The 71,941-nt window shown below is 50.9% G+C and overlaps 1 protein-coding gene and 1 pseudogene across 1 annotated transcript in view; both read left to right on the forward strand.

Moving 5' to 3' along the window:
* Nucleotides 1-10,863: 10,863 nt before the first annotated feature.
* On the forward strand, nucleotides 10,864-36,862 carry LOC125637894 (olfactory receptor 8U3-like; annotated as a pseudogene).
* A 33,983-nt stretch (nucleotides 36,863-70,845) lies between these two features.
* The window catches only part of APLNR (apelin receptor), a 4,337-nt gene continuing 3,241 nt past the window's right edge, over nucleotides 70,846-71,941 (forward strand). Inside the window, exon 1 of the mRNA XM_048855310.2 lies at nucleotides 70,846-71,941. This exon is cut by the window's right edge and continues 3,241 nt beyond it. Within this exon, the coding sequence (XP_048711267.1) occupies nucleotides 71,195-71,941 (747 nt within the window). The 5' untranslated portion in view covers nucleotides 70,846-71,194.

Raw genomic sequence — 71,941 nt, forward strand, 5'->3', positions numbered from 1 at the left:
TACCCCTCCAGACAGCTGCAACAGTTGGAGAGGGGATGGAAGCCAGACCCAAGAACAATAAAACTTGCCAAGTGGGCTCACTAAAGAAAAGCAGACATATTGATGGCCTTGGGGATTAGAAGCAAGCACGTTCTTTTAGGAACACCCTCTTTGCAGCACTGGGACAACACCCAGAGGGAAGCAGCAGGACTAATGGACACAGACCAACAGACACAGACACAGATTTTATATCTGGGATAGATTTTCATGAGAGGAAAGCTGCTGTAAATGTGAGGTGTCTTGCAGAAGACCCCGGGTCTCATCTTGTCAACATCGGAGCATCGATGCAGATCAGCAGAATCCAGGCTCCATCCCTCCCCCATCTAATTCACCTGGCCAGTGAAGTTAAGGGGAGCAAATAGTTGGTAAAAACAAGAAGATGGTGTGTGCTTGTGTCAGGGTTCCTTCCCCACTCTGAACTCTAGGGTACAGATGTGGGGACCCGCATGAAAGACCCCCTAAGCTTATCCTAAGCTTAGGTTAAAAAACTTCCCCAAGGTACAAACTTTGCGTTGGCCTTGAACAGTATGCTGCCACCACCAAGCGTTTTAAACAAAGAACAGGGGAATAGACTACTTGGAGACGTCTTCCCCCAAAACATCCCCCCAGGCCCTACACCCCCTTTACTGGGGAAGGCTTGATAATAATCCTCACCAATTTGTACAGGTGTGCATAGCTCTAAACCCTTGGATCTTAAGAACAATGAAAACATCAATCAGGTTCTTAAAAGAAGATTTTTAATTAAAGAAAAGGTAAAAGAATCATCTCTGTAAAATCAGGATGGAAAATACTTTACAGGGTATTCAGATTCAAAACACAGAGGATCCCCCTCTGGGCAAAACCTTAAAGTTACAGAAAACAGGAATAAACCTCCCTCTTAACACAGGGAAAATTCACATAAAACAAAAGATAAACTAATCCGCCTTGCTTGGCTTACCTATAGTGGTTGCAATATTGGAGCCTTGGATTAGGATGGGTTGGAGAAGATGGATTTCTGTCTGGCCTTTCTCAATCCCAAGAGAGAACAAACACGTAAAAAAAGAGCACAAACAAAAGCCTTTCCCCCCAAGATTTGAAAGTATCTTGTTTCCTTATTGGTACTTTGGGTCAGTTAACAGACAGGTTAGCTGAGCTTCTTAACCCTTTACAGGTAACAGGATGTTGCCTCTGGCCAGGAGGGATTTTATAGCACTGTATACAGAAAGGTGGTTACCCTTCCCTTTATATTTATGGCAGCTTGTGTGTGTGTGTGTATGTGAGTGCATGAGTGTAATATGTATCATACACATGTGATACAGTGTTGATTGATACATGTATTACCAATAAATGTGGTGCGTTGCCTTATTCCCACTGAAAAGCTCCTGTGCAGTACTTTAAGGACAACATCTACTCCCTAGTACACACATCCCTGTGAGCTACTGTGGCAGAGCTCCGACCTTGTCCCTATGGGTCCCGCTCTTCCAGGGGATTTATGCTAGCTTCAGAGGCTCACTGTGACCCTCACATAGCCCTTCTCTCTCTAGGGCCAGGGATACAGTCTCCTGAGCCCTTTTCATCATAAGCCAGCAAGGAGGTTGGTGAGAGAATTCCCACAGTCTCTGTTGCTCCTACAACCTCATACTAAAACATTTTAGCCTCCTGTCCTGACAAGGGCCTGTTTTCCCCTACCAGGAGGTGTTTCTGTAGTGGCGGGTTGGGGGGAACCCAGGCCCGCCTTCTACTCTGGGTTCCGGCCCAGGAACCCTTGTGGTAGCAGCTGTTGGTAGCCAACCTTTCACTGTCAGAGTTGCTACACCATACGCTGCGAGAGGCGCTGCGGTGACCTCTGGGGTGGTGGAAGGAGAGCTCCCCTCCATCTACGAGGAGATCGAGGCCCTGGGTCTGACCCCGGTCACCCAGGGGGAGGACGACCCTCTGCCAGTGGGCCTCGATCTGAGCGACATCACCCCGGCCCTGCCTTCTCCATGCTCCCTCCCCCTAGCCGCTGCTTCTGCTCCCGCCTCCGAGGGTTCCCTGGGCTCCTCCATCTGCCCAGCCGCAGGTGGCACCCTGCTGTTGGCCGCCAAGCCCACCGAGGCAACTGCCGGTGCCGTGCGGCTGGGACCCGAGCCCCATGGGCTCTCCCTCATGGGCGTGGGGCGACCGACCTCCTTCCCGGGCGGGGACCCCACTGAAGATGCCGTGGCTACTATGCTGGCTGTGGTGCCGGAGCCCAGCGTCACAGAAGGTCCCCTGCCCCCAGCTCCCTGAGCCCGATCAAGAGGGGCTATTTCCCAATGGCCTGACTACTGGGGCCCAGGATCCTGCTTTGCCCCTCTCCCTGGCTCTGCACCCGACCCCTGCCTTGCCCCTACTCTGGATCCCTGCCCTGCCCCTGATGTCAACCTCATCCCTGCCCCCTCCATCTCCCGTGATATCATTGCCGCCCCTGGGGCCATCATCTCCTCGCTCCTAGAGGATAGCTCCCAGGGAGCGGCCTCTGTATTTCCCAGTCCCGACTCATCAGGGGCTACTCCTGCTATCATCCTGCTATCTTCCCTCCACCGCCCCGAATCGAGCCAGGGTTTGAAGGGGGCTGCGTGGTGCCAGCCTATTGGGCGCCACGTCGGGGGTCCGTGCCTTGCCTGCCCTTTTCGGTGGGCCACGGGGCTGTGTCAGTGGTCCCTCTGGAGGAAAGACAGGGGCTAGTGACCCCAGCCCCCCATACGCTGTGAGAGGAGCTGCGGAAGTTCCTTGAGGACATCCGGGGCTCCCGTAACAGGGTGCAGCTCGCTCTCCAGCAATGGGGGGACTTCCATCAAATTCTCTGGGCCGTGAGGGCCCTCATGGGGGAGGGTAAAAGGACTGGGAAGCAGGCCGCCGTGGCTTACCAGCGGGTCCGCCTCTTCCGTGACTCCCTTCTCAACTACGGGGTAGGTCATGGATTGTTGCACGGCCCGTTGGGAACCACGAGCATCCCTGCCGGCGAGGATCCCCCCCAGCCCTCCTCATGGCACCTCTTACCATCACAACGTTGAACACCCGGGGCTGTAGGATGGGTCTCCGCAGGTGCCAGGTGCTCTCCTTCCTTCAGGAGGGCGGGTACTCTGTGGTTTTCCTGCAGGACACCCATACGGATCCAGCCACCGAAGATAGCTGGTGGCTGGAATGGGGGGACAGGGTCTACTTTAGCTATCTCACAGTTCGTACGGCTGGAGTGGCGACCCTGTTCTCCCCCGACCTATGGCCCGAGGTGCTGGGGGTCGCCAAGGCTGTGCCGGGCCGCCTGCTGCACCTCTGGGTCTGTATGGAGGGGCTCGTGGTCAATCTTGTTAATGTCTACGCCCCGACATCGGGCCCGGAGCGGCTTCGTTTCTTTCAGCAGGCGTCCGCCTTCCTTGGCACCTTGGATCCTCACGAGTGCCTGGTCCTGGGCGGGGATTTGAATATGACCCTTGAGGAGCGGGACCGCTCGGGGACCAAGCAGTGCCTGGACACCGCAGATGTCGTCTGGGAGTTAGTCGACCATCACTCCCTGGTGGACATCTGGTGCGACCACCACCCTGACGACATCTCGATGTTCACCTTTGTCCGGGTGGAGGCCCATCGGTCGCACCACTCCCGGTTGGACCGAATCTATTTATCACGTTTTCACCTTTCACAGGCCCACTCCTCCAGCATCCGGCCGGCCCCGTTCTCTGATCATCATTTAGCCACAGTGACAGTCTCTCTCTGCGCAGAGAGGCCGGGGCCGGCCTATTGGCATTTTAACAACAGCTTGTTGGAGGATGTGGGCTTCGTGGCGTCCTTCCGGGAGTTCTGGCTGGCCTGGCGTGGGCAACGGTGTGCCTTTCCCTTGGCGCGGCAGTGGTGGGACCTGGGGAAGGGGCACACCCGGCTCTTCTGCCGTGACCACACCCAGGGCGCCAGCTGACGGAGGGATGTGGTGATAGGGCAGTTGGAACGGGAGGTCTTAGAGCTGGAGAGGCGTCTGGCCGCCAGCCCTGAGGATCCATCCCTCTGCGGGGCTTGCCAGGAGAAGCGGGAGGAGCCCCGGGCCCTTGAGGACCATCGGGCTCGGGGTGCCTTTGTTCGATCCCGCATCCGCCTTCTTCAGGAGATGGATCGCAGCTCCCGCTTCTTCTACGCCCTGGAGAAAAAGAGAGGGGCCAAGAAGCACGTCACCTGCCTCCTCGCAGAGGATGACACCTCCGTCACGGATCCGGAGGAGATGTGCGGGAGGGCCAGGGCCTTCTACGCAGGCCTGTTCTCCCCGGATCCGACCGATCCTAGCGCTTGCAGAGTGCTCTGGGACGAGCTCCCGACAGTCAGCGCGGGTGACCGAGACCGGCTAGAGCTGCCTCTCTCTCTGGCCGAGTTCTCGGAAGCCCTCTGCCGCATGCCCACCAATAAATCTCCAGACATGGACGGGCTGACCGTGGAGTTCTACCGCGTGTACTGGGACATCCTCGGCCAGACCTAGTCACCATCTGGGCCGAGTCTTTGCAGAGCAGGGTCCTCCCTCTTTCGTGCAGGTGAGCTGTGCTCACCTTATTGCCAAAGAAGGGGGACCTCTGCAATTTACGAAATTGGCGTCCCATCTCGCTCCTCCGCACAGACTATAAGGTCGTAGCGAAAGCCATCTCGCTGCGGCTTGGGTCCGTGCTGGCGGACGTGACCCACCCAGACCAGACCTACACCGTTCCGGGCCGCAGTATTTTTGATAACCTATATCTGGTCCGGGACCTCTTGGAACTCGGGTGTAGAGATGGTCTGTCATTCACCCGCCTGTCCCTGGATCAGGAGAAGGCGTTTGACAGGGTGGATCATGGGTATCTCCTGAACACTCTGCGAGCATTTGGCTTCGGACCCCAGTTTGTTGGTTTTCTCCAGGTGCCTCCACAGAGTGTCTGGACAGGCTCAACTGGACCCTGACCAAACCGGTCAGCTTCGGGCGAGGAGTATGGCGGGGTGCCCCCTCTTGGGCCAGCTGTATGCTCTGGCGATCGAGCCCTTCCTCTGTCTCCTCCGCAGGAGGTTGACAGGGTTGGCGCTGCGGGAGCGGAGCTGCGGCTGGTCCTGTTCGCGTACGCCGACAATGTGCTCCTCGTGGTCCAGGACCCGGGCGACTTGGTGCGAGTGGAGGCTTGCCAGGCCGTTTAGTCGGCAGCCTCCTCCGCCCGGGTCAACTGGGTCAAGAGCTCTGGCTTGGTGGTAGGGGACTGGCGGCAGGCAAGCTCCCTCCCACCCGCGCTTCAGGCCATCCGGTGGAGCACAGGTCCACTGCTCTATCTCAGTATTTACCTTTCTGCCATGCATCCGTCTGTGCCAGAGAACTGGCACGGTTTAGAGGACAGGGTGATAGAGTGGCTCCGGAGATGGACAGGACTACTCTGGTGTCTCTCCCTTCGAGAGAGGGCACTGGTGCTTAAACAACTAGTCCTGTCCATGCTCTGGTACTGGCTCAACACCCTGGTCCCGGCCCCGGATTTCCTGGCCAACCTCTGGACGTTGATTCTGGAGTTCTTCTCGTCAGGACTGCACTGGGTCTCTGCAGGGGTCCTCCATCTACCCCTGGAGGAGGGAGGGCAGGGTCTGAAGTGTCTCTGCACTCAGGTCCATGTCTTCTGCCTCCAGGCCCTGCAGAGGCTCCTTTATGGTGCAGGTAGTCTGGTGTGGAGCACACTGGCGCACGCCTTCCTGCGCCGCTTCCGAGGGCTCCGATGTGACCGGCAGCTCCTTTATCTCCATCCGAGAGGTCTTCCGTGAGACCGCTCTGGGCTGCCGGTCTTCTACCAGGACCTCCTACAGACCTGGAAACTGTTCACAGCGACCAGGTCCGTGGCGGCCTCCATGGGGGAATATCTCCTGGCAGAGCCCCCGCTACACAACCCCCAGCTCCATGTGCAGGTGGTGGAGTCCCCCTCGGTGCACCAGAGGTTGGTCCTGGCAGAAGTTACCAGAGTCGGAGACCTCCTGGACTACGACCGGGGAAACTGGCTGGATCCCCTGACGCTCGCTCAGCGCATGGGGCTCTCCAGACCTCGTACTCCCCTGCGCGTACTTCAGGAGGTGAGGGCCGCTTTGCTGCCCGCTGCTCGGGTCTACCTCAACCGGGTCCTAAGGGAGGGCATGCCCCACCCACCCTCCACCCCAGGCCCTCTGGACCTTTTCATTGGGCCCCTGCCCCGTGGACCCAACTGACGCCCCCGCCCCTTCACTGTGAGCCAGCTACACGAGCTGCAGCCAGTCCGATTTCAGACCATGCCAAGGAAACATCTATACATGCTCATGCTCCACACCCTTCACGTCCTCACCCTCACGTCCAATCCTGACACAAAGTGGCGGGACCTCCTGCCACATCTAGAGGGTGAGGAGCCCCAGTGGGCCGGCCTATGTTCCACCTTGGTCCCGAGGCCCGCCGGGGATATCAGTTGGCGGCTCCTTCACGGGGCCATGAGCAAGGGCGTGTACTTGGTGCTGTTCACCCCAATCCCGGACACCTGCGCCTTTTGCGGCATGAGGGAAACCCTGGCGCATGTCTACCTGGAGTGTGCCAGGCTGCAGCCCCTATTCCGGCTCCTCACGAATATTTTAAGATTTTGGTTGCACTTTTCCCCTCACCTCCTTATCTATGCACTCCCTGTCCGTGGCCCCACTAAGCCATGGGACCTCCTGCTCAACCTCCTCCTGGCCCTGGCTAAAGTGGCCATCTATAAAACCAGGGTGAGGAGGTTGGCCGATGGAGTCTCCTGTGATTGTGGGGCCTATTTCCGATCCTCCGTCCATTCACGCCTCCGGGCAGAGTTCCTCTGGGCGGCATCCACTGACTCCCTTGACGCCTTTGAGGAGCAGTGAGCGCTGTCCGGGGTCCTCTGCTTGGTGTCCCCGTCTGGTTCCCTTCGTTTGACCCTTTGACCGCACTCCTGTCCCTGTTGTTCATTAGTTGTCCCCCGTTATTATTTGATTTTCCAGGTCCTGTGGACACCCCCTTAGGCTGGGGGAGGATCCTTTAGCAGTGGGTGGACTTTGCCCACCCACTTCCTGGATCCCAATATGGCCAGTAGATCTGCTTTTGACTGCTCTGCTGAACCCAACTGGAACCCAATTGGCCTGGAGGGAGGAGGGAGATTGCTGCTGCTGGGCCTTGGGCTCTTGCTGCCACTGCTGTCGTCGCCCCAGCTACTCCTCTGGCTGGGCCGGACACCAACCACCCCCCTTCTCTGCTACCTGGTTGCTGGCCGGCTGCTGGACTCCCCCAACCCTTGGGTGCTGCTACTGCTCCAACTACAGCCCCTTGCGGGGAGGTGGGGTGGCCTGCTGGCCTGCTCCCCAGAAGGGGGGAGTGAGGACCCCTACCCCAGCTTTTGCTACTGCTGCTGTGAACACCACCACCACCACCTGTGAGGGGTCCTTTCTGCCTGCCTGGCCACCAGGCTGCTGCCTAGAGCTGCTGCTGCCTTTCCTGCCTGGGAGCTGCTGGACCCCGAAGGAGGAGGGGACAAGGCCATCTGCTGCTGGGGGAGCGCACAGGGACTCTGCAGACCACTGTAGAGGAGGCCTGGAGGCTGAGTAACTTTTGAACTGTGCTCTTGTGGTGGGGGTTTTGACTGTGTTTGTGGGACACGGGGTGTGGTGTGGAGCCTGCCCCCCAATCCATCTGTGTGTCCCCCTCTAACCCCTCCCACCACCGTCGTCGCTGCCCCCTCCACCACCCCCAGTGGACACTTACCGTCTGCCTCAAGCTCCTGCCTCTGGGACTCCGTTGCTTGCTTGGCCTGCCGCCCCCTTTCACCACCTTTTGGGCCTGAAGCAGCAGCCAGCCCGCACTGTCTCTCTTTGCAAGTGCACGTGGGCGCATGTCTCCCTCCCCCCCGTCCCCGGACTGGCCCCCTTCGGCAAGCCCCCAGCTTTGTCCCTTGTTACCTGCCCCATTTGCCCGTTGCAGCCTTTTTGCCTTCCCTTTAACCCAGCACCTCGGTAGCTTCAGTTGGTTTGCCTGCCCCGCCCTTTTCCCTCTGCAACATTTGTTTGTTTGCCCCGGCCCAGCCTCTGAAGCTAGCTCCTTAGTTTCCTGTCCCACCTCCAGCCTCATTCTCCCCCCTTCCCATGTGGTACCCTTGACCGGATTGGCCCCTTACTCAGTGTATCCATGCCCCCTCCCATGCGCTTGCGCCCTTCCCCTGTTTGAGTTTGCCCCATCTCACTGCACTCCCCTAACGTTGTTATGACCCCCCTCCCCTAGTGCAGCTAGAGGAGCCGGATTCCTATCCTGAGTCAGTGACTGTCCCCCCACAAGCCCTTGATAGCCCTCCTGTCCAGCCCACCCCTTTTGGAGCCCTCCTCCCCTGCCTGCAGCCTAGCGGGGAGGAGTGGTTGACCTGCCTCCCCTTTCCCCTCCTCTCTCTGGTGTTTTCCCCTCCCTCCCCGCTCATTATGGTGAGGGACACGACGGGTGGGGCCCCTCCAGCAGCCCCAGATACCCGTCCGCTGCCTGCCCCTCCGTCAGCCCCCCAAGTCTCTACCTCAACTGCCGCTGCCAAACCACCTGCCACTGCCCCCGCCGAGGCGCCAGCAGCGGCGGGCACTGGGGTGACCTCTGCTGCTGCCACGTCCCTCGCCCCCTCAGATTCTGGGGGAGCCCCCCCAGCCGGCAGGAAGGGCCAGGGTATGAAGAAGGGGAAGGGCCCCCCACAAAAGACCAGACCCTCCATGGCAGGGACTGCCCCCACTGCCGCAGCCCTGCCACCAGCAGTGGCGTCCCTCCCCGCTGTTCCCTCCACCAGCTCTGCAGGTGTCCCTCCCCTGGCCCCCAGGGCATTCACCCAGGTGGCGGCAGCCCCCACCACCTGCCGCTACGTTGTCTCTCCCGCCCACAGCCTCCGCTACCAGCTATAGCGGCCGGGGCCCCTTTTCCACCATGACCAGGAAGCACTGCGTCCGTTGCCTCCTGGTGCCCACCTCACCCCACATGGAGACCTACGTGTGGGCATTGGCGAGGGTGATGGGGCCCACAGCCATTGTGGCGGCCTCCAAAATGTACGGGAAGGTGGTCTTCTTCCTGGCATTGGAGGCCACCGCCCAGGAGGTGGTGGAGAAGGGCCTGGCGGTGAGGGGCGTGTTCGTCCCCCTGGAGCCGCTGGACGATCTGGGTGTCCGCCTGGTCCTGACCTCTGTTCCTCCCTTCCTTCCCAATGCCGCTCTATTACCCACCCTTTCGACCCTGGGGAAGCCTATTTCTGTCCTGAGCCCTCTTTCCCTGGGCTGCAAGGACCCCGCCCTCCGTCACGTCCTCTCGTTCCGCTGGCAAGTGCAGCTTCAACTGCCGCCGGCAGCGTGTGATGGAGATGCGCTTGAGGGGTCATTTTTGATCCCCTACCAGGGGGCCCATTACCGGGTGCATTATTCCACGGGGGAGACCCGGTGCTACCTCTGCTGGGCAATGGGGCACGTCCGGAGGGACTGCCCCTTGGCCCGGCAAGGAGAGGCATCCGGTGCCGCCGGTGCCCTGTCTTCCCGGAGCCTGAAGCCGCCCCTCCTCCTACTCAGTCCACCACTCTTCCCACTCAGCCCAAGGGGCGCTCCCCCCTAGCACGCCCAGATGAGTGGGAGAGCCCCGCCTTTGCAGCTTTCCACCGATGCGGAAGCCCCCCGGAAGACCGATGCCGAGCCCTCTGCCTTGCCTGCAGGCGTGTGCCATCCCCCAGTACCGGCTGGGGAAAATGTGGCAGCACGGGAGTGCAGTACCGTCCCTCCATTGGAGTCCCTTCCCTCCAAGGCCCCCGATGGAGCCCCTCCTGCCCCATTACCATCCGGAGCCCCTGTGATCACCGGGGCGAGCGTCGCTTCGGGCACTGCCGGGGAGACCTCCGGGGTGGTGGAAGGAGAGCTCCCCTCCATCTACGAGGAGATCGAGGCCCTGGGTCTGACCCCGGTCACTCAGGGGGAGGACGACCCTCTGCCAGCGGGCCTCGATCTGAGCGACCTCACCCCAGCCCCGCCTTCTCCATGCTCCCTCCCCGTAATCGCTGCTTCTGCTCCCACTGCTAAGGGTTCCCTGGGCTCCTCCATCTGCACAGCTGCGGGTGGCACCCTGCTGTCGGCCACTGAGGTGACCGCCGGTGCCATGCAGCTGGCACCCGAGACCCACGGGCTGTCCCTCATGGGCGTGGGGCGACCGACCTCCTTCCCGGGCAGGGACCCCACTGAAGATGCCATGGCTACTATACTGGCTGTGATGCCGGAGCCCAGAGTCACGGAGGGCCCCCTTCCGCGACCCCAGCTCCCTGAGCTCTATTGAGAGGGGCCATTTCCCAGTGGCCTGGCTACTGGGGCCCAGGATCCTGCTTTGCCCCTCTCCCTGGCTCTGCACCCGACCCCTGCCCTGCTTATTCTGGATCCCTGCCCTGCCCCCGATGTCAACCCCATCCCTGTCGCCTCCACCTCCTGTGATATCATTGCCGCCCCTGGGGCCGTCATCTCCTCGCTCCTAGAGGATAGCCCCCAGGGATCGGCCTCTGTATTTCCCAGTCCCGACTCACCAGGGGCTGCTATCTTCCCTCCACTGCCCCCAATCGAGCCATGGTTTGAGGGGGGCTGCGTGGCACCAGCCCATCGAGCACCACATCAGGGATCCGCCCCTTGCCTGCCCGTTTCGGTGGGCCACGGGGCTGTGTCAGTGGTCCCTCTGGAGGAAAGGCGGGGACTAGTGACCCCAGCCCCCCATACGCTGTGAGAGGAGCTGCGGGAGTTCCTTGAGGATGTCCGGGGCTCCCGTAACAAGGTGCAGCTCGCTCTCCAGCGATGGGGGACTTCCATTAAATCCTCCGGGCCACGAGGGCCCTCATGGGGGAGGGTAAAAGGACTGGGAAGCAGGCCGCCGTGGCCTACCAGCGGGTCTGCCTCTTCTGTGACTCCTTGCTCACCTACGGGGTAGGTCACGGATTGTTGCACGGCCCGTTGGGAACCACGAGCATCCCTGCCGGTGAGGATCCCCCCCAGCCCTCCTCATGGCACCTCTCACCATTGCAACGTTGAACACCCAGGGCTGTAGGATGGGTCTCCGCAGGTGCCAGGTGCTCTCCTTCCTTCAGGAGGGGAGGTACTTTGTGGTTTTCCTGCAGGAGACCCATACGGACCCGGCCGCCGAAGATAGCTGGCGGCTGGAATGGGGGGACAGGGTCTACTTTAGCCATCTCATAGTTCATATGGCTGGAGAGGCGACCCTGTTCTCCCCCGACCTATGGCCCGAGGTCTTGGGGGTCGCCGAGGCTGTGCCGGGCCCCCTGCTGCACCTCCGGGTCTGTATGGAGGGGCTCGTGGTCAATCTTCTCAACATCTATGCCCCGCCATTGGGCCCGGAGCTGCTGTATTTCTTTCAGCAGGAGTCCGCCTTCCTCGGCACCTTAGATCCTCACGAGTGCCTGGTCCTGCGCGGGGAGTTTAATGCTACACTCGAGGAAAGGGACCGCTCGGGGATCAAGCAGTGCCCGGCCGCCGCGGACGTTCTTCGGGAGATAGTCGACCATCACTCCCTGGTGGACGTCTGGTGCGACCACCACCCGGACGATGTCTCGACGTTCACATTTGTCCGGGTGGAGGCCCATCGGTCGCGCCACTCCCAGTTGGACCGCATCTACTTATCACGTTTCCACCATTCATGGTCACCTGGTTGAAATAGAGTGCTTTTCTTCAGGGGACACTCAGAGGAGCCCGTTCCTGCTGTGCTGTTTGCCTGTGGCTAAACAGAAATGTTCCCCGCTGTTAGCCACGGGAAGGGGGGAGGGTTGGGGGGGTAGCCACGCAATGGGGGGAGGCAAAATGCGACCTTGTAACGAAAGCACATGTGTTATGTATGTAATGTTAACAGCAAGGTTTACCCTGAAAGAGTGTAGCCATTGTTTTATAAAATGTGTCTTTTTAAATACCGCTGTCCCTTTTTTTTTCTCCACCAGCTGCATGTGTTTCAAGGATCACAGAATCTTCTCCTTCCCAGAGGCTAGTGAAGATTAGAAAGAAAAAAAAACATACTCGAGATGAAATGTTCTCCGAGCTCATGCTGTCCTCCCACACTGACAGAGCACAGACGAATGCGTGGAGGTAAATAATATCAGAGTGCAGGAAAGCACAAAATGCCCGGGAGGAGAGGTGGTGGGCTGAAGACAGGGCTGAAGCTCAAATGTGGCGGCAGCGTGATGAGAGGAGGCAGGATTCAATGCTGAGGCTGCTGGAGGACCAAACCAGTATGCTCCAGTGTATGGTTGAGCTGCAGCAAAGGCAGCTGGAGCACAGACTGCCACTACAGCCCCTGTGTAACCAACCGCCCTCCTCCCCAAGTTCCATAGCCTCCACACCCAGACGCCCAAGAACGCGGTGGGGGGCCACCAGACAACCAGCCACTCCGCCACAGAGGATTGCCCAAAAAAAAGAAGGCTGGCATTCAATAAATTTTAAAGTTGTAAACTTTTAAAGTGCTGTGTGGCATTCTCCTTCCCTCCTCCACCACCCCTCCTGGGCTACCTTGGTAGTCATCCCCCTATTTGTGTGATGAATGAATAAAGAATGCATGAATGTGAAGCAACAAGGACTTTATTGCCTCTGCAAGCGGTGATCGAAGGGAGGAGGGGTGGGTGGTTAGCTTACAGGGAAGTAGAGTGAACTAAGGGGCGGGGGGTTTCATCAAGGAGAAACAAACAGAACTTTCACACCGTAGCCTGGCCAGTCATGAAACTGGTTTTCAAAGCTTCTCTCATGCTTACCGTGCCCTCCTGTGCTCTTCTAACCGCCCTGGTGTCTGGCTGCGCGTAACCAGCAGCCAGGCGATTTACCTCAACCTCCCACCCCGCCATAAACGTCTCCCCCTTACTCTCACAGATATTGTGGAGCACACAGCAAGCAGTAATAACAGTGGGAATATTGGTTTCGCTGAGGTCAAAGCGAGTCAGTAAACTGCGCCAGCGTGCCTTTAAACATCCAAATGCACATTCTACCACCATTCTGCACTTGCTCAGCCTGTAGTTGAACAGCTCCTGACTACTGTCCAGGCTGCCTGTGTACGGCTTCATGAGCCATGGCATTAAGGGGTAGGATGGGTCCCCAAGGAGAACTATAGGCATTTCAACATCCCCAACAGTTATTTTCTGGTCTGGGAATAAAGTCCCTTCCTGCAGCTTTTGAAACAGACCATAGTTCCTGAAGATGCGAGCATCATATACCTTTCCTGGCCATCCCACGTTGATGTTGGTGAAACATCCCTTGTGATCCACCAGAGCTTGCAGCACTATTGAAAAGTACCCCTTGCGGTTTATGTACTTGGCGGCTTGGTGCTCCGGTGCCAAGATAGGGATATGGGTTCCGTCTATGGCTCCACCACAGTTAGGGAATCCCATTGCAGCAAAGCCATCCACTATGACCTGCACATTTCCCAGGTTCACTACCCTTGATATCAGCAGATCTTTGATTGCGTGGGCTACTTGCATCACAGCAGCCCCCACAGTAGATTTGCCCACTCCAAATTGATTCCCAACTGACCGGTAGCTGTCTGGCGTTGCACGCTTCCACAGGGCTATCGCCACTCACTTCTCAACTGTGAGGGCTGCTCTCATCTTGGTATTCATGCGCTTCAGGGCAGGGGAAAGCAAGTCACAAAGTTCCATGAAAGTGCCCTTACGCATGCGAAAGTTTCGCAGCCACTGGGAATCGTCCCAGACCTGCAACACTATGCGGTCCCATCAGTCTGTGCTTGTTTCCCGAGCCCAGAATCGGCGTTCCACAGCATGAACCTGCCCCATTAGCACCATGATGCATGCATTGGCAGGGCCCATGCTTTCAGAGAAATCTGTGTCCATGTCCTGATCATTCACGTGACCGTGCTGACGTCGCCTCCTCGCCTGGTATTGCTCTGCCAGGTTCTGGAGCTGCGTATACTGCTGGATAATGCATGTGGTGTTTAATGTGCTCCTAATTGCCAAAGTGAACTGAGCAGCCTCCATGCTTGCCTTGGTATGGCGTCCGCACAGAAAAAAGACGCGGAACGATTGTCTGCCGTTGCTCTGACGGAGGAAGGGGCGACTGACGACACGGCTTACAGGGTTGGCTTCAGGGAGCTAAAATCAACAAAGGGGGTGGCTTTACATCAAGGAGTATTTCAGGCAGGACTTCACGGAGGATTCCAATAAGAAATGGTGCACCTAAGTTATTGTTCTTATTGGAACAAGGAGGTTAGTCTGGCCTCTGATTGATACATGGCTAGATTTACCTCGCTGCACCTTCTCTGTGAGTGACTGCAGTGTGACCTAGAGGAATGAGTCCCCTAGACAGGGGAGGAGGCAAATGAGTACAAAACAAATCTGGTCTATTTCTTGTTTTGATCCACTCCATCTATCTTTTACATCTTTGGCTGGCAGCAGACGGTGCAGAAGGACTGCATGCCATCCACATCTCATGGCTGCTCGGCAGAAGATGATGCAATAGGACTGCTAGCAATCCGTATCGCCTGCCTGCTCACCATAAGATGGTTCAATAGGACTGACTGCAGGACTAAAGAGAATGACCTGGTCAAGTCACTCCAAATTTGGCCCCTGCGCCCATGTCTGCCCAGGCACTCGTGGCTGACATGGCCAGGAGCACCTCGGACATGACGATGACGGCTACCAGTCATACTGTACCGTCTGCTGCCAGAAGGCAATGGGTTGCTGCTACTGTGTAGCAATGCAGTACCGCGTCTGCCAGCACCCAGGAGACATACGGTGACGGTTACCTGAGCGGGCTCCATGCTTGTTGTGGTATGGCATCTGCACAGGTAACTCAGGAAAAAAGGCACGAAATGATTGTCTGCCCTTGCTTTCATGGAGGGAGGGAGGGAGGGAGGGAGGGAAGGGGGGCCTGACGATATGTACCCAGAACCACCCGCGACAATGTTTTAGCCCCATCAGGCATTGGGATCTCAATCCAGAATTCCAATGGGCAGCGGAGACTGTGGGAACTGTGGGATAGCTACCCACAGTGCAACACTCCGGAAGTCAACTCTAGCCTCGGTACTGTGGAAGCACTCCATCGAGTTAATGCACTTAGAGCATTTTCTGTGGGGACACACACACTCGAATATATAAAACCAATTTCTAAAAAACCGACTTCTATAAATTCGACCTTATTCCATAGTGTAGACATACCCTCAGACTTATACAATTTCAGTGTCAACTCTTAATTTGATTAATACTTCACACACATAGAACAGTAAAAATAAATAATAAAGCAACACAGACAGCAAAAAAACCACAAACAAGTGACAACACTGAAAATACAAAGGGAAGTAAAACGTCAAGTGGGTATTATTATGGGTATTTTAAATGAGTGTTTAGGACCCAGGCTGTGCAAGTGCAACAGAGCCCTGTAGAAAGAGGCAAAATTATCTTGGTTTCACATTGTGTGTGTTATCAACTCAAAAAACTCAGAGTTGGCTCATTAAGTTTTTACAAGCCCCTTAAGTAAACAGAGCACATTAACACATGGCTTTGGAGTTTGCAGACAGAGCCCTGCTTCAGAGAGCTTGCAAATAAGCTGTACAAAACACCTAGCGATAAAAACCTAGAACTGCTTGCTACTTATGAATCAATGGGAGTACTCTGAAGAGTCAGAACTATACCAGATGGAAACAATTAAAGCCAGGTTTCATAAATGGCCCAACTTGATGATCACTTTAGATAAGCTATTACCAGCAGGACAGTGGGGTGGGAGGAGGTATTGTTTCATGGTATCTGTGTGTATATAATGTCTTCTGCAGTTTCCACGGTATGCATCCGATGAAGTGAGCTGTAGCTCACGAAAGCTCATGCTCAAATAAATTGGTTAGTCTCTAAGGTGCCACAAGTACTCCTTTTCTTTTTAATTAAAGCCAGATCTTTCTAATACCTCTCCCCAAACAAGACAAGTGAATCCAGACAAGTGATTTCCATTAGCTTTTAGAATTTGTTTGGGGAGAGGCATCTCTCCCCTGCTGCCACAGCCCAACTGGGGTGGAGAGGCATCTCTGGACAAATCAAAGAGGATGGGAGGAACAGCCTGAGGAGTGCAAGGGGTTGGTAAGCAGCTCAGAAGCTGCTGCATGCCTTCTCTGTCAGAGCCCTAATGCCTCTTTCTCAGAGAAGACCTCGGCTGCCTGTAATTGCTCCTGTCCCTACTGCTTTCCTCATTTTGAGGGAGGTCCTGATTGCTGTCAGGCTCTGTCACTTTAAGGGTAACAGCCGGAGAAGAAGTACAGGAAATCCAATGAACTCTGCTTTGTGTGGGGGAAAAAAAAAAGACATGGAGACAGGGCCATCCTTAGGATTTATGGGGCCCTAAACAGTATTATTAAACTGGTGCCCCTATGCTCGATGGCAGCCTGAGCTCGCAGCCTGGGGGGCGGAGGGGAAAGGGATGAGGCAGCAAAGAATACCGAGCCGCCCGGCCCACCTCACGGTGGCAGAAAGTCAGTTCCCCGCAGAGAGCCCCGTACCCTCTCCCTCTCACAGAATGCGCAGCACCGGCCCATTTGGCTCTGTAAATACGGCCCCTGCCTAAGGACTCTGCAGCGCTTGCTGGGTGTGCGGGAGCCAATCCGCCCTTACTTGCTGTCATGGGCGGTGGGTGAAGCTGCTGCTTGGGGAGGCTAACTCCCCAGCCCACCTCTTCTTCCTGTGGCCCCGCCCATACTCCACCCCTGCTCTGCCCCAGACCCCACCCCCACTCTGGCCAGGCCCTGCCCCTCCCCAGTCTCCCTCCTCTCTTCCCTCCCCTTCCCTGTTCACCCCCTTCCAGCCAAATCCCTGAACCCAAATGAAGCAAATGACATTAGAAAGAAATTGCAGAAGAGTGTTTTTTGCAAAAGAAAATGGAGCATGTTTTCCACTGCATGCCAGAAGGTGAAGACTGAACATGCAGAAGGTATCTAATTAAAAGCACTAAATTTAGGGAAAAAAATGTCAGTCACAGGTATTTTGATAAACCCTGAAGTTTGTCAGAGATTTATTTGCAAAAACTTTGTAGTAAGGGCAAGTCAGCTGCCCTGCTGAATACAACATTAAATATTAAGGAATATATGATGCAGCTCTTCTCTGTTTTACATTTTCTTAATCAATATTTCTAAGATGATTTTATATATTAAATGTACTCTTAAGCCTTCATAAAGTAACCATTCCAGATTACTACATATTTAACTCACTAAAACAAAGACATTCTTTTAAATTAATCAGTCACAGAGGTTTAGTGTGTTCATAACAATGTTCATTGATTTTAGAAAAAGGGAACACTAATTTACTTGATGTGATCTCCATAACAATAGACATGTTTATGAAATTTCACCAACTTCATAAAATATGTTTCCAAAGATTTTAGGCATAACAAAGGATTTTATATCTTACGAAGGTACTGATTTTGCTGGAGGGTTCTCTTAAAACTAGTTCATCAAATAGTCAGAAGTAAAGAAAGGGAAACTCGTTTGTCCGGCTATCTGGAAGGAAAGGGGTGTTGTCACTTTAAGGGCTAGCCTCTCTTCAACAGGGGGGGTGAAGGGAAAAAGGAATGGACAGAAAGGACAGGAAGACCTTGGAAGCAAGTTTTTTTGTACTATAGTAATTAAAATGTGTATTTTAGATACGAGTGGTCTTTTGAAAGATTTATTTAAAAAACTGTATGTCTGAAGATCCAAGCATTTAAGGCTAAGGATAAATACTCAAATTGTGGATCTGAAAATCTATGCAAGGATTTTTTAGAGATGTGATTTTATAATCTTCAGCAATCTTCTAATGAAATATTTTTAAAGCTAATTTTAAATGAAGGTCTGTAGATTAACATGTTCTGAGTAAATATTACAGTAATGCACAACTGTTTTAGTCAGTAAATTCAGAAACTGACAGTATATACCTAGGGGTTGGCAAATGGCTGTTAAATGGCTTCATTACCACTTGAATGGCTCTTTAACAGTTTCAGTGTTGTGCTAGTAGGTCTGGCAGACTGGAAGGCTCTCTCACTTTTTAGTTACTAGATCCCCTCTGGAGTAAGAGTCACCAGGCTGCAGCAGCTAGCTGTGGGAGCCTGCAGGAAGGGTCAGAACAGGGATAGGAAGATGCGGGATGGTGGACAGTAAGACCCGGGGTGCCCCAAATTTTCGCAAAAAGAAAAGGAGTACTTGCGGCACCTTAGAGACTAACCAATTAACAACTAAGGTGCCACAAGTACTCCTTTTCTTTTTTGCGAATACAGACTAACACGGCTGTTACTCTGAAACCAAATTTTCAGGTGCCCTACGCAGTCCTGTATGCTGCATATGCCTAAGGGTGGCCCTGCATAGAGACCGTGAGGAAGGAAGCAGGAAAGCAAATACATGGCTGTGAATGTCAGTTGCAGAAGAAGCCAGCTTTCTAAGGGTTTATGTGATTGAAGCAGAAAGTTACGCAGTAAGGCGTATTCAGGAAGGTTGATTCAACAAAGCACTTCTCTCCCCGAGTCCCTGGCTGCCGCAGCCCAACTGGGGCTGCAGGAGAGGCATCTGTCCCCGGTCACTGCAGAGCTGGGGCTGGGAGAGAGGGGAGTCTCTCCCTGGTCGCCGCAGCCCTGTGTGCCCAAACTCCCCCCCCACCTCACCCCACTGCCCCCCACCTACCCCCTATCTCTATTCTCCCGCCCAGCTCACCTTCCTACATGTGCCTTCTCTCCAGGGTCCAGGCACCTAATTAGTGGAACCGCACCTGGCGGCTCCACTAATTAGTTGCACAGCCCTTGATGCCCTCTTGCATGGCCACCCAGGTGTGCACCTTAGAGGGAACGCAGCAAGGAAGCCTTGTTTGTGCTGGCTGTGAACCAGCTCCCCAATTCCACCAGTTTGTGGCAACACAAGCACTGCCTTCCAGGCTTCCACAGGCCTCGCTGATTCTGCGCAGCTGGGCAATAGGCAGACACCATCCTCCGAGTGTCCCTCTGCTCAGCCCCTGTTCCAATGAACACGCCCAGAATGCTTAGATTCACTATTTCCCAAGGAATAGGATACACCAGCTTGTCAGATTCAACTCAGGATCCCCACTCAGCACTTAGATATAGTGATATAGTAAAAACAAGAGTAAGTATTATCAAAGAACAGAGATTCAAGTAATAGCAAATAAGAATTTTGTTAACAAAATCATGACCTGCTTTCTAAGACTAAATTTAGCTTACAAGACATTCCCCAGTCTCCCATAGCTTAGTTCACATCCTTTTCCCAGCATTTTCAACCAAGCGGGCTGAGATCCCACTTTCATAAGATCAAGCCTGCTGGCAGCTTGTCTTTACTGACAGAAGGAAGACAGGGTGTCTCTCTGCCTCTCCAAATGTACCAGAACAGACCTGTGGTGTTTACCTGAAAATAGGCTTCCCACCCTGCTGTTAATTTCTTTCTAAAGTTTCCTTCAGTTCTTCATTAGCATTTAACTCAGCATGCTACTACACTTCTAATGTATGACTCAAAATGGTCCACCAGTGAGTAAGTGTCTCCCATCCCCCATCTGGAGATGTTTGATTCAAGGTATGTTACCTTTGGGCGACCTGTCTTTAACTACAAACCTAGAGAACATAATTTTGAGTAGATATACGTTACTCCTTACATATTTTCCATACATACGTCTCACAATGGTTATGACGACCAATGTGACAAGCTTTCAGCAGAGACCTTACATGATCCCTTTTGGTGAACCAGTGGGATCCCTGTGCCCCATATACCCTCCACCTGTTGGCATCAAGAGGTCCTTGGGTCACATAAATCCACATGGGTGGAGGTGTCACATCCATGTGGACTTGCTGTCCAAGCCCTGGAGCACCCTAGAAAGATACAATTTGTTGTTTCCTCTCTTTTGTTGGCTCGCCCGAGTTCTCTGGAGACATTTTGTATGTGTGTCTCTTCTGTGCCAAGGAATAGTTCCAAACACTGCTGATGGGGCTGACATCATCTCACCCTTTAGGGTGGCTACTAATGCCGCATTAGTTAGGAACTTGGCTGTGGTTTCTGGGCACCACCAGAAGAGCAAAAACTCCTTTACACATTTATTGAACATACCCACACACGGCAGAGGAAGGGGAGACAATTGAAAGAATTAAAAATACAAATATTTAGGAACCATCATTTACCATCTCCCTTGGAGAGAGGCCCTGGGCTGCTAGCCCATGCAGCAGAGATATCTCGTCATGCCCCAGCCCCTGTAGCATGGTCTTGGGAGATGAAGTGAAGGCTGTACATTCAGCTCATCTTCTGCATTTCCCTACAGATGCCCCATCACCTGGATGTGGTTCTTTATGGAATAATGGAAGAAGTTCAACCCATAGGGATATTCTGAATGAGGGACCTTCGCCAGAGCAGAGCCTCTGGGCAGAGGTCTCTGTTCCCGCTGATACTTGTGTGACGCCACAATTATTTTCTCTCTGTCCGAGCCAATTTGCATTTGTTCTTGTTCAGTTGCAGGGTCCTGTCATGACACCTGTCTAGAACTCTTTTGAGCCTTTCATCCTGTTCGCATCTGGAATTTCCTTACAGCAGGATGTCATCTACATAACATTCAGCACCTTGGATCATGCTTCAGTACCCTTCAGGAGCTTCACAGATATCAGAAGGAAATCTGGCGAACCTGTATCTTCCAAATGGTGTGCTGAACATACAGAGTCTAGAACTTTGGTCATCCAGCTATATTTGCCTAAATCCATTAGTAGCCTCTAAGACAGTGAAAGTTCCAGCTTTTGCCAACTTGCTGGTGATTTCTTCTACTCTTGGCAATTGAAAATGTTCTGTTCATATCCCTTTATTCATATCGCTTGGATCCAAGCATATTCTTATGTCGTTTCGACCTGGTTTGTCTACAGTTACTATAGAATTGACATATTATCCAGTGGCCCTCACCCTTCAGGGCAAGACGAGTTTGAAGACTCCAGGACATAGGGATGAAAATGATCCTTTCCCAATCTACCTCTATCCACCCACCTAAGCAGCCAAAAAAAATCATCCCATCTCCTCCACTACCTCTCACCCAATGTAATGCGTTCATGTCAAGGATTTAGCACCCAACGCATTCACACTCCAGCCCTGCTAGCCCATATCCCAGAGGAAGCCTGGCTGTGATTGAGACCTTGCAATGGGGTGGCACCCACCTTTTGCAAGCACCCCATTGTTTGGGTGTGTGTCTGTGTCTTTCAGTCTGTGGTGACTCCTTCTGCAAGTTTCTCTGGCTGTTTCTAGTGACTCAGCCCTCTGGCTGAGTCACTGTCTGTACAGAACTCAAACAGACCCTTTCTGCGGCATTAGATCAACAAAGTCTTTAAGTGCTCCTGGCCCTAGTAGGGGACTGTGTCCCAGGGCTTCCTCCCTAGAAACTCTTCACCCACTCTGGTCTGTTCTGGACCCAGCTATCCACCTGGGCCTCTTAACAATTCAGATCCCCTTCTGGGGGTTTATTGCTGTCCAATTGCAGGCCACTTACCCAGTGGTTTATGGAGGGGTCCCAGCCCAGGGACCCTAAGAATAGCAGCCTTGTGCTGCCGTGTCCCTTTAACTAAACTGCTTTCAGTTCCTGGGCCACTTCACCGTGGCCCCAGCCTTTACCAGTGCTTCACCCTTACCTCAGGGCTCTTCTGTGTTCAGTCCCAGCAGCCAACCAGGAGCTCTTCCTCACTCCCCCATCCCTGCCAGCACTGAGCTGTCCATGGTGCTGCAGTCCTTCAGTCTGCTAGGAGCACCAGTTTCACTCCTCAGGCTCTAAGCAGCAACTGACTCTAGTTTGCATTGCAGCTCCTCCTTTATAGCCTGCAACCCCCTGATTGGCTGCATCCCCGACAGCCTGTCTATGTAGCTTGGAGGACTCCTCTACTACTCTTTTCCTGGGATGGATGTGGCAGGACACTGAGGCGTCCAGCAGGGGGCCACTGGGCCTATTCCACCCCTTCACAGACCTCCACAACTAATACTTGTCCTACACAAACACCCTCACACCATTATAATGGGGAGATCCTGTTGGCCTCCACCCTTTGGTCATTAATATCTCCCTAAAATAAAGTAAACCGTAGATTAGATTAGATCAGAGATTAGATGGTAGAGCAGCAGGAGGCAAGGAGGTGACAAGCAGGTGGCAAGGAGACTAGAGGTGAGTTTAGAGATTAGATAAAGGAATGAGATATTGGAGTAGAATTCAGATTAGATAGATGGATTAGATTAGTTATACAAAAAGAGGGACAGATGGATGGTTTAGACCTAAGGATGGAAAAAAGGGAAGATGGATTAGAGATTGGGATGGAGGGATGGGTGTAGTCAGAAAATAGCTTGATGAGAGAGAGAGAGAGAGAGAGAGAGAGAGAGAGAGAGATTGATTGTATGGGGATAGTGTGACATACGGTACAATCCAGACTAGTGGGGGGCTGTGTCATCCCTACCGTGCAACTTTGGGTGTCTTACAATACCTTGCTAAAGTAACTCCCACTTGGGGTGCTCACAAACAGCCTTCCAGCATGCAAGCCAGCCACACCCTGAGTGTTCATGTGTAACTGCAGCCTGCCAGCTATACCCTGGCTCTGACCAGCCTGGGTTATATGGCAGGGTAACCCCAACACACCCCAGAAATGTATGTCCTGTACTGCCCAGCCCTCACCTGGCCAGTACAAATATGTAAAGTCTGTTATTCCTCTAAGGGAATAATATGCCATTTTATTATCTTAAATAGAGTTACCCAGACACTTAAACACACCGGATCAGATAAAACAATAAAACAAGCCTATTAACTATAAAGAGACAGATTTTAAGCAAGTACAAGTAATGAGGCATAACATTCAGAAATGGTCACAGAAAAATAAACTGCTTACTAGTATCTACTTGAGAAACTTTCTTAGTTGCAAAGCAAACTTTCTCACCACATGCTCCAGCAGATTACTCACCAAACTCTCAGGTCAGGACCCCTCCCCCAGAGTCCTTTCAGGTGCAGAGAATGAGGCAGGCAGGGGCAGAGAGAGAGGTGTCATGGGGTTTTGCCCCTCCTTTTTATAGATCCAGTCCCCTTCTTAAAAAACATTTCCAGCTGAGAGCCAGCTGCCAAAGATTCATAGAAGGTTAGGGTTGGAAGGGACCTCAGGAGATCATCTAGTCCAACCCCCTGCTGGAAGCAGGACCAATCCCCAATTTTTGCCCCAGATCCCTAAATGGCCCCCTCAAGGATTGAACTCACAACCCTGGGTTTAGCAGGCCAATGCTCAAACCACTGAGCTATCCCCCCCGAAGAGACTATGGGGATAGTTTCCTGCTGGTTCTTTTCACCTGTTTGAACTTCCTTTGTTTTCCCTTACGTCTTGATGACCCCGTTTACTGCTTAAATGCAAATTAAGGCAAGCCCACATCCCTTTGTTTAGGACAGACCTATTTGTTGACTTCTGCTTGGGCAGAGCTGTGAGGTTTGGAACATATGTTGATGACACCAGACAGGGAAATCTTATAACTTACATACAATTTTGCCACACATATTTTAATCAGGACCATGCTGACCAGAAAATTATGAGTTTTCAAATGATAATTTACAAGGCATACCGTGCACAAAGATCATTACAATAGTGTTTAGAGTGTGAATTCAGGGGTGTGTTCCATCACATATAGATAGATAGATGATAGATGATAATGTGTATGTCAGATTAGATTAGATTGGATTGTACACTGGTCCGTTCCACCATTTTCTCTCCCACCAGGCTGGTGAAAGAGAGACCACTTCCTTCTGCTCTCATCCCTTCCCCTCCAATTCCAGCCTAACTATGAAAGTACTTCCTCTCCTTTCTCCCAAGCAGCAGGTCAGACTCTAGGGCCCCCAGAAGGGGCTCCAGCACTTGTGCTTCCACCTCCACTTTGGCATCTGCACACACACCAGAGGCTCTTGGGAATTAAGATGCAGCTGCAGCCTGATCTAGCCTGGGATCAAGTCCAACTCCTGCTGGCAGCTGGAGGTATCAATATCCCCTGGGTACCCTGCGCCATGGCTCTGTGACCATGTGGCCAAAGCCAGCTCATTGCTGAATGGTGGCATTGTGACATTGGAGGCCCCCCCAGCCAACCTCAGCCTTTCTGTCCAGTTCATTTGCATACCACCACCTCATTGTGCCCTCAACTCCCAATGAAGCCAATGGATGCTCAGCACATTTGGAAACAAGACCAGGATCCCCCCCTCTCAGGAACAGAGAGGGGCAAGGCAGGGGCTGAGACTCTCAGGACTGATCCCAAATGTAGCCTTCTCTAAGGACTTTCAGCGTTGTCAAACTGGAATGTTCAAAAATCATGAGTCAGGCTTCAAAAACTGATGCGACTGGCTTGAAAATCATGAGATTTGGGGTATACAGCTCTCTTCCAGCTCCAGGTCCTAGGGACTGACAGAACGAGGAGTAATGGTCTCAAGTTGCAGTGGGGGAGGTTTAGATTGGATATTAGGAAAAACTTTTTCACTAAGAGGGTGGTGAAACACTGGAATGCGTTACCTAGGGAGGTGGTAGAATCTCCTTCCTTAGAGGTTTTTAAGGTCAGGCTTGACAAAGCCCTGGCTGGGATGATTTAACTGGGAATTGGTCCTGCTTCAAGCAGGGGGTTGGACTAGATGACCTTCTGGGGTCCCTTCCAACCCTGATATTCTATGATTCTATGATTCTATGACTGGCTACTGGCTTACACAGCTAGAAGGATGAAATATGAAGCCCTTCACCTTTAGAGCACATGTTCCCATCCAGCCCTAGGTTGGGCTACTTAAATAATAGGCATTTTTTGATGGAAAACAGTTTTGATTAAAACTTTTTCACCATCTTTACCCTCCAGGGCAGGACTGTGGCACATTGGCAGGTATGTGGGGTGTGAACCTTGCATTTCTGCTTTTCATGCTCTAGTTTAGGGGTTCTCAATCTTTTCAACTTCCAGGCCCTCCTCGCATCTTGCCGGGACCTGCATCCCATTCAGCAATATGAGAATGGTCATAACCCTCAACGCTCATTTGTGATCCCCTGATGAGGGTCATGACTAGGAGTGAACAAAAAAATTCCATCAAAACTTTCATTTTCTTTTTAATCAAAAGTCTAGGTGTTCATTTAAATGAGACGTATCATGAAAAGTGGTGGCTCTGTTTTAACTTTCATGTTTTTCTTAACACCACCCCCCCCCCCCCATTGGAGAAATTCTTGTTTTTTTGACAGGAAGCCAAAATTTTCCACAAAGAAGAAATCCCATTTTTAAATCAGCTCTCATCATGGTGCTCAGGATGAGCCATGTTGCTAGATGCTGTCAGTCTGCTTCATTTCACTAATGCTGTTGTTATTTATTAACTATGTCAACCCTGTCTTTGTAAAACACCCCCATCCCCCACCCCATGGGCTCCCTCTTGTCTAGTGCATCATACATAAGCTACGCGTAGAACATTGAAGGCATTGGTTCCCAGCTGAGTTGGTGGAGTTGGGTGGGTCAGGGGAATTCAGAAGGGGATTCTAGAGTCTTTCCTGTCCAGCCTTTCAATTTCCAACCAGATGCAGTGGGTAAAGAGCTCCAAACGTGCCCATGTTTTACACTTACACAGTGCTTTACCACCATTAGTCCAATACCTCTAACCACCTGCTAAACTGCGTGTTACCATACCACAGCTTTTTGGCAGGTGGGTGTGAAATGACTTGGGTGGGTAGGTCTCCATGGGGAGATGACACTAATAACAGTAACATGAGTGCCTGTTGGTTATTTCAGGCTTAGGCTTCATTTTAATTGGGCCCGTGGGACATGGTCCCATGGGGGCTGTTTGTGCCCCAGAACAGTCCTAAAATGCTGCTGGGACACAGCCATTGTGAGGGTTTATGACCACCCCTGTCTCATCCAGGCACCTCAAAGAGGAGAGATTCAACCTCTGAAAAGGATCCCTTCTGAAATGTAAGTGTTAGACACCACAAGGAGGCACTTTCCATGGTACAGGGTGGCCAGGCTATAGGACAACAGCGACTGCCTGAAGTCACTTTTCCTTCCCCCAGTGATAACATTTCAAGATCCCTTCCCATTAGGTAGGAGCCAGTGGATCAAATCCACAGGGCTACACCAATTTACAGCTGAGGAGTTGGCCCAAGGATGAAAGCAGGGGCATCCTTTCAAAACGATTCTGTGGGTGCAAGGCAAAGGTTCATCAGGATCTAGAACATGATATATGATTTATAGTCTATTCTGCAAAGTTGGTTTTTTTTTTGAAGGGTGAAGTAGAGCATATAGACCTACAAAAAGTTGTGGGGACAAACCAACATTGGGGAGGCAACACCCCTTGTCCCATAGCAAATGATGCTCTGGATGAAACGTACCCAGTCTGACAATGTCTGATATGATTTCTCTGTTGGTTTGGACTTTGCCTTTTCCTTCTGGTGTGTATCATTTCTGTGGCTAGAAGAAAAGGAGTACTTGTGGCACTTTAGAGACTAACCAATTTATTTGAGCATGAGCTTTCGTGAGCTACAGCTCACTTCATCGGATGCATACCGTGGAAACTGCAGTAGACATTATATACACACAGAGACCATGAAACAATACCCCCTCCCATCCCACTGTCCTGCTGGTAATAGCTTATCTAAAGTGATCATCAAGTTGGGCCATTTCCAGCACAAATCCAGGTTTTCTCACCCTCCGCCCCCCCCCACACACACACACACACAAACTCACTCTCCTGCTGGTAATAGCTTATCTAAAGTGATCATTAAGTTGGGCCATTTCCAGCACAAATACAGGTTTTCTCACCCTCCGCCCCCCCGCCCCCACACACAAACTCACTCTCCTGCTGGTAATAGCTCATCCAAAGTGACCACTCTCTTCACAATGTGTATGATAATCAAGGTGGGCCATTTCCTGCACAAATCCAGGTTCTCTCACCCCCTCACCCCCTCCAAAAACCACACACACAAACTCAATCTCCTGCTGGTAATAGCTTATCCAAAGTGACCACTCTCCCTACAATGTGCATGATAATCAAGGTGGGTCATTTCCAGCACAGATCCAGGCTTTCCCCCCCACACACACACACACTTTCCCGGGGAACACACACACACACACACACACACACACATAAACTCACTCTCCTGCTGGCAATAGCTCATCCAAACTGACCACTCTCCAAGTTTAAATCCAAGTTTAACCAGAACGTCTCGGGGAGGGGGGGTAGGAAAAAGCAAAGGGAAATAGGCTACCTTGCATAATGACTTAGCCACTCCCAGTCTCTATTTAAGCCTAAATTAATAGTATCCAATTTGCAAATGAATTCCAATTCAGCAGTTTCTCGCTGGCGTCTGGATTTGAAGTTTTTTTGTTGTAAGATAGTGACCTTCATGTCAGTGATTGCGTGACCAGAGAGATTGAAGTGTTCTCCAACTGGTTTATGAATGTTATAATTCTTGACATCTGATTTGTGTCCATTTATTCTTTTACGTAGAGACTGTCCAGTTTGACCAATGTAAATGGCAGAGGGGCATTGCTGGCACATGAATGCGTATATCACATTGGTGGATGTGCAGGTGAACGAGCCTCTGATAGTGTGGCTGATGTTATTAGGCCCTGTGATGGTGTCCCCTGAATAACATTCATAAACCCTAAATAACATTCACGAAAGCTCATGTTCCAATAGATTGGTTAGTCTCTAAGGTGCCACAAGTACTCCTTTTCTTTTTGCAAAGACAGACTAACATGGCTGTTACTCTGAAACCTGATTTCTGTGGCTGTTTCCCCTGACCTGTTGCACAATCTTGCAGAAATGAGAGCGGCAGAAGATGAATTAGATCACACCTTGTCTCCCCTTGGCAATTGCAGAGCTGTATCTTACAGTTCATCTTGGCAGAATTCAATTTTTTAAAATAATTTTGATGGATAATGTTAGAGAGCTTATTCCTTCACTCTCCCACTTCCCTGGTCCTTCTCACATGAACAGAGAGCAACAATACCCAAAGTCCGAAGGTGCAAACAATTCAATGTTTATTGGGGTGAACTTCCAGCAAGCTTAAATCCAAGTTCCTTTTTCCTTATTTTCAAATCCCAACTTACTTCCTGTTTGCCCCTAATTTATATAGTAATATTCTTAGCTATACCTTAACAAATCATTCTACTAAAATTTAACTAACCAATCCTAACATATTGTAACATGATTAGCTAACCAATTATATCCCACCACCTTAATTAGTTTACACCCAGCAAAATTAATTATACAGCAGACAGAAACAATCACAGAACCAGACAGAGACCATGCCAATAAACAAGAGTAAAGTGGGAACTATAATGACAAAACAATACAGAAGTGAGGATTTCACAACTACATCTATAAAGACATAAGGGTTTCCCAGCTGTGTCTATTGATAAGTGAGTTCTTACCAGACAGAAAACTATCAACCTAAATTTCCTTTTACATCTTCTAGGCTCTTCCCTTTCTCTGGAGGTGATAGATAGGATCACCTTCCTAACAGCCCCATATTGACTAGTTTGGAATGTGAGGATGTGACCAGTCGCTTCCCAGCTATGGCTGCCTCTGCTGCTTAGCCAAAGGCCTTAGCCTAAGAACAGGGCCTCAGACTGTCACAGTGAGAGAAGGCCCTTACACAGATTCTTTCTTGTATACCTCTATTACTAGCTAAATGATAAACATATACCTACATTCTTAGAGTATAGGCCTTTACAGACAGGCCTGAATATCTATATCCTAACAGATAATATCAATGTTTATTTGTAAGCATTTTTTCTAATTTTTGTCAATTTAAATTTTCACAGTTGCACAAAATTATGAGTTTTAAATCCTCCCCCACCATTTTTATTGATTTAAATATTCACAGTTATGGGAAATCACGGCGGGCTCTCAGACAATGGGTTGGCCAAGCAATAATTATTTAATGGTAGTAGATGTTGAGATTCAAAAAGTTAAAGCTTTCTGACCATTCAAACACAATGTCAACATCATGTGTCAAAATATACCAAGTCAATACCCTTAAGTCAAGCTCTAAGTTCTCAAGCAGCATTTTTCTTACTTTGCCTATCTGTAAATGTTGATGATTACTGATGGAAATATTGTTTTGTGGGTTTGTGTGTGTACAGGGAAATCGATGTTTACCGACACTTACCAATCCAAATGGAATCCTTCCAAGCCGACTTATGGCGAAGGCTCAATCTGCCCCTGGGGACAATTAGTGTGGTCCCTTTTCTGTCCATGGAGTTAGGCTAAGTTATACCAGATTGGCCTGAATCTCCGGTGCTCTGCCCAAACCAGGTGATGGTGCTTCCATCACTTTGAATGAGAAACTATCCTGCAGTCTAACAGATCTTACTGGCAAGCAGCAGCTCCTGTTAGTTAGCCCAAATTTCCTTTTGCTCATATATATCCCATTGGCCCTAATTGTACCACTCTCAGACATTCCTCACTCTGTGCTTGGAGTCTTCAGATATCTGTAGGTCGTTATCATGGTTGACTGTAGAATTTTCTTGACCAAGCAATCATCATATCTTTGGTTCTTCTAATCTCCCCTTTTACATCAATCCTGGTGTATTATTTTTCTTTTCCGTCCATGAATTGCCTTCAACTTGATTTATTTAGATGTAATATAGCACCCATCTGAACTTCTGTCTCTTCCTCTTCTTCTAGCACTAAGGGTACACATAGGAATATAAGAACGACCATACCATGTGAAACCGAAGACCCATCTATCTCAGTATTCTGCCTTTCAACAGTGGCCAATGCCAGGTGCCCCAGAGGGAATGAACAGAACAGGTTATCATCAAGTGATCCATCCCCTGTCACCCATTCCCAGCTTCTGGCAAACAGAGGCTAAGGACACCATCCCTGCCCATCCTGGCTAATAGCCATTGATGGACCTATCCTCCATAAACATATCTAGTTCTTTTTTGAACCCTACGCCTACACAGCCTGCAGCAGCGAGCCTCCCAGCCCAAGGTGACAGTCAGCAAGTGAAAAATTGTGCGAATGCTCTGAAAATTACTGTGTAGATAGTTCTTTGAAGATATGGCTCAGGCTGGAGCTCAGGAACTGAAGATTCGGGAGGGGTTGAGCTTTGAGAACCTGAGCTGCAGCTTCAAAGCATTGTCTACACAGCTATTTGAACATTGTGTCCAGTTCTGGTCACCCCCATTTCAAAAAGGATATGATGGAACTGGAAAAGGTTTTGAGAAGGGCAATAAAGACAATCAAGAGCAGGGAACAGCTTCCGTACAACAAGACTAAAAAGATTAGGGCTGTTCAGCTTAGAAGAGAGATGATTAATTGGGGAGAGGATTGAGGGCTATAAAATCACGACTGGGGTGGAAAAAGGGAATAGGGGAGCGTTATGTATCCTTTCCCACAATACAAAAAGCAGGGGTCACCCAATGAAATTAATGTGTTTAATATAAACAAGAGGACGTACTTCACCCACCATGCAATTAACCTGTGGTACTTGTTGCCATGGGATGTTGTGAAGGCCAAAAGTATAACTGGGTTCAAAAAAGAACTAGAGAAGTTCATAGCTGATAGGTCTGTGATGGGTGACCCCTGGGCTGCCGCCTGGAATTGGGTACCACTGAGCCCCCGGACCCACCAGCTTGGGCTCCCTTTACACTGTACTGCTGTGACCAGCCTGCCAAGCCCTCTCCCAGGCTCCAGCCTGCTCTTTAACCAGCACACATACAGGTAGGGACACACCCAACTGCAGTTACATGCAGACGCTGTGATTAGTTCTGCATGGGGAGGCTTCAGGGAAAGAACTTCCCAGCTACTCAAGTACACCCCCCTCTGGGGTATAAACCCAATATTATACCATCTTGCGCTGCACAGAGAACTGTCCAGCATAAGCTCATTAAATTTGCTCCCTCCCTCAATGTGGAGAGGAAATATACAACAGCTTTCTGCCCCAAGTTATGACTCCCACACACAATGGTTTTAGACAAAGCAAAAACAAATTTATTAACTACAAAAGATAGATTTTAAATTATTATAAGGGATAGCAAACAGATCAAAGCAGATTACCTAGCAAATAAACAAAATACGCAAACTAAGCTTAATATACTACATAGATCAGATATGAATAGGAGATCATAGAATCATAGAATATCAGGGTTGGAAGGGACCTCAGGAGGTCATCTAGTCCAACCCCCTGCTCAAAGCAGGACCAATCCCCAACTAAATCATCCCAGCCAGGGCTTTGTCAAGCCTGACCTTAAAAATATCTAAGGAAGGAGATTCCACCACCTCCCTAGGTAACGCATTCCAGTGTTTCACCACCCTCCGAGAGAAAAAGTTTTTCCTAATATCCAACCTAAACCTCCTGCACTGCAACTTGAGACCATTACTCCTTGTTCTGTGATCAGCTACCACTGAGAACAGTCCAGATCCATCCTCTTTGGAACCCCCTTTCAGGTAGTTGAAAGCAGCTATCAAATCCCCCCTCATTCTTCTCTTCCGCAGACTAAACAATCCCAGTTCCCTCAGCCTCTCCTCATAAGTCATGTGTTCCAGTCCCCTAATCATTTTTGTTGCCCTCCACTGGACTCTCTCCAATTTTTCCACATCCTTCTTGTAGTGTGCCCAAAACTGGACACAGTACTCCAGATGAGGCCTCACCAATGTCGAATAGAGGGGAACGATCACGTCTCTTGATCTGCTGGCAATGCCCCTACATATACATCCCAAAATGCCATTGGCCTTCTAGGCAACAAGGGCACACTGTTGACTCATATCCAGCTTCTCGTCCACTGTAACCCCTAGGTCCTTTCCTGCCGAACTGCTACCGAGCCATTCGGTCCCTCGTCTGTAGCGGTGCATGGGATTCTTCCGTCCTAAGTGCAGGACTCTGCACTTGTCCTTGTTGAACCTCGTCAGATTTCTTTCACCCTAAATGATGATACCAGCAAGCTGCAGATTTTTAAGGGGCCAGCTGAACTAATTTACAGCTTGGTATTTCCAGGCGTTTCATTCACAGGCTAAAAAATCCCGTTAGCCTGGGTCCAGCACTTCCCCCAGTTCAGTCTTTGTTCCTCCAGTGTTTCCAGGAGTCTTCTTGGGTGGGGAGTCAGTGGAGAAACACGATGATGTCACTCCCCTACCTTAAGTATCTTTTGCATATGGCGGGCGCCCTTTGTCTCAAAGCTTGGTTCCCACGCAGCCAGTGGAAAAACACTGGTATCCCAAGATGCAGCACCAGGTAACCTAGTCACATGTCCCTGTTGTGTTACAGTGACCATGAGTCAGAGGCTGTTTCCATCCAGCTCCGGGCACTGTAAGAAGTTAAAAGGACACAACTTGACAAGACATGTCCTCACCCACCTTGCCTCTCTCATATCCTGGGACCAACATGCAGCTACAACAACACTGCGGACAACTGGCCAAGGAAGCTTTGGCAAGGACATTCCCAGGACAGCCTGCACGGGGCTGTCTCTCACCCGAGCCCCAGAGAGCACGGCTGCCGCAGCTTGCCCAGTAACAGGAGGCCATGTAAAGCAGCAGTAGCTTTTTCTAGCTGCCACATCTTACATCTAATTTGCATCCAGCTCCCACAGTGTAAATGGGAGCAGCTCTGGTGATTCCAGTGGAGCTGGGCTCATGTACACCAGCTGAGCAGCCAGCCTGAGATGAGGGCAATAGCTCTTTTGCCCTCTCCTGGTTCCATTGCAGCTGCTTTGCTTCACATGCTTTGCAAGTGAACCAGATGGGACAGAGACCATTTCCCTAGACATGAGCAAGCCCACTTCCTGATCAGAGCAGAGATCATGTCTGATTCTACCAGCATGAGCAATGCTTCGATTCCTCCTGCTCTTTATCAGCTGGGGAAAAGCACTTACAGCCCACGTGGCTGGGCTTCATGTCGAGTGCACCACAGAAATCAGAGAAATCCATTGGCCTTTTCCTGTTCCCACCCATGTGGGATCGATCCTTGTGAGCCTATTCTCCAGGCCTGAGTCTGGTATTTGGCTTTCAGTGGGCCAAGCGACAAGAATTCCACTGACAATTTAGCTCTCTAATAGATATCACAGTTAGGGAATGGTTCCTAATTTCCAGCTTAAATTTCTCCCTTTCTTAATTTCATCCTCTTTCTTTTAGTTGTTTCATAGAATCATAGAATATCAGGGTTGGAAGGGACCTCAGGAGGTCATCTAGTCCAATCCCCTGCTCAAAAGCAGGACCAATCCCCAATTAAATCACCCCCCCAATAAATCCTGTGTGTCCCTGGCATTTACTCCTTTGGAGATACTTGGCCCATCTCACATTACTTGCCAGCTAGCCAAGCCAAGCACGTTTCAGCCCTTTCGTTTTCCATTCCCATCTTTGTTTCAAAAACTGATCAAGTCGGCCAAGTGACATCAGTGTAGTGACACTTCACATCAGAATGATACCAACTTCCTGTGTCAACTGCTGTGAGATTGACTGACGAAAAGTGGTGTGATCCTTCCCCGGAGACAGAGATGATGTGTGTGGGGGGCATGCAGGGTCACGTGTCTCCCCAAAGATCTGCTGCTTGACTGCTACTGAGCATGCTCACATGGATGGAGCATGCTCAGTAACACTGCTGAAGCCACGTGCCCTCACTCTGCCTTCCCACTGTTGGCAGGCACCAGTCATCTTTGCCTGGGGAACCCAGGCCGGTCAGGCACTTTACTACCATCTGCCCATGGCGTGAGCGAGCGGGGTCCATATCAGCTTCCCAACTCCACTGGCCACAGAAAACACACACACTGCTCTCCAGGTCTACACTGGCCCTGCTCTCTCTACAGAGCAGTGATCAGCACACTCCAACCCTCCCAGCCTCTCCCTAGAGCTTCCAGCCCCTGTTCCATTGGCCCCTTGCAGAACTTACAGAACCCAAAGAAGCACACCAGTTCCAGTTCCCAGTCCCAGTTCCACTTCAGCTCACCCCCACACTTCAGACACAGCGCTGAGATACGTTTATAGTGACATCAAGTAAGAGTTTATTTTACACAGTACAGAGATTCTAATAAAAGCAGCTAGAAGTACTGGAAAGAAACAATTACAATATAAAATTAAAATAACACTCATTCTAGACCCTAGATTGACTGAACTCATTACTGCCTATCTTATAGAGCAAAAGCTCACCCCAAATCCTTCCAGTGTTTCACAGCCAGACCTGGCTGTGATTGTCTCTTCATGAGGCAAGTCACACTGTCAGCTTGCCCCCTCAGTGGTAAAGATCCTGGGTGTCTCTCCGTGCCCTAGTTACACCCCCCAATCCATTGCCTTTATTCGTAAACCGGACACCTCGCGCTGGTTGTTTTTTCCTGTGTGCCTCTTTCTTATCGACTGCACCATCTCTTGATTAGCATTCGGCTCAGTCCGTACACAATACACACCAAGGGGAGAAAAGTGTCCCCTCCTACTTGACAGAAGCAGGTTTACCATCTTCTGGTGACCTGAATTAACTCACAGACCTTGAGAACCTAATTTTCAGCACAGACACATATTCCTTAAACATTATCCATACAAACAGTCCACAATGCATGTAATGATGTTGCCTTTGGTGGGACACTTCTGAGAGTATCAATTCAGGACAAATTGCTTAGAGCAGGGAAGTTACAGCCCAAGGCTGGGTTTCCTTTACTTCTAAGGCATACCAAACTAGCCAAATAGAGAGGATTTTGGTCTCATCCCACTGGCTAACCTTAAGTCACACAAGCAATTCCCTTAGACACTCCAGTTTCCCAGTATCATCACCAGTGCCATTCGTTATGGAGACGGATGGTTATGAAAACCAATATCCCAGTAAAAGAAAAAAGGTTCTCCCAATCCCAAAGAACCAAGCCCCAGACCCAGGTCAATATACAAATCAGATCTTACCCACAAATCACATTGTTGCCAATCCTTCAGAATCTAAAATCTAAAGGTTTATTCATAAAAAGAAAGAAATATAGATGAGAGTTAAAATTGGTTAAATGGAATCAATTAAATACAGTAATGGCAAAGTTCTTGGTTCAGGCTTGTAGCAGTGATGGAATAAACTGCAGACTCAAATTAAGTCTCTGGAGTACATCCACAGCTGGGATGGGTCATTCAGTCCGTTGTTCAGAGCTTCAGTTTGTAGCAAGGTTTCACCAGAGGTCAGAAGCAAGATTGAAGACAAGATGGAGGGCTTTTCAGGGCCTTTTATATTCTCTGCCCATGGAAGGACATCCCTCCCTTCTTACTGTGGAAATCACAGCAACAAGATGGAGCCTGGAGTCCATGGGCATACCACATGTCCATGCATGACTCAGTTCTTTACAGGCCAATGCCATTGTTTAGTTTGAACGTTCCCAGGAAAGCTCAGATGTGGATTGGCATCTCCCAAAGTCCATTGTCAGTTAAGTGTTTCTTGATTGGACACTTACTGAGAATAGTCCTTTCTCAAGAAGCTGACCAAATGCTTCACTGAGGCTACTTGGAATCAAATACTTTTGAGATACAAGTACATAGCCCATATTCATAACTTCAACTACAAAAATGATACACACATACAGATAGCATAATCATAACCAGCAAATCATAACCTCTCCATAGATACCTCACATGACATCCTTTCTACAATATTTGGTGTCACTATATGGCCCTGGTTGCAACAATGATCTATACGGTCCCAGTTTATGTCAATAAGATCACAATGCTCATGATGATCAGTGGAATACTGTCTCTCAGCAGAGACCTCATTTGCCACTTAATACCCATATGTCTGACCCAGAGTATCCTTGTAAAACTTTATACTGTCTGCCAATTGGCAACAAGATGTCCCTGCCTCACAAGCATGGACAATGTTTTGTTTCCACTTGGGAGCTCAGATTGTGGAGAGCAAGGGGTGGATTCTAGCAGCAACACAGGGCCCTGAGAGTGTTTCTCCATCTTTCCCTTTCCTCCACACAGGCAGCAGGCCACCGGCAGCATGAGAAAGGGGTACGAAACACTAGTGACTGAGTTTATCCTGCTGGGCCTTTCCAGCGGGCCCACAGTGCAGGCCATGCTCCTCGCTCTGTTTCTTGCTTCCTACCTGGTCACCTGCCTGGCAACATGGGGATCACTGGGCTGATCCACCTCACTTCGCACCTCCACACACCCATGTACTTCTTCCTCAGCAACTTCTCCTTCCTGAATATTTGCTATGCTTCCAGCATCATCCCGGGCATACTGCACAGCCTGATGTCTGGGCACAGGGCCATCTCCTACCCTGGCTGCACGGGACAGATGTAGGTGGCGCTGTCCTGCAGAATTAATGAGTGCCTGCTGCTGGCTGTCATGGCCTATGACTACTACATGGCGGTGTGCCTCCCATTGGGCTACATGGCGGTCATGAGCCGCAGGGCCTGCATCGCCTTGGTGGCTTGCTCCTGGATGGTTAGCTTATCGCTCTCCATTGTGCCTGTCTTCAGCCTGTCGGTGCCTTTCTGTGAACCAGATAGACCACTTCTTCTGCAAGATGCTGACAGTGATGCAGCTGGTCTGTGCCGACACCAGCTACAATGAGACTGTTATCTTCAGCGGGGAAGCACCCTGCTCATCCCGTTCTCCTTCATCCTGGACACCTATGTGTGCATTGTCGCTACTGTTCTGAGGATCCACTCCCCCCAGGGCCAGCGGAAGGCCTTCTCCACCTGTGCCTCTGATCTGATGGCTGTGGCCCTGTTCTACAGGACGGCCATCTTCATGTACATGTGGCCCAGGTCTGCCCACTCCCCAGGTCAGGACAAAATGGCTTCTGTCTTCTACACAGTGGTGACCCCCATGCTGAATCCCTGATCTACAGCCTGAGGAACAAGGAGGTCAAGGGAGCCATGGCTAAGGCCATAATCATGGCGGCTGGCAGGGGGTGGGGAGGGAAAACATAAGGGTGTTCTCTGTATAGGCTGGATAGAGGCAAAGCCAGATCCCACTTCCAAGGATGGCTGGTATAAATGGGACATATGACGCTTGCATCAGAGTTGTCTGCTGTTATTGAGCAGTCTGGAAGAGCAGTGTGAAAGCAGGCAGGTAGGATGGGACACAGGTTAGGGCGGTGGCCTAGGGCTTTGGGGACCAGGATACAATTCTCTACTCCACCACAGTCTCCTGGTATGGTCTTGAGTGAATCACTTAGCTTCATTGTACCTGAGTTCCCCATATGTGAAAAACTACTTCCCCACCTCGTGGGGGGTGTTGGGAGATGCTTAAATACTATGGTGATGAGGGCCAGATACACACCTATGGTATATCACCTATGGTAGATATCTAGAGATATATAGTAGAGCTCCTACCAGGACTCATCAGTTGAAGCAAGTCTCATGCCCTTTCGGAAAAGGTATAGCGAAAAGAGAGACAGAGGAAATGAATGTTTGGCCATGAGGGGGCTCTCAGCCAATGACAGCCCTACATTTTTGGAGGACATTTCACTGTGGATGCTGACCGCTCCCCACTTTCTTGACCACATCAAACGAATGGGGAAAATGCCACGATGCAAAGATGGAGTTTGATGCTCCAAGATCATGATATGGAAGCGATCAATGGGAAAGGGAATGCCAAGGCTGATTGCTGATTCGTGCCTGATGCTCTGTCTGGGAAATAAGTCAATGGATTCCACTAGGATGCTGGTCAAGCAGCCAAGTTATGTTCACTTCTTTAGCGGGGAGATGTGACAGATAGGCTAATTTCCTGCAGTCTCCTTATTGACTAGGTCAGCCTCTCTGTCTCTTGCCTGGGGGTTACCAAAGAATGCTTGCTTAAGTAGCCGATTATTGGGCATTTTTAAAAAACAGCCCAAATATGTCCCTCTCTTCCTCTGTACTCCTTGTGTTGTTGTAAGTTGTTGTGCCCATTGCATCAGACTGTTTTACTTTGACTATGCTACGCAGACACATCTATTGATAGCTGTTCAGTTTGCGAGGGATTCTGCTTCAGCAAGGAGAATGCTTAGCAGGTTGCTCCTAAAGATTTAGAGTTTGGTATTTTTGTTAATTTGCATTGGACTTCTGTAATGTTGTGTGCCCAGCCCCATAATACTGCTACTCAGCTCTTCTAGAATACTTTCCCTCAGTCAGGCTCAAAGGTGCTTTACCATGGATGTTGGGAGCATTATCCCCACCCACTTTACAAGTGGGGAAACCGAGGCACAGACAGAGCAACGTGAGGAAGCACAGAGAAGCCAGGGGGAAGAGGCTTTGTGAAGTGGGTTTGCAACTTTGAGGGTTAAGCATTTGGCCCACAACCCGTAATGCAGGCTGATCTAAGTGGATGCCACGAGTATTGCAGTCAGGCTGCTCCATGATCACCTTTTACATACAGACATCGCAAAGGGCAGGCACTTAATATCCTGCACTTCTCCATCTCATCCCCTTCCCCCCAGCTTTCTCCTTCTTTCAAGGCTATTTTTGACTTTGCCTAGACAAACCAAGGAGTGATTAAGAAGTTGCCCAGCATGATTCGTTCCTCATCATCTTCTTGTCACTCTTGGAGGGGGGTCACAATCTGGGAAGACAGACGGGTGAAGGTGATGGGAACAGAGGACGGTGATAGCCATGGGCTGTGTCAAGATCATAGCTAGAGCAGGGCAAATTTTTTCAATTTTTGTTTCAATTAAAAAATGCAGATTCATTTCATGATTTCGTATTGAATTTGCCAAACTGTTTTGGTCAAAACATTCTCTTCCCACACCCCAACCCAGAAAAAAATCAAAACATTTTTGAAAGGAAACATTTTGATTTTTCAGTTTGAAACAACATTGTGTTTCGACTTTTACTTCAATTTTAATTTTTGAAAAGAGGGTTAAAAAAACTCCCCAAGCGGAACATGTTGTTGGCCGACAAACAAAATGTCTCTTTCGACCTGAAGCTAAGGTTTTTAGACTTTTCTGTTACACTGAAAAAAACATGAAAAATGTTCATTTTGGTTGACCCAAAATGATTTTTCCCCCTTGATTTTTCAATTCGGCCAGTGATCCAAAAAGATCAGAATGAGATATTCACACTGCTCAAATCATGGCTTTGTGACACAGTCATTTTCTCACACTGTTCAAACCCCTGGAGACAGTGCGCTCATTATCACACCTAAGCAAAAGGCTTGAATCTCTTCTTCACATAAGGTATTTCATCTGAACGACTGATGGGACAATGAGGCTGGGATTCTAGCATCATCTTCATTATATAGTCATAATCATTTGTATGATCATAGTGGCAAGCCTAGACCAGGACTCCATTGCACTAGGCACTGTACAAACACACAACAAAAACACGGTCTCTGCCCCAAAGAGCTGACAATCGATCAGTCAACTAAGAGACAGTAGGAGATCACAGATGGATGGTGGACTACAAAGAAACAGTGTGACCACACGATGTATTAATTTCAGAGAAAGGCATAACAAGACCCAGTGTCTGGCACCTCAAGCCAGACAAATTTGAATTAAATGATAGCCCGATTTTTTAATAGTGAGGGTGATTAACCTTGGGACAAACTTCCAAGGGAAATGGTGGATGCTCCAGCTTGTGAGTGCCTCTCCAGAAGATATGCTCTAGCCAAACCTAAGTGATTCATAGAATCATCGAAGAATCATAGAAGATTAGGGGTTGGAAGAGACCTCAAGAGGTCATCTAGTCCAACCCCCTGCTCAAAGCAGAATCAACCCCAACTAAATCATCCCAGACAGGGCTTTGTCAAGCCGATCCTTAAAAATCCCTAAGGATGGAGATTCCACCACCTCCCTAGATAACCCATTCCAGTGCTTCACCACCCTCCTAGTGAAATAGTGTTTCCTAATATCCAACTCTGGGGGAAATTGCTGTTAACCTTGCTATTGAAGCTGACCCCATCCCACTCTGTGACAAGATCTATGCACTATATGCAGCATAGGCAAGAGCGGTAACGCAAGAGGCCTACAGGCCGGCATCCTGTAAGACTTAGCTTAAGCTAAGAGCATTTGCATATGCTGGGCTGTGGTATTTTGACCCAGATAACGAACTAGGCCAATGTCTAGCCTAGCTCAAGTCCCTAGCTGTCCATTATATGCAACCCCACCCCCCAAACCTGCAAAAGCCCTTAGACAAAACACTGCCACAAGCAAACCACAGATCTTGATAATAACGAAGTGCGTCAGCACAATGCTAATGATGGAACTGTTTACTCTGGCTCCTTATGTAACCCTTTTGCCTGCCAGAGTTGGCAGCAACAAGGGCTGGGTTCAATATCTAGGGGTTCCATTCCAATAACGCAATGCCAAACTGGCTTGAGCCCCCACCCAGTGACCTGGGACAAATATATACCACCCCCTCTGGGCGCCTCCAAGAGGCAATACTTCCCCTCTCACAAGCACATAGTCTGAGTGTAGCAAAAAGCCTTTTAATAACAGAGAGAAACAATGTGGCATTATGTTGGGGAAACACCACCAACAGGATTCAAACACAACCCATGAGCAAAAAAAGCCCACCCCAAGCAAATTGGGGCATGCCCCTTTCCCTTTGGTTCTTGAGTCCAGCAACCCCAAATCACCCAAAGTCCCAAAAGTCCAGTGACCCAAAAGTCTCTATCCCTGGTCAGGGCAGCCCCAGAGTTTGAAAGTTTATCTGCAGAGCTTTACCTCCCAACCTGGGTGGAGATGTGGGGGTGGGGGGGGGGAAGAGAGAGGTAAGGGGCACCTTACATGATCTGAAGCTGACCGCCCCACAGCTCCATAGGCCTTCGCTCCACCAGCCGCCCCACGAACTGCTTCGCTCGGCTCTGCTCTGCGGCCCACAAGCAGCTCCCGCCGTCCCACGAACTGCTCCACTCCGCGTCCCACAAGCAGCTCCCGCTGTCCTATGAACTGCTCCACCAGCCTGTCCACAAGGCACTCTAGCCATCCCGCAAACTGCTCCACAATATATCTTTAGGCTCCCCCACCACTTAACACAACACTCAGTGATTTCAGCTCTTAGTCAGTTCAGCTCTTTGGTGAATTCTGCTTGTAGTAGGGGAGCCTCAGTGCTGGTGCACCATCAGCCTAAAGTGAGCTCAGCAGCCTGTAACTAGACTCCTAATAGAATCAAAATTAACTCTGATATTCCACAGTGGAGAGAAAAGGAAGTGCAATTAGCATATAAGGCCCTTACTAAGGGGCCCATGCCACCAAGTATTAACACTTGTCCCCAGCCTCTCTCAATTCACAGAGTTTTGGAACCTATGACCCTTGCCTAGCGAGTGCTACTTAGTTGATGGTGAGTCCCTCCATCATAACAAAAGGCCAAGTACAGTTCCAAGCACAGTTCCCATAATCAGGGTAATAATTTATTCTTTCTGCCCCAATAACAGAGACACTGGGGATCCCACAGCAGCCAAAGTGACCATTTGGGCAGCTATGGCCTCATTCTAGGCCGGGTGGGTGTGCCTATGCAAATGAGATCAGCCCCTGAAATTCTTTTCCACAACTTGCCACACCTCACCACCAGATGTCAGGGTGGAGCTCATCCTGACACTGCTTACATCCTCCCCCCAGCCAAAAATTTGTCGTCCCGACAAATCACACTTCCTTTATACCAACTCATTGGTTTCCTCCAAAGGGCCTCAGGAAGCCCACTTTAGCTTCCACAAGCCTATGTGCTAAATGTATTGGCTCCTCACTAGTCACCCCAGGTGCATCATAAGTTAACCATTTTACTGGTTTTATCACCCTGTCTCGTCTATTGAGAATCTCTGTTGCTGAGGTAGGGGGAACATCCTCTTGAGTGACGGATGGAGAGGCTTCCTTTGAGGATCCCTTGGCTACTGGCGTAGGCCCCTGCACTCCTAGTTCTAACGCTGGAGGGTCCAAGGTGCCCAGGACAACTTCTACCTGTGTGTCTCCACTGTCCAATAACCTGTGTGTGTCATCACACGGGGGTCTCATCAGTGGCACAGGGGTGTCAGAAATGGGCCTAAATAATTCCGCCATGGGGTTTAGGGCGGAAGAGGGAAAACTCTCGTTTGGTTCAGCTGATCGAGACTGAAATCTTGTCTCCATCCCAGGATACACCAGACTCACTCTCCTCAGACTCACTCTCAAATGTGCAGAATAGGGGTAAGTTAGCTGCATGGGGCCCGCTGTCTGTGTTGGATGGCGGCTTTGGTCTAGCACTTCTGTTCTGCCCAGCTGCCCAGTTGTTGTCCATCTCATAAGGGGTGCTTACCAATTCCCCCACAGGGAACAAAAGGTTTCTATGCACCGTCTTCATTTGCCCTGGACCATCTTCAGGTTTGATCTTGTAGACCGGCAGATCTCCCAGCTTTTCCATCACCAGGTAAGGTATTGCCTTCCATCTGTCAGCTATCTTGTGTTTGCCAAAATACCCAAATTTTGCAGCAGGACTCTGTCCCCCAGCTGGAGCTCCTGCGAATGCACTCTAGCATCATATCGATGTTTGTTGCGGTCTGCGTTCTTCCGAGCCGCAGCGGTAGCTAAGTGATAAGCATCCCGCAGCTTTTCTCTTAGTCGGGATACATATTGCTGATGAATTTCATAGCTATCTCCATCCTCTGATACACCAAAGCACAAGTCTATGGGTAATCTTGGTTCTCGCCCAAACATCAAGAGATATGGGGTGACTCCCGTAGCATCGTTCTTTGTGGCATTGTAGGCATGCACCAGAAATGCGACATGCTGGCTCCAGGTTGCTTTCTGCTTGGTCGCAAAGTTCCCAACATATCTAGAATATCAGGGTTGGAAGGGACCTCAGGAGGTCATCTAGTCCACCCCCCTGCTCAAAGCAGGACCAATCCCCAATCTGATAGGGTTCGGTTGAACCTCTCTGGCTGAGGATCACCTTGGGGGTGATAAGGCATTGTCCTAGACTTTTTAATTCCTGCTATCTTCAGCACCTCCTTCAGAAGGTGACTCTCAAAATCCCGCCCCTGATCAGAGTGTATCCGAGCCGGGAATCCATAGACTGAGAAATATTTGTCCCACAATACTTGAGCGACGGTGGTGGCCCTCTGATCACGTGTGGGATATGCCTGTGCATACCGTGTAAAATGGTCAGTCACTACTAGAATGTTTCCAACATTCCTCTTGTCTACCTCTACAGACAAGAAATCAGTGCATACCAATTCCAAAGGTTTGTTGCTGGTGATGTTCTTGAGATTTGCTGCCCTCGTGGGCAGAGTTTTCCTTTGAACACATCGAGCGCAAGTCTCACTTTTCCTGCGAACATCTTCAGTCATTCGGGGCCAATAGAACCTACTATGAATAAGTTCCAGGGTCTTCTCCATCCCTAAATGTCCAAAGTCATCATGCAGGGCCCTCATGGCCAGGGCTCTGTACTTTTTTGGCAGTACTAGTTGTGCTCGTTGTTTTTGTAAAGGGTCGGTGGTCATTCGGTGTAGCACTCCCTGAATCAGTTTTAGTTTAGTCCATTCTCTCAATAGTAGTTTACCCTCTGGGTTAGGTGGGACAACCGCAGCTGGGCTTTGCCCCTCCCTTTTGGCAAGTAGTGTATCACGAATGTCAATATCTTGCTGCTGGGCTTCTTGCCAGTCAGCCGCATTGAGCATGGGCAAAGGAGATTGGTCCAATGCAATATAGTTCACTGAAGCAGAAGGCATGCATTCAGGGGGCAGGCCCAAAGCTTCTGCAACACATCCCTGAAGGCTCTCATGGGCCTCTGCCTCTCGGCGACTCACACTGCAAATAGCTCTCACTCCATCTGTGGGTATCACAGCAACTTCTGGAGCCTGCGGACGCCTGGACAATGCATCTGCATCTACATTGCTTCTCCCTGATCGGTACTGAATGCTGAACTCATAGCTAGCCAAGGCAGCCACCCATCTCTGCCCTGTAGCATCCATCTTAGCACTTGTTAACACATAAGTCAGTGGATTGTTGTCTGTCCACACCTGGAACTGAGCACCATACAAGTAGTCTAGATATTTCTCAGTGATGGCCCATTTCAAGGCCAAGAATTCCAGCTTGTGGGTGGGATAGCGAGTTTCACTATCAGACAATCCTCGGCTGGCAAAGGCTACAGGTTTACCTTTGCCTGCCACTTCCTGGTATAGGACTGCTCCCAGACCCTCCAAACTGGCATCAGTAAGCAGGATAAATGGTTTGCTTGGGTCAGCAAAAACTAGGACTGGAGCATGAGTTAGGCAAGTAATCATAGAATCATAGAATATCAGGGTTGGAAGGGACCCTAGAAGGTCATCTAGTCCAACCCCCTGCTCGAAGCAGGACCAATTCCCAGTTAAATCATCCCAGCCAGGGCTTTGTCAAGCCTGACCTTAAAACCTCTAAGGAAGGAGATTCTACCACATCCCTAGGTAACGCATTCCAGTGTTTCACCACCCTCATAGTGAAAACGTTTTTCCTAATATCCAATCTAAACCTCCCCCACTGCAACTTGAGACCATTAATGATTTCTCGAAAAGCCCTTTCACATCTCTCATCCCACCGTGGTCCAAATGGTTCAAAGGGGCCATAGTGTCTCTGCACAGGAGGCTTTGCGGACCTCCCCTTATTCTTGGTCTTAGATTTGTTCTTGCTGGACTGATGTCCCCTGGTAAAATCGTTCAGAGGCTTTACAATCGTAGCATAGTTTTTCACAAATCTGCGGTAGTAGCCACTAAATCCAAGAAAGGTCTTGAGTTCTCTGTAGTTACTTGGACGCGGCCATGTAGTGAGTGCTTCTATTTTATCAGGATCAGTACTCACACCATCTTGGGACACGATGTGACCCATATACTTCACTGAGGTTCTGCAGAACTGGCATTTGTCAATTGAAAGCTTCAGACCATAATCCTCCAACCTATCAAGCACTTTAAGAAGTCTTTCTTCATGCTCCTCTAAGGTTCTTCCAAACACAATCAGGCCATCCAAATAAACTAACACTTGCAGTAAATTCATGTCTCCCACAACTTTCTCCATGAGACGTTGAAAGGTGGCAGGTGCTCCAGAAATCCCTTGGGGCATGCGTTCGAACTGATAAAACCCTAATGGACAGATGAAGGCTGTCTTCTCCTTATCTTCTTCTCCCAGAGGGATCTGGTAGTATCCACTTCGAAGATCCAACACAGAAAACCACTGGCTTCCCAGCAAATGGTCTAAGGCATCTTGCACTCGAGGCATAGTGTACTGGTCGACCACAATACGGCTGTTTAGGGTGCGGTAGTCAATACACATCCAGATTTTCCCATTCTTTTTATGGACTACCACAATGGGTGAGGCGTATGGGCTGCGGGACTCTGTAATGATGCCATTCGCTGCCAGCGATGCCTGAAGATGATGTTGCACATCTTCCATCTCAGAGAGAGCAATCTTCCTAGATCTCTCCCTGAAAGGTCGAGAGTCATGTAGTCTGATATTGTGCTCTACTCCTTTTGCACATCCCACTCATGCCATGAGAACACCTTGGATCTTTCACAAAGTTTCTTCCTCAGGCGATCTTTCCAGTCCTTGGACACTGGTGAATCTCCAAAGTCAAACTTTGCTGGGTCTATTGTCGGAACTTGAGTTTCACACTGGGGTTTTACAATCAACTCAGGCTCAAAGAGGTCTGCTATCTTTTGTCCTTGCTTCACAACAATGTCACGACTCATTTCATTAGCAATCAGTATAGTCACCCTTTCCTGGGCTTCAGCAGGTAGGGTTATGACTCCACTGGGGACCAGCACTCCTTCAGGGAGCTCTCCTCCCATTGGCTGCTCTATCATTGCTAACTCCATTTACTGCCTTTCAGCCAGGTACTCATGACAAGCACTTCTTGCTCCGTCCTTGCAGGCACTACTAAGGGGGTCGTGCCCGCGTACTTCAGAGCCCCAAGCGGTAGCTCAGATGGGTCCCTTTTAGCGCTCTCAATTTTCCTATAGGCTTCAGCCCAAAGCGTATGGATCATCAGGGTATTCAGGTACTGGTCCCCGGCCTGCCTTCTGCAGTAATCTGTGAGTACCTTGAAGAGACTGGAGTTGGTCCCTATCAGCACAGACACATCAGAAGTCCCTTTGGGGTCAGGGCATATTAAGGCAGCTGTGTCTACCTCTTCTTTTACCCCAGCAACCTCCTCTGGGAATTCCAGGTGCACTATGACATACCCTTGGTAGGGGTGTTCATCCATGCTGAAGGCACACAGGCCAAGGCCAGTCAGTGGCTGTATAGGCAGGTGCCTAAGCATCTGTTGGTAGAATGACTAAAATATAATAGTCACTTGAGATCCAGTGTCAAGCACTGCTTTACACTCCACCTCTTCAATCCTCACCGTGACCTCTGCTCAAGGCCCTATCAGTCCTGCGGGGATCCCAGCTGGACAGTATTTTCTGGGGGAATCTTCAAATCCTGCAGACCTGGGGGCCCCCGTCCCCAGACCCTCTTGCAGCTACCGGATCTCTCCCAACTGATCTTCAGCTTTCCATACACTAAGGAGGGGTTTTCTTCATTACGGCACTTGGCAGCACTGTATCCATCCTGACCACATCGGTAGCAGAAGAATTGACCTTTCCCCCTTCGCCTGGGTGGGATGGTGGCTTTAAGTGCGGGCTTCTCAATCACCACGGTTTGAGGCTTCTTATTCCTGGAAGTCTTAACTTGGTCAATGGTACTTTGCAGCTCAGCTATCCTTTCCGTCAGGACCTGCATTTGTTGGGCAAGTTCCTCTCTGGTGCTCAGCATCAGTACACTGGCCGTTTGCAGTGGTGTTGTGCTGGCTGGATCCGATGTTTGGGCTTCCCAAAACTCACTGGCAGCCTGCCTTTCATCCTCCTCTCTGACCTCTTTTATCAGCTGGGAGTAACTTGGGGGATGTTCCTGTCTTTCTCTTAGCTGGAGATGAAGTAGAATCAGGTTCTGATACTGAGTTCCTCTTACAATTTGAGCCAGTCTGGTCTAATCCATCTGCTCAGCAGTCACTGCTCCCCTCATGACAGCTCTCTGAAGCAGTCTCTCCAGTCTCTGTATGTAGGCTGAAGCCTTCTCGCCCTTTTGCTGTCAGGAATTAAGGAACTTACAGTAGCTGTCTTCAGGGCCCTCTACGCTCCCAAAGGTGTGTTCAAGGGCCTCTAGGCAGTCCTTCACACTGACCCCAGGGTCAATGAGCTTCAGGGTGCAAATCACATCTAATGCTGGACCGCCAAGGCTCTCTATGAGGCATCTTCGCTTTTCTGCATCTGGTACGGCCCACTCTTGCAGCATTTCAGTGGTATGCTCTAACCAGGGTTCAAACTCCTCCTCCCCAGCAAATGATCTTAACTTATGACAAGAGTTTGACACAGCATGGGATAGCACAACCTTTTCCAATGTTTGCCCCAGAGCTTTTGTCCAATCATCAGCCGAGGCTGCAGCCTCTGAGCTAGAAGCTGCTGAGCCAGGGCCCAACAAACCTGACATATTAGCCATTATACAAACAGTAATTTCCTCAAAATATAAGCACAAACCAAACAAAATATAAATTGTTTCCCAATGTAGTGGATCACTCAACAGGTGCTTGCGAGGGGTACTGACCCAGGGATCCCAGACGAGCCCCCAAAAATGTAACCCTTCTGCCCATCAGAGTTGGCAGCAACAAGGGCCAGGTTCAATATCTAGGGGATCCATTCCAATAACACAATGCAAACCGGCTCAAGCCCCCACCCAGTGACCTTGGACAAATATATACCACCCCCGTTGGGCTCCTCCAAGAGGCAATACTTCCCCTCTCACAAGCACATAGTCTGAGTGTAGCAAAAAGCCTTTTAATAACAGAGAGAAACAATGTGGCATTATGTTGGGGAAACACCACCAACAGGATTCATAACACAACCCATGAGCAAAAAAAAGCCCACCCCAAGCAAATTGGGGCATGCCCTTTCCCTTTGGTTCTTGAGTCCAGCAACCCCAAATCACCCAAAGTCCCAAAAGTCCAGTGACCCAAAAGTCTCTGTCCCTGGTCAGGGCAGCCCCAGAGTTTGAAAGTTTATCTGCAGAGCTTTACCTCCCAACCTGGGTGGAGATGTGGGGGTGGGAGGGGGAAGAGAGAGGTAAGGGGCACCTTACATGATCTGAAGCTGACCGCCCCACAGCTCCATAGGCCTTCGCTCCGCTAGCCGCCCCCATGAACTGCTTCGCTCGGCTCTGCGCCCCACAAGCAGCTCCCGCTGTCCTATGAACTGCTCCACCAGCCTGCCCACAAGGCACTCCAGCCATCCCACAAACTGCTCCACAATATATCTTCAGGCTCCCCCACTACTTAACACAACACTCAGTGATTTCAGCTCCAATGTGAATTCCGCTTGTCATAGGGGAGCCTCAGTGCTGGTGCACCAAAGTGAGCTCAGCAGCCTGTAACTAGACTCTTAATAGAATCAAAATTAACTCTGATATTCCACAGTGGAGAGAGAAGGAAGTGCAGTCAGCATATAAGGCCCTCACTAAGGGGCCCATGCCACCAAGTATTAACACTTGTCCCCAGCCTCTCTCAATTCACAGAGTTTTGGAACCCATGACCCTTGCCTAGCTAGTGCTACTTAGTTGATGGTGAGTCCCTCCATCATAACAAAAGGCCACGTACAGTTCCAAGCACAGTTCCCATAATCAGGGTAATAACAATTTATTCTTTCTGCCCCAATAACAGAGACACTGGGGATCCCACAGCAGCCAAAGTGACCATTTGGGCAGCTAAGGCCTCATTCTTGGTCGGGTGGGTGTGCCTATGCAAATTAGATCAGCCCCTGAAGTTCTTTTCCACAACTTGCCACACCTCACCACCAGATGTCAGGGTGGAGCTCATCCTGACACTGCTTACACTTATAAAGCTTTATTAACAATGCTTGAGTGATAAAAAAATTAAGGAAATGTATCATTTGACTTGAATGTAAAAAACTATATAAGACTGGTATTATAGGGGCAGGACAGAGAGAGACCAGGGTGGCACCTGCATGTGGCCATCTCTGTCTCCTCCTCCCTGCATGCTTGTATTCAAATAAAAGGACCTCAGACTGTTTGAACCAAACAGATGGTGTGACTCATTTTCCACAACACAACTTAGACCTCCCCCACTGCAACTTGAGACCATTGCTCCTTGTTCTGTCACCTGCCACCACTGAGAACAGCCAAGCTCCATCCTCTTTGGAATCCCCTTCAGGTAGTTGCAGGCTGCTATCAAATCCCTCCTCACTCTTCTCTTCTGCAGACTAAATAAGCCCAGTTCCCTCAGCCTCTCCCCATAAATCATGTGTCCGAGCCCCCTGATCATTTTCATTGCCCTCTGCTGGACTCTTTCCAATTTGTCCACATCCTTTCTGTAGCGGGGGCCTCAGAACTGGATGCAATACTCCAGATTTGGCTCAGTGCAGGAGTCACTTGGATGAAATTCTCTGGCCTGTGCTGTACAGGTCAGCCTAGATGATACAATGGTTCCTCATCAATTAATATTAGCACGAAAAGAGGGGATGTGATCAAACTTGGGGGGTGCACACTTCATAGCTCTGTGCATCCTTCCATTCTTCCCCTGCCCCTGAAAACTCCCTGTGAGCTACCCTCCTATCCCCTTCTGTCTCCGCGGAACCCCCCTCCCCAGTCTCCCCCTGCCAGGGGTTCTGTGTGGCCCCTATTTCCCCCTCCTCCCATACTAGGGTCGTCCCAGTCCCCTCAGCCAGTGGCTCTCTATGCACACCCATTTCCTCCTTTCTGCATACCAGGGGCTCTGTGTGCCCCCTTCCCCCATTCCAGGGACCCCATGTGGCCTCCTTCCCCCATACCAGGGTCCCCGTGTGCCCCCTTCCCCCCATCAGGGTCTCGTATATTGAGTGTGAGGCCTTTGGAAGCTCAACCAGGAATGACTGGTCCAGAGACGGGAGATCTGGCCCATCTGTTCTCCCTGTCTCATGATATTTAAACAAAATGCCAGTCAATGAAATTGACGTTGTGGGAAAGTCAAAACAAAACAAAGCAATACAAAATAGGAATGCTTTTTCTCACACGCAGCAGTAATCATTTGTGGGACTCACCGCTGCCTGGGGCCCAACGCTTAGCCGGATTCCAAACAGAACTGGACATTTGTAGGGACAATGAGAGAATCAGGAGCAGCAGGGGATGTTGAGAAACCAAGAGTTTTATTAGGGCTATAAATGCTCATGCTTCAGAGAATGAGTTGACCTCCCACAGTCTGGGATCAGAAAAAAACCCTTTGCCTGTGGGGCGGGCAGCTTATCCCACGACTGCTCACGACAGAGTTTAGAGACCTTCTGCTGAAGCAGCTGGTGCTGTCAGGAGCCACGTTGCTGGGCTGGACGTGATCTGATTCAGTCTGGGAAGTCCTATCGCCCTATGACCTCAGGGTGGTAAATGGCGTTGTATGGGGTGGCAACCCAGAGGTTTAGGCCCATTCTGGCTTAACAGCATTTTTAATGAGCTGCAAAAGGGAGTAAATAGCCTCTTAATGGTGTTCACAGATGCTCTTGCATTGTAAAGGGCCCCCAACACCAGTAAGAAAAGGGAAATAACACAAAGGAACCTGGAAAGGTTAAAAACACAGGCAGGAAATAACAACAGGAGATGTAGCTGCTTAGAGCAGTGCTACTCAAAGTGGTGGTCCGTGGACCGCTGCCGGTCCGCGAGCCATTGGCTGCCGGTCTGCCCACACATTGGAAAAAAAAATTGCCAGTCCCCCACATCAGAAAGCTTGAGAAGCACTGGCTTAGAGCACACGAAATGGAAAGCCACAGACATGGAAGCCACCACCAGGTGTTGCTGTGAGCTCAGGGATGAGACCGAGAACATGGCACAGATGCAGGAAGTTAGGATTTGCTCCCTTAGGTCTGAAACACGATTCCTGATGGGTATCCTGGCTCTGGTAGGGTACATCTACACTAAGTCCAGCGTCTGACTCAGATTTGAGCCCAAGTCCCATTTCCCATCCACACACAAATCAGTCTGACTCAGGACCCAGGCCTAGGGTTCCCAACTTTCTACTCGCACAAAACCGAACACTCCTTGCTCCGCCCCTCCCCCAAGGCCCCACCCTTCTCTAAGCCCCTCCCCTGCTTGCTCCATCCCCCACTCCCTCTGTCGCTCGTTCTCCCCACCCTCACTCACTCACTCATTTTCACTGGGCTGGCTCTGGGGGTTGGGGTGCAAGAGAGGGTGAGGGCTCCATCTTAGGGTGCGGGCTTTGGGGTGGGGCCAGGGATGAGGGATTTGGGGTGAAGGAGGGTGCTCCAAACTGAGGGATGGAGCCGAGGGGTTTGGAGTATGGGAGGGGGCTTCAGGCTGAGGCTGGGGGTTGGGGTGTGGAAGGGCATACAGGCTCTGGGCTGGGGGTGTGGGTGCTAGAATGGGGCCAGAAACGAGGGGTTAAGGGTGAGGCAGAGGGCTCCAGGCTGGAGCAGGGGGTTGGTGTGCAGGGGGGGTGAGGGCTCCAGCTGGGGTTGTGGGCTCTGGTGTGGGGCCGGGGATGAGGAATTTGGGGTGCAGGAGGGGAGTATGGGAGGAGGCTGGGCAGGCCAATGGGAGCTGCGGAACCGACACTTGGGGCGGGGGCAGAATGTGGAGCCCCCCCGGCTACCCCTATGCATAGGAGCCGGAGGGGGGACATGCTGCTGCTTCTGGGAGCTGCGCAGAGCAAGGGCAGGCAGGGAGCCTGCCTTACCCCCACTGTGCCATCGACCGGACTTTTAACGGACCAGTCAGCAGTGCTGACCAGAGTTGCCAGGGTCCCCTTGCGACAGGGCATTCCAGTCGAAAACCAGATGCCTGGCAACCCTACCCAGGCGCTAGGACCATGCTGGGGAGGTGGATCAGAGCCAAAGGCCGATGTGACTGGGGTCCAAGGCCTGCCATTTTTTCAGTGTGGACATGCCCTAAGCTGCAGACCCGAGTCAGAAGGTCTGAATCTTGCTGGCCGGACTATTGGCATAGCTGTGAGACCCAGGCCAGCAATTTAGGATTACAATGTGGTGTGTGAACGCTCAAGCTTAGCAAAGAGAAGGTTCAGGGATGACATGATTACGGTCTGTAGGTATCGAGAGGGGGAAGAAATATTTAATAATGGGCTCTTCAGTCCAGCAGAGAAAGGTCTAACACAACCCAATGGCTGGAAGTTTAAGCTAGACAAATTCACACTGGAAATAAGGTGCGAATTTTTGACAGTGAGGGTAATCAACCAGTGAAGGATGGTCGAGGTGGATTCTCCAACACTGGCAATTTTTCAGGCAAGATGGATGTTTTTTTCAAACTTTTCCTTTAGGAATGATTGGGAGTAGCTCTCAGGCCTCTGCAGTGGCAGATGAGCCACTGGGCCCACAGGGTCTGTGCCCAGGGGCCCTGGTCAACTGGGGGGCCCCCAGAAAAAAATCCACGGGCAGGATAGGGGAAGCTCCCATGCCCCTGCAACAGTGCCAGGCAGGCAGGGTGAGGGAATCCCCACCAGCGACTTCCAACTCCATCCACAGCAGAAGCCACGGGATAAGGGAAGACCCCCAGCCCTTAGCAGCCCAGGCCTGACCCCAGCCCAGACAGAAGCTGTGGGACGGGGCAGCCCCTCCCCCTGCCAGCAGCCCCTGACCCCATCCTCAGCAGAAAAGCCCCCCCAACAACAGCCCAGGCCTGATCCCAGCCCTGGCAGAAGCCGCGGGATAGGGGAAGCTCCCCATCCCCACCAGTGGCTCCTGACAGTGTCCCTGGCAGAAGCCCCCGGGCAGGGGAAGTCCCAGCACACCCCATGCATTCCCAGCAGAAGCTGTGGAGCAGCAGGGGAAGCCCCCGTGCCCAACCCCGCTCTCTGGCAGAACTGCCAGGCAGGTGGGGTGGGAGAAGCCTCAGCACCCCGACCCTGGTCCCCGGCAGATGTGCAGTGGGTAGTGGGGGAAGCCCCAGCACCCGGACCCCCCTGCGGCCCTGAGACTGGAGGAGCTCTCACTCCCTGCTACACCCCGGGGCTGTGGCATGGGGACAGACCTTCTCTGGTCTTGGGGCCGCAGTGCAGGGAGGGGGGGCAGAAAAGAGCAAAAGGGGTTGAGGGGCTGCAGTGGCAGGGAGGGCACGCAGAATGGGTGGAATCCTGGGTGGAACAGGGATGGGCCCGGGAAAGAGGCAGAAAGGGGTAGGGATGTGGGTGGGGCCGCTGGCGGAAGGGGTGGGGAGGGGCCCCCATTTAGTTTGGCCCAGGGCCTCAGGAAACCTTAATCTGCTTCTGGCCTTGCAATCTAGGCCTCTGTGGACGTATAGCCTTGGAAACACTGAGTCCACAAGGCCAGGTTTATAATGCAGCGTAGCCATGCCCACAGTGGCTTAAACCTCATATATTATACAATGCATGGGCAGCGTAAAACCCAGGGTCAAAGACCTCTTCCTGAGCAGCTCATTGCACTCAAGGAGTGTAGCAATTCAATGTGGTTTGAATTCGGGGTGCATGGAAAGGGCTGAGCCAGAGTGGCGGGGCTTGGGAGAGCACCAGCTGCAACTGAGAAATCCGCATGACAGTCCAGCCTTTGTTTTCCCAGGGACTCGCTTGCAGGAAAAGGAGGGAACTGCCTTCTGACATGGGGACTTGTAACAGGCGGCAGTGTGACCTGGTGGCAAGAGCACAGCACTGGGAGGCAGGCAAACGGGGCTCTGTTCCCAGCTCTTTCACTGCTGGGTGACCCTGAGCAAGGCCCGTCCCCTCTCTGTGCCTCAGTTTAGCCATTTGTACAACGGAGATAACACTGGTCTAGATAATGCTTAGTCCTGCCATGAGTGCAGGGGACTGGACTAGATTACCTCTCAGTCCCATGATTCTAGGAAACTATGATTACTGCTTTCCTGGGTAAAGCACTTTGAGACCGACTGATGAAAAGCACTAGATAAGCATAGAAGCTTCTGTTATCATTCCTTTGCTACTTAGCTAAGTTATACAGGCGAAAAATTAAGGGAAGAGCTAGGTACCTTTAATGCCACATGGGGACTAAATAATGGCTGCCCTGTGTTCCCTTTCCATTCCTGGGGATCCCCAGTACAGGGATCTGGGAGCAGGGTTAAGGCCCTCATGGTTTTGCATCCTTGCAATGGTCCATAGAAGCCAGTGAACTAGGGACACAAATTAGACTGCTCTAAAGCGTAGAGCCATCAGCCATTGTGCATTACCAAGGCCAGCCAGACTTCAGTGTTACCCGTCTTGCCACCCTACAGAACACCAGGTCTGTCCTGCCTGCTGAATTTCCACTTTCCAGGAAATTCCACCTTTGATTTTTTTTCCCCATTCCAAAATGAAACAACATGAACAACAACAAAAGGAAATTTCCCCTGCAACAAAATTCTGAAACCAAAATTCTTCAGATCAATCAGAATGTTCCATTTTGAGATGAAGAAATGAAATGTTTCTTTCTGATTTTTAACATTTTGGAAAAAACTCTATCAAATAAAATAAAACTGTTCTTCAAAACAAAACAAAAAAAACAGAACGGTCCATTCCTAGAAATGACAAAATGCAACATTTCAGCTTTATCAAAACTTCCATTTCCCCCACACAAAATCTGATGGAAATTGACATGTTTCCACAAAATATTTTGCTTTAATCAAATTGGCATTTTCTGACGGGAAAACATTCCATTGGAAAATGACTTATCAGTATTCCCGTTGCATTCCCTGTCAGCACCCAGCCCGGGCCAGAGAAGCTAATGATCCAACCAGCGGCCCAAATCCGGTGATGAACCCTGGTCACGTGCCACCTGAGGCACATTGCGCATGGGCTCAGAAGAAGCCATGTGCACTGCAGTGTTGCTGTAATCATATTGGTCCCAGGATATTAGCAAGATAAGGCAGGTATCTCTCACCAACAGAAGTTGGGGCAATACAGAAATATTAGCTGACCCACCTTGAGTAGTGACAGTGAAGAACTTCTTAAACCGGCTCTCCTGCACCCCACCATTAAGGGGCACACTTGGGGCTGCTGTGCCAGGCAGCCTGGATGCTTGGATCCTTTGCCACTCCACATTTGGGGCCAGTGGAGGGAGCGGCGTTGCCAACTCTACACATATGAAGGTCATGCGACAGGCCTCAAAAACATCACGAGATTGGCGTAAAAATTATGCTATTAAATATATAGGGCTCTTTTCCCTTGCCTCTTGGTCTCTGAGAGCTAAGAAACTTTCTTTGTTTTCTGCAAATGCAAGCTGAGAGTCTGCCGTGATCACCTGACTCTAGGAGCTGGGGCTTTAAAGAAAGCATCAAAGTTCTCAATGAAATCACTGGGGCAAAGTGCCAGCAGCAGCAAAGAATGCAGGGAACTGGCAGCATTAGGCATTTTTTGACCTAGAAGGATGGAGACTGCAGGATGGAAAGGGAACAAACTCCAGTGGGGAGCGTGGAGAAGAAAGGCACCAGGGGAGAGAACCAGCCCTGGATCCTTGCATATCCCCCCAGACACTGAGTGCAAACTCTGAGGGAAATAGGAGACAGAAATCTGGATGGTGGACACTGGACCTTCCTGGGCAGCAGCTTCTCTCTGGGCAGGGATTCCCTGGCCCATATGTCCTTTGTTTGGCAAATCATCCTTTTGTTTAAGGATGCTGCCAAGCAGAGATTTATATTTAACGCTGGCTGGGGATTTGCTGAGTGTGAGCTGGGCCCTGGGCCCATTTCTCTATTTTCCCCTTCCTGTCTCTTCTCCATTTCCTGCCCTGGATAACCTCTGCCAGACATGGCCTCATGCTCCCAACAACACCATGGCCCTGCAGAAAGGGGCAGAGACACGGAGGTGATAAACAGGGCTGTAGGAACCCCGACTGCTTTATGTTTCACCCAGGGTCAACAACCTGCCCTGGGGAGACCTTCTTATGGCACTGGCAAGGGACCCCAATTCTGCCCTGAAGGGATACCCCCAGTCCCCTCCCATACTGCCTCCTCAACAGGATCCCAGCTCCACACATGCACAGCACCAGCAATGGGGCTCCAACCCAGCTGCAGAGGAACTCCCCCTCCCCTCACACAGCTCCCCTTGTGACCTCCCCTCACACTGCCCCTCATGGGACCCTGCCCCTGCCTCACAGGGTGACACCCACACACTGCTCCCCCCACGAGATCCCACCCCAGAGGGGGACACCCACGTACTACTCCCCCCATAGCACACTGCCTCTGCCCCCTAGGGTGACACTCTTTCCCTTTGCAGCCTGCTCCACCAATAGAACCCCAGTTCTGCCATGGACAGACCTCCCATATCTTCTCCTGTGGGTGCTCCGCCTTCATGCCCTCCCCATGAGCGCCTCCCCCACCCTGCTCCCGTTTCACATTGTCCCACTTTTGCCCTCGTGGGAGGAGGCTTCCCTCCCAATGACCTTGCAAGGAGAGAAGAATCCCTTTCCTGTGGAGTGGGTGGGACAGAGAGGTCTGGAAGTGGGGGTGTGGGAAAAGGGGTCCTCCCCTATGGGGAGGGGAAAGGGTGTCCTGTGTCTGCAAGAAAGGGATGGCTGGGAGAGATTGAGCGAGAGAAAGAGAAGGAGAAAAAGGAGGGAGGGAGACAAAAAAGGGGAAGCTTGCCTAAGGAAGGAGCCAGCTGGTCCCACTCCAGCTCCCCAGTCGGCAGCACTGTTCAATGCCCCTATCTTTCTTCTCCCCCGTCCTCTGGTGATAACGCCCCTAGCCCACAACTGTTAGGGACACAGATGTCAGCTGCCCTGGGAAGGGGCCTATGTGAGACAGGTGGTTGGGGGGCGTATGTGAAATCGGAGACTGACAAGGGGAGACCATAACCTCCACCATCTCCTTGGAACATTTGTTCGTCTCTTTCCCTTCATTGAATCGCAGAACGGTGTGTTCTTACCTGGGCTGGGCTTAGCTGTGGAGACGCAGCACAGTGGCTTCTAACTTGGGTTAGCAGCTGGAGTTCAACCAAACAGGGGAGCCTGGGGCTGAAGCTGAGCTGCCCTGTCTTCATGGCTATTTTACCCCCATGTAGCTAACTCCATCCAGCTAAGAACACACTTGAGAGTTTGGTTCCTTTTGCAGTGTAGACACATCCTGAGCCTCTAGCCTAGGGGTCGGCAACCTACGGCACACGAGCCAATTTTTAATGGCATGCTGCTGTCTGCCGGGGACGCCTAAAAAATCGTGCCTGGCCCAGCCCGCTCTTCTCTGCTCACCGCTCTCTCCTTGCAGGTCAGGCAAGCTTCCCCCTTCCCCCGCCTCTTCCCCCAGCATCCTGGGTTCCTGCCCCTCCTTCTCTCCCTACCTGCGGCCGATCAGCTGACGGCCCTTGCTACGCATGGGGAGAGGGAAAAGTGGAGCCGCAGCACACTCCGGGGACCTTGGGGAAGGGGGGTGGAATCAGCATATCCCCTCCAGCCCCCTGCTGTGAGCCGCTCAGGGCAGGGGGCTGGGAGCACCCCCACGACCCCAGCCCACACCCCCAGCCCTCTGCCCTGACCCCTGCACCCCCTCACACACCCCCAGCCCTCTGCCCTGACCCCTGCATCCCGCAACAACCCCAGCCCTGACTCCAGTACCCCCCACAAATACCCAGCCCCCCCAGCCCTGACTCCTGCACCCTACTCACACACCCCCAGCCCCATGCCCTGACTCTTGCACGCCCCACATCCCCACCCCCATCCTGAGCACCGAACGGGAGCTCCTGCACACACACACACACACATTCCCACCTGCACCCCTCACACCAAATGGGAGCTGCCCAGGTAAGCGCTCCACACCCAAACCTCCTGCCCCAACCCTGAGCCCCCTCCCTCATTCTAGCTCCTGGCCAGACCCTGCACCCCATCCCCCAGCCTGCTCCTTCACCCCCAGCCCTGTACTCAGCGCACTCCCAGCCTCATCTCAGTGTAGAGAGAGGAAGAGAATGGGCTAGAACCAGGGAGAAGGTAGGTACCCACTCTACGTGGACAGGGCCAGGACCCCAGACTGGCAGTGGGGCTGGCAGCCAGGACCCTGGCTGGCAGGAGCCAGCGGACAGACCCCCAGACCGGCAGCGGGCTGAGCCGCTCAGCCCGCTGCTGGTCTGGGGTCCTGGCTGCTAGCCCCGCTCAGCCCGCTGCCGGTCTGGAGTTCTGGCTGCCAGCCCCTTGCCAGCCGGGGTCCCGGCCACAGACCTCACTCAGCCCGCAGCCGGCCTAGGTGAACAGAACCCCAGGCTGGCAGCGGGCTGAGCAGGCCAGCGGTGTAAGATCAGCATTTTAATTTAATTTTAAATTAAGCTTCTTAAACATTTTGAAAACCTTGTTTAGTTATATAATACATAGACTTATAGCGAGAGACCTTCTAAAAAACATTAAAATATATTACTGGCACACGAAACCTTAAATTAAAGTGAATAAATGAAGACTTGGCACACCACTTCTGAAAGGTTACCGACCCCTGCTCTAGCCCATTGCTCCTGGCTCCAGTTCTCTCTCACAGCCCTTCTCTTCACCTGGGGTTAAATCAGGGTTTGTCTACATGGGGATATTGGCCAGAGTAGCTCCCCGAGTTGTCACTTCTATTCCAGAATAATGTCCACAGGTAGACAGGCCCGTTGTGTTACTACCATACTGGTTTTGTGAACCAAAAGAGAAGAATCTAGGGAATCAGCCTGAGATTTATGGGGAGTCTTTTCCCTTAGCAACTTCCCCAGGAACCAGACTAATGGGCCCCAGGAAGCCACTAAGGATAACCCCAGGACCTGTCTGATACTCAAAATATGTGGCCCCGAGCAAGGGGACAGTCCCACTCTGCTAGAAAGGAGAGAGGTGGAATCATGAGTTGCCTCCTCTTTCAGTGCTTTTGCTGAGAGCCTAGGGTTTGGGGGGATAGGGGAGCGCAGGGTCCAGCTGTGGGATTGTTTCCTGGCCCCCCCCATCCCTCTGCTGGAGGCAAGACCTGCCCAGCCCAGGAACTGTGCAGGCTGCAGTTGTTCCAGAGGAACAGCCCATACCGGCTGATTCCCATGCAAACTTGCAGGAGATTTGTTCCACGCTCAGGAGAACTCAGTGCTGGGTTGACAGCCTGGGAGGCTTAATGGCCTTCAGCTATCCATGGCTCATGGGCAGGGCTAGATTAACTCTCCTGTGGGCCCGGGGCTATTAGATTTTGTGGGGCCACTGTATACAAGTCTTTTTCCTAATTTAAAACAAAATGATCACAATTATGGCATCGAGGCTATTAATGCTATACTAAACTTGACTTTTAATTATCATAAAGCCATTCTGTGGTTACATTTCAGTCTTAAAACATGTAGAATATAGTTAAGTTAATTCAAAATAGCCTACCTCTTACCTTAGAACAGCTGTTATATTAGTTTCTTTCTGGGAGGGAGTTTGGGTGCAGGAGGGGGCTCTAGGCTGGGGCAGAGTGTTGGGGTGCAGGAGAGGGTGAGGGGTGCAGGCTGTGGGAGGGAGTTTGGGTGTAGGAGGGGGTTCTGACCTGAGGCAGGAGATTGGGGTGCAGGAGGAGGTGTGAGGTGTAGGCTCCAGCCGGTAGGCGCTTACCACAGGCAGCTCCCGGCCTGCGGCACAGCAAGGTTCAGGCTGCCTGCCTGCCTGCCTTGACCTCTTGCCACTCCTGGAAGTGGACAGCTGCTGGCACACCTCTGTGCACCTCCGGGGGCAGGGGGACAGCGTGTCTCCATGCGCTGCCCGTGCCCACAAGTGCTGCCCCCACAGCTGCAGGGATGGTGCTGGGGCGGGGACAGTGCACAGAGCTTCCTTACCCCCCCGCCAGGGGCCACAGAGACATGCCAGCAGCTGGCCACTTCCGGGAGTGGCGTGGGGCCACGGCATACAGGCAGCCTGCCTGAACTCTGCTGCGCTGCTGGACTTTTAGCGGCCTGGAGATCACGATCAACTGGCAGAGGCTCCAGGATCGACCACTGAATTGTATATAATTATGGATTTATTTTTGCAGAGCTCCCCTTAGCCCAAGGCCCTGAGCTGCAGCCCCTAAAGCCCCTGCATTAATCCAGCGCTGCTCATGGGCACCATCAGGGCAGGCTTCCCACCCAGCCAGGCTGCCTCCCTCCCCGAGCCCTGGATAGATGTCCCCTATGAGTCAGAGTGAAATTTAGGCTCTGTGGCCCACATAGCCCTTGGCCTCTGTACCAAGGCTGCCAGCAAGGGGGCCAATTGGTCCTGTGGTTTGCAAAGTAGACACATGTACCCCCTGCAACGGCACTGAGCCCTGCAAAACTAATTCCATATAGGCTCCCACTCAAGTGTCCGCTGGTAACAGCTTCCAGTACCCACCATCCTGGGCTGGGCTTGAATTAGCTGCCTCCAGATGAGAGCTGCCCTGCTCCATCCCAAGTCCTGGGGTTGGATCAAACTGGTGACCAACTAGAGATGGACAGATCTACCTGTAAAATCTCTTAAAAATACCCCAGGGGAAGAACTGATTTTCCTTCCCAATGCAGGAGATCAGGGGAGATTCTTCTCCTCATGTACCAGACATGGCTAGAGCAAGTATTACCCAATTCATGCCCTCACTCCTGAGATGGCTCAGGCATCCCAAACTGCAGGTTGTGACCGTTATCACTCCCTCCCCAATCCTGGGACATGTCTGGACCTGTTTCTGAGTGTATCCCAGACAGCACGGCCTCTGGGGGAGAGTCTGGATAGCTCAGGTTGGGCCTGGAGATTTCCACAGTGTATAGTTCAAGGGAGTGCATAGCTCAAGATGTATCTAACACCACCCTGTTAGGGTCCACATGGGGGTTTGAACCTGGGACCTTCAGCACTAAAAGCATGAGCTAAAGAAGAAAGTCCCATAATTAATGGCTTTAGCAAACTCTTATCCTCTTTTGTGGCCCAGTCACATCCCCACTCCACCCAGAGAGGCCTCTTCTAGCATGGGTTACACAAATGGAGTCTCTCATCTCTAGGTTACTGGGCCCTGGTGGAGGAGAGTGGATAGATTGGGGAGGGGCAGAGTCCTAACACCTGAGCAGGGCTGGTGATGGGCTGGCTGGCCACTTGTGCCCCATGTGACTAAAATCCCAAGTAGATTTGGGTCTCTTTGCTCTAGTGTGGGCCGTTCAACAGACCAGTTCCTCAGGAGAGGGCAAAACCCTAGTAACTGCAAACCTCCTGGATTTCCCTCCCTCATCTCAAGCATATTCCTTCTCCAGCTCTCTGAGACTCCCTCTGTAGGTCCCTGTCTAATCCTTTTCCACTGGCAGGAGCCCAGAGCTGGCTTCCCATGAGCATCAGAGAGCAAACGACATGGAGAGAGAGAGCCAGATGGAAACAGAAGGCTTTATTCTTCCCTGGTAGCATATGAATAACTCCCATTGATTTCATCCAAAGTTAGTGGATCCTGCCATGGGGAGAGAGCTTTCCACAGGAGGAGAATGCACGGAATGCCAAATTCTGCTCTGTCTTACATTGGTGTAATCTCATTGGTTTTCATTTTCACCAGGGCCAAGCGACAGCCAATCAGAATGGCAGGGCTTACACCCAGACCCAGTGTAAATGGCTGCACAAGGGGTAGGCAATGGTGAGACGTGCTCTATGGAGAACTGGCTCTGGAACTGGGCGGGGCAGGGGACCATGGCTAAGGCTAAGATTTTATCATGGTTATTTTTAGTAAAAGTCACAGAGAGGTCACAGGCAAAAAACAAAAATTCACGGAAGCCGTGACCTGTCCGTGACTTTTGCTGCTGCAGCTCTATGATTTCCCCCCACTGGAGCTGTGGGGTACCCCCTCTGCCCACGGCAGCTGGAAGCTGCAGGGTGACCATATTTCCCAAAGAGAAAATGGGACACCCCCAGCCACTTGCCCAGGGCACACCCCATCCCCACCGCCTTGCGCGAGGCTGTCACCCATTACTGGAACCCCGAGGAAGGCCTCCTCAGGAGGCTGTTGCCTGTTGCTGGAATCCTCCCAGGGCCCCGCTGGCTGCCAGCTCCAGTCCCTCGGCCCCTGGAGCTGAAACAAAGAATGTCACAGAGGTCTCTGGAAGTCATGGATTCCGTGACTTCCATTGTCTCCATAACATAAACATAGCCTTAGCCATGGCCCCCCACTTTTTAACAAAAGAAACATAAGTGCAGAATTCATGTTCCCCACAGTTCCCCACATCCCCAGCAGAATAATAGATTCTGCTGGGGAGATGCTGCAATTACATCTTTCACCCACTAGGGACTGCTGTGGTGCCAGAAGAGAGGGAACCGCCAGAGCAGCCAGCCGCAGAAAGGGAGGGTACACTTTGGCCTTGGCCCCCCCACTTCTACAAAGGTTCCAATGCCCTTGCTATGGAGTCCAAACTGGTCGCACCAGAGTGAGGACTCAATCCTAAACCTACTGAGGTCAATAGGAATCTTTCCATTGATTTCAGTGAGCTTCAGATCAGGCCCTAGAACAGGATAGACTCTGGCCCAGAGGCTGAGAAAAGAAGAGCAGAGACGGTAGTACACAGTTCTTCTATAGCACTTTCCATCCATGAAGCTCAAAACGCTTCACAATCATCCCCATTTTACAGGTGGGTAAAGTGAGGCACAGAGTGACATGATATGCCCAAGGTTCCCCAGCAGCCAAACTAGAAACAGAACGGAAGTCTCCTGAGGTCCAATGCTCCACCCACTAGGCTACACTGTCACCCTTGAGCTGTGCTGGATAATGCGACTGCTGAACGTTGCCAATGTTGACTGCTGTTCTGATGCTCCCAACTGACACATGAGTTCATTGCAAACTGGCTTGCAGTCTCCCCCCAGCTGAATCATACAGCTACCCAGCTTGGTAAAGGACCCAAACACCAGGTATTGTTTCACACAGCAGGTGCAGGTTGGTACAGGTATCGCTCCCAGGCACATCCAATACAGCATACATCAGCCCAGCTATGCCAAAGAGTAGAATTTTATGCTCTTGATCCATTTAGGATTGTTGGATAAAAACTTCAGAAGTGCCTAAGATCTGCTCTACCTGCAGGTTTCGCATCAATGTGATTCTGTCGGTTAGGACAATTTTTAACAGCTATCGTTACATAGGTACAACTCCTAGTATGGGCTCTTTACACAGAGACAGTGGAGGGCATAGTGGGTGGAGCACTTACCTGGGCTTCAGGAAACTGTGTGTTCAATTCCTAGTGCTACTGGATTTTCAGGTGACCTCGGGCAAGTCACTTTCCCCTCTCAGTGCCTCAGTTTCCCCATTTGTGATTGATGGATTAAAAAAAGTCCTATAGAGGAGGTATAGCTATACTGATATAGTTAAAGCAGTACAACTTTTTTGAGCAGGCAAGATATATGGCCCAGAGACAAGAAAGGGGCTTAAAGAGTCTAATTCTGAAAGGCACCTAAATACCTTTGAGGCTCTTGACCCAAGTGACTTGGGAGCCTAAGCTGGAACACCTCAGGGAATTGAGGCTCCTAAACTTTTGAGAATTTCACTCCCCTTGTCCATTTCTGATGGCAGGATGCTACCAGGGTTCTATCACACACGCAAAGGTTCATTTCCCAAACAGGAAGGAAGCCATGGGAGCAGACACTGTTTGTTATCACACACACCCGCAAAACACACACAGAGAAGAGATACTGGGAAGATCATATAAAAAAACAACAGAGAGCTAGCTTGCTCCCAGGTCCCACACAGAAGCACACATAGCACAGAGGATACTGAGACAGAAAGATAAAAAACCCACCACAAGCTGCTGAGATCACTATCAGTGCCTGTGCAGGAGCCTCACTGAAGTTGGTTGCATTGGTGGATGACCTCTGCATAAGGACGGACAATGATACAGGGTGAGACCTGAGCTGGCTAGTGACTAGAGAAGAGCACTCTGACTCTGAGGACCTGCAGTCTAGTCTTCCCTCTGCCATTGGCCTGCTGGGAGATTGTGGACAAGTCACGTCTTGCCACGTGCCTCAGTTTCCCCACCTTCAAAATGATATTGTCCTCCTTTATAAAGTGCTTTTGAGACCTAGGCTATACAGGGTTATATAAGAACCAGTACTAGAGAGAGGGCTCTCGGCAGGGCGTTCTCCACCTGGTCTAAAAATCGTCTGAATTGATTGACCTTGAGGAGGTCTCTTTTTCGCAGGCACTGGAAAAGGGTGGCAGTATCGGGCCTGATCCACTGCCCAATGTGACTCTTTCTGCAGAGAGGGTCTGAGGTGGGCTGGGGTTCTAGGGTTGTTACATGGGGCTTGTCTATACTTAAAACGCTGCAGCGAAGATGCTACCTATGCTGATGGGAAGGGTTGTCCGACCGGCGTAGGTACTCCACCTGCCCGAGAGGTGGTAGCTAGGTTACCAGGCGAATTCTAGCTGTCCACACCGGGCATCGGTCAGTTTAACTGCTTCAGTCAGGGGTGTTGATTTTTCACCCCCCCCTCCTTCCCTGTGCGATGTAGTTATACCGACCTAATTTCCTCATATAGACCTGGCTGGAGTGAAGGAGGCTGCTGTCCCGGGGAGGGGCTGTTGGCATGTGCACAGTTTGTATATCTCAGCAATGGCAGGCTGCCCAGGGCTCTGGGCGGGCACCTTTCCTTGCTTCCTTTACCATACAGCAAAATAAATACATTGGCAATAACCCAAGGGATGTCTGGGGCCATGAACAATTAGCTTCCTTCTGTGGAATCCAGGAAACACAGTGAAGGGCTAAAATCCATATGCTGTTTATGTTACAACCTGATATATAGACTGAGTCAGCTCTTTTTACAGGCCCAAAATCCAGAGTTTGGTCAAGAAGACAGAGGCCTAGCAAATAGTGAACAATATTAGCTAAGAAGCAGAACAAACATAGGACAACCTTGCTTTTTGCTAAGATAAGCTTGGTCAGCAAGAAGCCAGGTGGAAATTATAATTGGGGGCTTTATCTCAAAGTTGCAAACAGACCAAAGGAATGAAAGGGGCCCTGTTTCTTCTGTAGAAGAGGTGCCTTCCTACACACCAGCCTTGAGTTTATGGAAGAGGTTCAAACATCTCAGTATGAGGTATGATATCCTCCCTCTCACAGATGTGCACCTCTCCTCCAAGCCATTGCCAGTGCCTGCCTTAGAAACACAAATGAACAATTAAAAGACAATCTTTATTCCTATATACTTTTCATTTGTCCTTTTGCTTTAACTCCTAGGTGTGTACCTGTTGGACAATCAGGGGAGCTACTTCATTCCTATGGATCCCAAATCAGAATTCAACATATATATTTTATACTAACACACTCTATATATTGTTTAATGGAAAACACCTGTGTACTAATTAAGTGTCATGTGTTAACCTTGAAACCATGGGTGGAGACATTATGTAACCTTTTGACCATTGGCTACTATGCTTATCTTGTCTTTCTGCTCGACCTATCCAGGGGTTTGGGACTGCCTACCCCATCATTTCCCTCTGCCCATGGAAAATCCATATAATCCATTGTAATCAATTGTTTGGCAGTGTCTCTAAGCCTAATAAGCGAGGTGACACTCCATCAGCGCTGTACGTAATACACCCACGTGCTTGATTCTACACGGTGTCCATATTTGTTCCTTCACACAAATTCTCAGCAACTGGGGAGTCAGGGATCCAAAGGGGGAACTTGACCTGAGACACCAAAGGCTCCTGGAGTCGTACTGAAGGGGGACTTCAGATTATTTAACCAACAAACCAGAGGAGAAATTGAGAGACATCTCCACTTCACTGAGCAAACCATCGGATGCTTCCTTGGATGATTAGAAACAATGGGGCCAGATCCCCAGTAGGTGTAAATCAGCACAGCTCTATAGACATCAATGGGCCAGTGTGATGTTCCCCTGGTGTTATCTGGACTGGTGATCTGCTAGGTCACTCCAATCCTCTACTCTGGGAGCCAGCCTTACCCTGCTCTTCTGTGAGACCCCCACTCCTGGGCTGTTCACGCACAGCCTCTGGCATATAAACTGCTCCCAGCTACGTGAGTTAGCACTTTCGGCCAGTTGCTGCTTGGATTGTGCAACCGAACGACACTAACCAGTATCTCTGGTCCCAGACACAACCCTAGGAACCTCCATCTTGCAGTGTCCAGTTATGCCCACTGGATGCTGCAAGCTTATATGAGTTCATCAATTTAACAAAGAAATTTATATGTACCAGGCTTGTTATCCCAAGGGGAATCTCTGACATGCTTCAAACCAAATGCACTGCTTCAAGTAGAATAAACAAACACATTTATTAACTACAAAGATAGATTTTAAGTGATTATAAGTCAAAGCACAACAAGTCAGATTTGGTCAAATGAAATAAAAGCAAAACGCATTCTAAGCTGATCTTAACACTTTCAGTGCCCTTATACACTTAGATGCTTCTCACCACAGGCTGGCTGGTTGCCCTTCAGCCAGGCTCTCCCATTTGATCAGTGCTTCAGTCGCTTGGTGGTGATGTCTGTAGATGTAGGTGGAAGAGAGAGAGAGAGAGCATGGCAAACGTCTCTCCCTTTTATCATGTCCTTTCTTCCCTGTTGGCTTTGCCCCACCCGTTCATAGTCAGGTGAGCATTTCCTCATCGCAGTCCCAAACTGACCATAGGAAGGAGGTGACTCACTTGAGAGTCCAACAGATCCTTTGTTGCTGCCTAGGCCAGAGTCTTTTGTTCCTGTGAGGCTGGGCTGGGTTTGACCCATACATGCCCTGATGAGGTGTGAACTGCCTCTCTGTTCTTGGAGAGTTGTGCCTGGGCTTGTTTTAAGCCATGAGGACATATTTTCAGCCTCATAACTATATACGTGAAATTACAACCTGTAACATCACTGTAACAACAATACTCAGTGCATCATGAGCCTTCTGAAGACATGTGACATGACAAACTTTGCATTGGATACCACACAATAGTATTATAAGGATGAACATGGGGGTGTAGGGTGTTCTCCCGAGATACTGAGTGTCACAGCCAGATCCCCAGCTGGGGTAAATTGGTGCAGCTCCCTTGAAGCTATGCCAATTTATACCATCTAAAGGGCTGGCCAAATAAAAGATTCCTTCAGTAAAATGCCAGGGAGCAAAACTTCGCTGAACTTTGGGAGAAAGAGAAGAGGCACAGACGCATTCCCAGAATCCATGATATCCTCAGCTGCTGAATCAAAAATGTCTGAATCAAAAATTTGACAAAAATGTCAAACCACTGTGCAGCCCCACTGACCTGAATGGGGATTTATGGGGATAGCTGAGGATTGAATTTGACCCATTGTATAAAAGCTACCTACCACTAAACATGTCTAGCACATACTTAAAATATTGGTCATCAGCCACACTGGAAGGTTTTGTCCTGCCAAATAAGTTTATTAACCTTTAGCACCTTGAATGTCTCCACACAAATTTGCTACCCACGCACTGCTGTGGCTTTAGGCTATTAGCTCTGCTGCAAAGAAACCTAAATCACATTTGTTTCTAGCCTGTGCTTGTGTGTCATAGGACAGTGATTGGGGAGATGAAAAGTGCAGGTGAACTTGCTTGCATGCTACTTAAAAGGCCACTATGCCCCAGTGCCCCAGTCATTCAAAGACCCACAGAGGTGAAGGCCAAAAGGAAGCATGATGATTGGCTCAGTTTCCCCATCTTTAAAATGAGGATAACTTGAAGGGCTTTGAGATCTGTGGATGAAAAGCACTATAGAAGAACTAGGCATTTATTCGTGTTCTTATTATAGTCTGACCTCCTCTAGGAAAGAGGTCATAGAATTCCATCAGTAATTTTTGCATTGATCCCAATATTTTGTGGGGAAACGAGTTTTTAGACCAACACCCAACCTTAGTGTAAAGACTCCAGGAATGGAGAATCCACCACATCCCTAGGTGAGTTGTCTCATTGGTTAATTACCCCCACTGTTAAACATTTGCACCTTCTTTCCCATTTGAATTTGCTTAGCTTCAGTTTGCAGCCATCAGCTCTTGTTATGCCTTCGTTAGATAAAAGAGCCCTTGCTCCTTCTCTCTCCCTAGGCGCTTACAGTTTGATGCTGGATAAACTAAAAAGATTCTAACTCCTTTAGTCTGTCACTGCAAGGCAGCTTTCCAGCCCTCAAATCTTTCTTGTAGCTCTTCCATGGATTCCAGGGCCAGAAGGGACCATTGTGATCGTCTGGTCTGACCTCCCGTAGAATGCAGGCCAGAGACCTGCCCCAGAATCATTCCTAGAGCAGAGTTTTTGGAAAAACAGCCCATCTTGATTGAAAAATTGCCTGTGATGGAGATTCTCCTCTGGTAAATTGTTCCAATGGTTAATTATTTTCACACTGTTAAAAATGTACCCCTTATGTCCAGTCTGGATTTGTCAAGCTCTAACTTCCAGCCATTGGATCATGTTAGATATTTCTCTGCTAGACTGAAGAGCCTATTATTAAATATTTGTTCCCCATGTAGGCACTTACAGACTGTGATCAAGTCACACCACAACCTTCTCTTTGTTAAGTTAGATAGATTGAGCTCCTAGGGTCTATCACTATAAGGCAGGTTTTCCAATCCTTCAGTCATCCTTGTGGCTCTTCTCTGACTCCTCTCCAATGTATCAACATCCTTCTTGAATTGTCAACAATAGAACTGGACAGTATATCCAGCAATGGTTGCACCAAAGTAAAATACAGAGGTAAAATAACCTCTTGACTCCTATTCAAGGCTCCCCTGTTTATGCATCCAAGGTTCATATCAGCCCTTCTGGACACAGTGTCACACTGGGAGCTCAGCTGATTATCCACCAGAACCCCCAAATCTTTTTCAGAGTCCCAGGATAGAGTCCCCCATCCTGTAAGCATGGCCTCCATTCCTTGTTCCTAGGTGTATGCATTTCCATTTCATTTACATTTAGCCATATTGTTTGCTTACGCCCAATTTACCAAGTAATCCAGATCTCTTGTATCAGTGACCTGTCCTCTTTGTTATTTACCCCTCCCCCAAGTGTGGTGTCCTCTGCAACCTTTATCAGTGACGATTTTATCTTTCCTTCCAGCTCATTAACAAAAATGTTAAAATAACATAGGGTCCCCCTTGCTGGTTATTCAATATCCATCTCAAAGCGTGGACACTAGAATGTGGAACACAACTCCAGTAATGTACTATTTCCTGTGTACTATGCTGTTGCATGCAGTTAGGGGACTAAAGACAGATGACGTGCTGTGGTCATTCAATGGAGTACCAGTCACACACAGACCTGTGCTAATGTTCTAATCTCATGTGGCATGATTTGCCGCTCTATACAAGGCCTATGTGTTTTGTAACATGCTTAGCTCCTGCCTAGGCCAGGATCTGACAGGCATTTGCCCGTTTTGAGCAACATGGGCTCAAACTGTAGTGCAGATGCTCCTAACTAGCCCATCTCTGTTGTAGACTTTCCCAAGCTAGGAGAGCCAGTTACAACACAGGAGCATGTGTGTAGAACTCCATCTGCTCTTGCATTGTGGACAGGGGCAGGCCACATTTGAATCATGTCCCTGGGCTGTGCTACAGCCGTGCTCTTTGCATGTTCAGGAGCATGGCAAATACATGGTCTGTTCCTCTGTGCACTGCAAAACCAGACTGTGTGTCTTGAGTTAGAACGGGGAGCCCCTGGTTGATTCGGAGGGCATCAAGGGCCACTGTGTTACAGCCATGTCTTTGGTTCTGCAGCACAGATGGGACCAAAGGGGACTGATATTTGCTTTGGCAACTTCCCTGGCCATGCCGGTAAAACTCTTGTAAGTGAATGCTGGAACCAGCAGAGGGACCGACAGACAGTCAGGGCCAGGGGCAGCAGGTTTGTATAATTTTTGGTGGTGCCCAGAACAGGTCCAAGACCTGCTCCCCCCCACACACCTGCCTTATAAGCTGATATATATTTTTTTAAATAATGTAAAAATGTGAGGGCTCTGGGGTGGGGCTGGTGATGAGGGGCTTGGGCTATGGGAGGTGCTCGGGCAGAGGGTTGGGGTGTGGGGGTGAGGGCTTTGGGGTGGAGCTGGGATGAGAGGTTCATGGTACAGGAGGGGGCTCAGGGCTGGGGCAGAGGGTTGGGTGTGGGGGGGGTGGCGAGGGCTCTGGCTGGGGGTATGGGCTTTGGGGTGGGGCAGGGCCAGGGATGAGCAGTTTGGGGTGCAGGCAGGCTGCCCCAGGGCTGGGGCCAGAGAGGAGGACTCCTCCCAGCCCTCTCCCTGTCGGCAGCAGTGAGCTCTGGGGGAGGGGCCCCCCTCCTCCCCCCCAGCAGCACACTTGCTTCGCACCACTGTCACAGCACATGCTCCTAGAGCTCCTCTCAGGTCCAGGAAGCCCCCTTGCCTCTCCTATGGTGGGTGCTGGGAGTGGGGGGGCTGCCATCACGTGTGCACCTCCTCCCCTGCTGCTGCCCCTCACTGTAGCCTCACTGGGGGTGGGGATGGGCTGCCCCTTGCCCAGCGTGTGCAGGAGCGGTGACTGCTGGCAGGGGGCCCCCTGTGCTGGTGAAGGGTCCCGTCGGAAAAGGGAAGTGTTCATCTGTCTGAGGCAGAAGGGCAGAGTTAGGGTCAGCCTGCCCCGGCAGTAGTGGTTTGGGGGCGCTAGGACCCTGTGGCGGCAGTTGATGCCGGGAGCCAGCAGAGTGGAGTGCAGCACAGAGTTGTAGGGGGCAGCCGCCTGCTGCCCAGGGCGCAGGCAGGGAGGCTCGCAGGAGGTGCGTGGGGGCAGCAGGCAGTGCCGGGGAGAGACACAGCCTCAAACATTGTTGGAGCTGGGCCCCCGGGGCCTGAATATTGCTGGAGCTTGGGCCCGTATAACTCACTGCCCCTGGTCAGGGCTGATCGCTTTAGTGGGGTTGCTAACTGCATCTGTGAAATTTCACACGGACCCACCCCCCTCACTGCCCCCCAGCAGCTCCGGCTGGCTTTAGTCCACATTCCAGCCCTGGCTCTGGGGACCCAGGGAGGTGGGGATGGAGGGGCAGGCGGCATGGGCTCATGGATTCAAAGAGCAGCCGGAGCTGCTCTGCCCAGCACCTCAGGAGCCAACTCATCCACTGGCCTTGAGGATGCTGAGTGAGAGGCGGAGGGGAGGGGTGGGGATGGGAAGAAGGGGGAAGGGTCTGTAACTTAACGATTCTAATTAGACTCAAGGCTGAGGGACTGACAGGCAGGAGGAAGGAACAGCTGCCTGTGTGTTAGACAGAGAGAGACAGAGAGATCAGGGAGGGCTCTGGTCACATCTGTCTGAGGATTAAGGAAGGAAGGAGAAGAGAAGAGAAATGAGCTGAGTGAAGACTAGGGCTTAGGCTGTCTCCCCAGCGCCAACAGCAAGGAAGTGGCTGAGAAGTCAGAGGGACTTAGAACATTTACCCCATAGACCCAGGTCCCAGCCTGAGAGACTTTCAGGGCCAGAAGAAACTCCTCGCTCCCAGCATCCTTCTCCCAGCCTTGGAGCTGGGATCCCCGAGGCATGGAGGAGCAGCTGGATTGGGCGGCCTATGGTGAGAACCAGACGGGAGACTGTGAGTATGAGGAATGGAGTCCATCCCTGGTGCTCCTCCCCACCATCTATCTGCTGGTTTTCCTGCTGGGCACAACAGGCAACGGCTTGGTGCTGTGGACCATCTTCCGGGGAGGGCAGGAGAAGCGGCGCTCAGCCGACACCTTCATCGCCAACCTAGCCATGGCTGATCTGACCTTTGTAGTGACCCTGCCACTTTGGGCTGCCTATGCCTGGCTGGGCTATCACTGGCCTTTTGGCTCCTTCACCTGTAAGCTCAGCAGCTACCTGATCTTTGTCAACATGCACGCCAGCGTCTTCTGCCTGATGGGCCTCAGCATTGATCGCTACTTGGCCATTGTGCGGCCAATGGCTAATGCTAAGCTGAGGTGGAGGGCCAGTGGGCTGGTGGCCACCATTGCCCTCTGGGCCTTGGCGGCCATTTTGGCCTTGCCAGCCATGATCCTCCGGCAGGCAGCAGTGCTACTGGGAGAAACCAAGGTGACGTGCTACATGGACTACTCGGGTTTGGTGGCCAATGGGACCGAGGGGGCATGGGAGGTGGGGCTGGGCCTGTCCTCCACCATGCTGGGCTTTGTGGTCCCCTTTGTCGTCATGCTGACCTGCTACTTCTTCATCGCCCGCACCATCGCTGACCACTTCCGGAAGGAGCGCAGCGAGGAGCTGAGGAAGAGGAAGCGGCTGCTGAGCATCATC

Source organism: Caretta caretta, chromosome 6 (assembly GCF_965140235.1).
Source record: "Caretta caretta isolate rCarCar2 chromosome 6, rCarCar1.hap1, whole genome shotgun sequence".
NCBI classification, from domain to species: Eukaryota; Metazoa; Chordata; order Testudines; family Cheloniidae; genus Caretta; species Caretta caretta.